This window comes from Odocoileus virginianus, chromosome 8 (assembly GCF_023699985.2).
Source record: "Odocoileus virginianus isolate 20LAN1187 ecotype Illinois chromosome 8, Ovbor_1.2, whole genome shotgun sequence".
NCBI classification, from domain to species: Eukaryota; Metazoa; Chordata; class Mammalia; order Artiodactyla; family Cervidae; genus Odocoileus; species Odocoileus virginianus.
In genome coordinates this window covers 10,521,146-10,582,160 of record NC_069681.1, presented here as the reverse complement: position 1 = coordinate 10,582,160, position 61,015 = coordinate 10,521,146, and the positions used below count along the sequence as shown (strand labels likewise).

The following is a 61,015-nucleotide window of genomic DNA, read 5'->3' as shown; positions in this document are numbered from 1 at the left end:
GGCGTTTAGCCTGCCAGGTCCCTCTGTTCAAGGGATTCTGCAGGAAAGAGTAGTGGAGTGGGTTGCAATTTCCTCCTCAAGGATATCTTCCCCACCCAGGGATCGAATCTGTGTCTCCTGTGCCTCCTGCATTGCAGGCGGATTCCCTACCATTTGAGCTGTCAGGGAAGCCCAGGGTTACTGGGCACAAAGAAAGCTGCTTAAGGCAGGGGACTCTGAATCGTCCAGGTCTCATCCACAGCACCTACTTTCAGGACCAGAGCGTTGCTCCCTCTCCCCTAATCCTGGTCCTCGAGTCCCTAATATATATTTTTAAAATTGAATAGTTTGATAAGTTTTTTAAAAATCCTCTTTTACTAAATATATTGTGGACATCTTCGCATACTAATTAATAACAATTGTAGCCACATTACTTTCTTTAAAAAACATGGAGTAGGAAACAATGTTTATTCTCTTTAATGATTTTTTAAATAGATAAATAACATGAAGTATATAAAGTTTTATGTACATCACAATAAATTTTTACATATTAAATGTCTTACAGTTTTGGAGGCTGGCAAGTCCAAGAGCAGGGTGCTGGCAAGGTAGGTTTCATTCTGAGGCCTCTTCTCCTGACTTGTAGGTGACTATTATCTTGCTGTTTGCTCACGTGACCTCTTTGCACTTCTTATGAAAGAGAAGGAAATCGAGAGAGACTATGCAGACTCTCTGGTGTCTTCTTGTAAGATATCAGAATAGGGTTCCACTTATATGACCTCATTTCACTTAATCACCTTAAAGGCCCTATCTCCAGTACACTCATATGGGGAGGTTAGCCTTAGTATATTGAATTTGGGAGGGATGCAATTCATCCACAGCACCAAGGCTTATTTTTTAAAAAGAAAGCTTTATATGTACTACTTAAGTTATGTATTTGCATTGTTGTTGTTGTTCAGTCACTAAGTCATGTCCGACCCTTTGCAACCCCATGAAGTGCATACACCAGTCTTCCCTGTCCTTCACCATCTCCTGGAGTTCGCTCAATTCATGTCCTTTGAGTTAGTGATGCCACCCAACCATCTCATCGTCTGTTATCTCCTTCTCCTCCTGCCCTCAATCTTTCCCAGCATCAGGGTCTTTTCCAGTGAGGTGGCTCACTGCATCAGGGTAGCCAAAGTACTGAAGCCTCAGCTTCAGCATCAGTCCTTCCAGTGAATATTCAGGGTTGATTTCCTTCAGGATTGACTGGTTTGATCTCCCTTCTGTCCAAGGGACTCTAAGAGTCTTCTCCAGCACCACAGTTCAAAAGCATCCATTCTTTGGCACTCAGCCTTCTTTATGATTCAACTCTCACATCTGTACATGACTGCCAGAGAAACCATAGCTTTGACGATACAGACCTTTGTCAGCAGTGTTAGCTTTAATAAATTGAATTTGGAACAGTTACAATTCAATCCATAGCACTAAGGTTTATTTTTTAAGAAGAAAGCCTTAAAAGTACTACTTAAGTTATATATTTGAATAAGATATCAAAATAAAAAGTCAAAAGATTTTGTTGAATAATTTAGGAGAATGGTTTATGTGGTTCCTCTGGAATTTGCAGGGCTTCCTTGGTGGCTCAGCAGGTTAAGAATTTGCTTGCAGTGCAGGAGACCCGGGTTCGATCCCTGGGTTGGGAAGATCCCCTGGAGAAGGGAACCTCTAGCCACTCCAGTGTTCTTACCTGGAGAAGTCCATGGGGTCACAAAGAGTCAGACATGACTGAGTGACTTTCAGTTTCTGGAATTTGTGAGGTCAGAGACTATTGTCTTTTCTATTCATTGCTAAATTCTCACATTAGAACAGTGAGAAGCACATAACTAGTGCTCCATATCTACTGAATGAATGACTGAATGCGTTCCTTTCTTTTTTCTCTGGAGGAGGGAGCTAGTATCAGAGCTTAAGAGCCATAGATTATCAAGACAGGTAAGCTCTATTGCTAATTCTGTTCCTTGGACAAGTTACTAAAACTCTCTGTGCCATAGTTTTCTCTTATGCAAAATGGGTTATTTTAGGGTTGTTGTAAGGATTAAATTAAATAAAAGGCTTAAGCCATTTAGAATAGTATCCAATATGTAGTTGGTAGAAGTGGATACCTTGAAATAGGTAATAAATGTTAGATATTTATATTTATGCCTAATTCCCCTTTTTCTATTTATGTTCATAACTTAAGAAAATATTCTGTGAAGTTGGTAATATGGAATTCTTGTTGCCCCTGCTTTTCAGGAAGAAATACTGAGGCACAGAGTTCAAATGACTTGTGAATGTGATCTGCAATGTAAATAAGTATCCTACTTGAATATTTAAAGTAAGGTAATATATTTGCATTTTGCTAGAATTGTTTATTATTATGTTTTTTAATGCTTTACTTAACTCATGGTTTACAAACCTCAACTGAGCCCCCAAATTCTGTTTATGCATATACAACAGATATAAAGTCACTAACTTGTAACTATATATGGTCTCCCATATTTTGTATCCTCCTTAGGACATTTAGGGCTTCCCAGGTGGTGCTAGTGGTAAAGAATCTGCCTGCAATGTGGGAGACCAGGGCTTGACCAGTGTAAGGAAGACCTCCTGAAGGAGGAAATGGTAACCACTCCAGGATTCTTGCCTGGAGAATGAACACCGGAGCCTGGAAGCCTATAGTCCATGGGGGTCACAAAGTGTGGAACACAACTCGCTATCTGAGCACTGGTATGATTTTTTAAAGATATACATGTACAGTCTCAACTAGCCATTAGGTATTTTCTCAGGCAAGGAAAGCTGAAAAGTACAGCTATTAACGTTCAGAATCCTGTAAACTTTCGAATCCTCATTTTAAAAAAAATCAGGAATCTCTGCTCGAGTGGCTCCACATGTAAAGAAATTTTTGTGTATCTTGAGCTCTTCATCAGAACTGTAGAGAACCTCCCTTCTGAGCTCGCCTGGAGCTGTGAAAACCGAAGCTGCAGCTTCGGCCTAGGGGGTTGGGGGCGGAGCGCCTGTCGGACAGAAACTACAACTCCCAGGATTCCCGGGCCGGCGCTCCCGGGAGTCGTGGTTCATTCAACACGCGGGCCCCGTTCCCGCACACCTCCCGTCTCCCTCCCCTGGCAAGCCACACTTAGGGTTCCGACTCCAGATGAGCAGGCCCACGGCCATCTCGTGGGAAGTTTTCTTGCTGTATCGTTTTCTCTGTTGTTTCCTCTGTTAGCTTATGTTGCGCACACTCAAGGACTGCTTCCGCAGAGGAGTGGAGACGCCCGAGGAGGCGGGGTCGGGCTCTAACCCAGACTGGGTGAACCCGGAGGTGAAAGGGATCCGGTGACCGCTGGGCTGAAATGTAGTGGATCACAGAAGGTTCCGACTTCAGTAAGGAAACCTAGTGTCCTTGATTTTTTTTAAGTACTCAGAGTTCATTTCTCTTTCCTGATCTAAAAAGTCTATTTTCTTTCTCTAGCTTTTTCCCATCCCATGCTGCCTCCATATGGGATCATTCCTGATACCGAGTAACACAGCGAAACTTACACGTGATACCCTCGTGCCGGCTTAATGTCGCTTCTGATTTGCAGAGGCTGAGAGTTCCTAGAATTTCAGATTAATTTTGTTAACTGTTTGTGTGTATGGGGGCGAGGGGGCGAGGGGTGATGGAGAAGACTTGCAGTTCTCAAGTATAGATAACCCTAGAAGGTGAAAGTCCTGGGGGTTACTTAGCATTGAAGTTCACGACCTAGAGAGGTGTTTCACTTGTTCAGCCGCTCCGACCCGTCACCAGGCTTCCCTGCCCTTCACTATCTCTGGGAGTTTGCCTAGACTCCTGTCCATTGAGTCGATGATGCCATCCAGCCATCTCATCCTCTGTCCTCCGCCTTCTACTAACTATTCCTAAAAAGGAACTCTAGCTAGAAGTGTTTCAACAAAAATCTTTTTGCCGTTTTTTTCTCTGTCCTTTTTCAAATGGACACACCTTCTGTGATGGAGACTAGATGTTGCTACCCATCAGGGTTCTTGTCCTCCTTAATCAATAGAAAGTGTAAAGAGGCTAGTCAGGAAATTGAGACAAGGCTTTATTGAGGCTCCTGCTACAGCAGGGGGCCGCCAGAACAAGTTTGCTTCCTTGCTCACTTGCTGGGGGTGGGGAGAGATAGGCAAGCTTGTTCGTGTCCGAGGGTCGGAAGCAGGGGTAGCTTAAGTGGTCTGTCCATCCCTTTGAGGGGTCAAGCCCAGTACCATGCTTTTACTTCCAGCTCTTCAGGCTCTTGGGAGGTGGGAGTTGGGCATTTTGGTCTCTGTATCTAGTTGTTCAGAGTTTGCCCCAACTGCGCATGCATGCAGTTATTTTAAGTCCCTTATAGTTCTGCCTATTTTGTTGCTCCTGGAGGTGTTTGTCCAACTGCAAGCATGGTGCAGGGCTCCCAAGGGGGTCCTGGGTCCCAGCCTGTCTCAATGTGAAGACAAGTGGTAACTCCTGGAGGACTAGCATTTGTGGCTACTGGACATTGGTGCCCTCTTTAGAGTGTGATTAAGTTACATTTTGTTAGCAGAACCCTGCAAACTTTGAATATTTTAGACACCATTCTATTTCCTAGGAAATAATGATATCCAAGTTAGGCGACTTACAATGATAAACTGAACTAATATATTAATAACACCTAGCATAGTAGGAACACTGGAGATAATAAAGGTTGATTCTGATCAGTTTTGACCCTTATTTCAAATTCGAACCTCAGGATTCTAGGGGCAAAGGATTTTTCTTAGAACATTTTATCTTTTCCCTTTCTTATTCAACAATCACAATTGTGTACCTTTGTTAGCTCTTTTAGTTATCTCTGTTAGAGGGAAGGAGAACAGATAGTTATTGGACACAGCCAAATTCACCTAACTTGTAATTTTTTCTTTGTAAAAATACTATGTGCTGTATGTATAGGAAATTCAGAAAACACTAAAAAGTAGGGGAAAAGGAAAAAGTATCCATAATGTCACAACTAGAGATCATAATATTAACATTTTGGTGTGTATTTTTATCTAGTTTTCCTTTTTCAAAATAAAAATCTTCCTCAATTATGAGGGGTTATGTCCCCATAAATCCATGTATTCCGTATACTGTAGAAATTTTGAAAACCTAATTGATAATATATTGTTTTTGAATCTGCTCTTTTCATTTAGTATAATTAGCTTCATTGTCTTTTTTTTAAAGCCAAATTTCTACATTTTTTACTATTAATATGTAATGTTTTTATCCTTTCAATCTCAGCTAAAAGGGAAGCATCTTTGAAGAGAGATTGCATAGTTAGGAATGAAAAACACTGAGCTCTGAACAGGCAACTTGCATTCGCCTCAACTCTGCCTGAAACTGGTAGAATGAATAATCATGATTAAGTTACTTGGCTTCTTGGGCATCTGGGTACCTAAAAGTAAAGTATTAGACAAGGAAGTAGTATTTCCTTCAAATTAAAAAATCTGTTAATATGTGAGCCACCTAAGTTTGCATGTTATTTTGCACTTGTGCTTATTCACACACTCAATTCTCAATTTTAGATTCTGGATATGTTATAAGAAATAGGTGATACAACCTATTCTATTGATATATTTATTCATTATACTCTTACTCATTTGCCTTAGTTAATTATATATGGTGAGTGGGTGGAAAACAGTGCTGTCTTCATTTATTTTGTTTGATTCAGAGATTTGAAGAATTGTTTTCCTTTGTGGGTTATTGAATTTGGGGACTTCGTTTGGAGCTGGCTGAGGCAGTGAACTGAGCTAGATTGCTTGAGGTTCCTCCCCGTTTTTCTGTCTGTGGAGTTGATATTTTTCAACTTGTGCTTATTTTGTTTCAGATGCTGAGATGAATCGTCACCTATTTGCTTGTCTTTTTAGACATCTGTCTCTTAATGGTCACCTCCAGTGCCACGTCCATCACCATTCTCATCAGCTTACACAGATCCCTCTTGACACAAGGCTGTGGGTCTTTAGGCGAAACAGAAATCACGTTCTCCATCGTCTGTTAAATAAGAATTGCTCCAGGAGATACTGTCATCAAGATACCAGCATGCTCTGGAAGCATAAAGCACTACAAAAATATATGGAGGCCCTGAGTAAAGAGTACCAAACACTTGATCATTGTTTGCAACACATCTCTGCCAGTGAAGGGGACCGGAGGTGCTTGACTCGACGGCATGCTGAGCTGGCCCCGCTTGTGGTCATTTACAGAGAAATTCAGGAGGCTGAACAAGCCATTGAAGAATTAGAATCAATGTGTAAAAGTAGGTAAAAGATGTGTGTGTGTACAAGTACAGGATTGAGTCTCTAAGCTAAAGCTATATTGAACTCGAGCTCTTAAAAAACCAACAAGTAATAAGCCCTACAATTGGAAAGGACAGGATTCTGTACTGTAGTCTGGGTGTCTGACAGTTACTAAAGAGTAACTCCTACTATGAGACTGAGATCCTCATGGTACTCGCCGAGATGCTGTTAAGGTCTGGGAGACTGAATACTGACCTTTTCAGAAGCTTTAATTTATTGAATAGATCTTTGCTGAGCTCTGTCCTAGATGCTATATACCATGGACTCAAAACTACAATTTCTACCCCATCAGAGGGCTCATGTAGTACGGGAATTGTTTCATCACCCTCAGAGGAAACCCTGCACCCTTTAGCCATCTCGTCCCAATCCCGCCTTCCCTTCCAGCCTTACTTTCTGTCTCTACCCAGTTACTTATTTCAGGCATTGTATATAAATGGAATCATCCAATATGTTACCTTATGTGATTGGCTTCTTTCACTTAGGATATGTTTAAGGTTCAATTACGTTGTAACATGTTTCTGAGCTTCATTTCTTTTTATTGATGAATTATGTCCCATTGTATAGATATCTCACATTTTATTTATACATTCATCAGTTGTTGGTTATTGATTTGTTTCCACTTTTTGGTTACTATGCACAATGCTGTTAGGAATACTTGTGTACAAGTTTTTGTGTGGACATATATTGTTGTGTGGTAACTCCAGGTTTAATCTTTCGAGGAACTGCCTGACAGGTTTTCCTAAGTGGCTGCACTGTTTTACATTCCATCTCCCATCTATGAGAGTTCAGGTTTCTCCACATCCTCTCCAACCTTTGTGATCCACCTTTGTTATTCTAGCCATCCTAGTGTATGAAATGGTAGCTTACTGTGATTTTGACTTTCATTTCTCTGATGAATGTACCTATTGTATGTCACCTTTGGATAAATGACTCTAAAATCCTTTGCCCATTTTTTAATTGAGTTGTCTTTTTGTTACTGAGTTGTAAGAGTTCTTTATGTTATAGATACAAGTTCCTTATCAGACATATTATTTTCAGAATTTTTCTTCCATTCTGTGCATCATCCCTTGAAGCACCACCATTTTTAATTTTGATGAGGTTTATCTTTTTTTTTTCCCTCTTGTTTGTGTTTTGGTGCCATATCTAAGAAACCCGCAGTCACAAAAATTCAGATCTGTGTTTTAGTCCAAGAGTTTTATATTTTTAGCCCTTATATTTATGTCATTGATCTACTTGAGTTAATTTTATATACCTAATGTGAGAGGTGTTAATTTTCAATTTTAGTATCTCTTAATAATATTGTCTTAACATTTTTCTTTTATAAACAGTTTCCAAAATATATAGAAGTTGAGAAAAAAGTATAATGGATTAACCTAGGATTCAACACTTACTTTGCTATTAGCTTTTAGTTTAGTTTATAAGCTTTATTCTGTGTATCATCATGTTTCATTAAGCCTTAGAGATGTTAAGCAATATTGCAGCCAGTCACAGTTATACCTGTAAAGTCCTGGATGTCCAAACCCTTAACCTTTTTCTGCCTTCTATTAGTGGTCCTGTGAATTTCTTACCTCTTTTTTTTTTTAATGCATATATTTATTTTTTATGCATATACTTAAAATTTTTTTATGTATTTATTTTATTGTTGGCTGCACTGGGTGTTTCTTGCTGTGTACAGTCTTTCTCTAGTTCCGGGACCGCTCTCTAGTTGCGGTGCCCGGGCTTCTCATTGTGCTGGCTTCTCTTTTTGTGGAGCATAAGCCCTAGGGCTTGCGGGCTTCAGTAGCTGTGCACAAGCTTAGTTGCCCTGCAGCATGTGGAATCTTCCCAGACCCGGGATTAACCCGTGCCCCCTGCACTGAAAGGCGGATTCTTTACCACTGGACCACCAGGGAAGCCCTTCTCACCTCTTTTAATGTGTATTATTTTTTACTCCTTTGCATAATTCCTCTCAAATTTGTAATTATTTGGGAAAGTTGCCTGCACATATTTTGCATGTTAGTCACTCAGTCATGTCCAACTCTTTGCGACCCCATGGACTGTATGTAGCCTGCCAGGCTCCTCTGTCCATGGAATTTTCCAGGCAAGAATACTGGAGTGGGTTGCCATTCCCCTCTCCAGGGAATCTTCCCAACTCAGGGATCAAACCCTATTGCACATAATAGGAGCTTACTAAATGTTTTCCGAATTAAACTGATGCAAACTCTTTCAGCCATGTTTGTATCATGCAATATTAGTAGATTCAATTAGTAGATTGCTCCTAAAGTTTCTACTACAATTCTGCTGTTTTATAATAATAGTGATAATAGCTACATTTACTAAGTCTTATTATGTGCCAGGCACTAAGCTAAGTATTTTGCAAATATTAATCTCATTTGAATGCTCACAATGACCTTATGAGGTAGGAATTTTTAATAATATTCCCACTTTATAGATGAAGAAACCGAGAGGTTAAAATGCCAAAGGTCACTTAGCTAGTCCAGAGAGGAGCAGGGATTTGAACCCAATCAGTGAGATTCCACAGCTGCTACTCTTATTCACTGCCCAAAGATTCGAAGTCCAATATAGAGTCTACCTCTGTAATATATCTTGTATGAGTCTTCTCCTATTCTTTCCACTACTTTATATCTTCCTTATAGCTCATCAAAGATGCCTACAATAAATTCCTAACTTGTAGTCTCATCTCCAAGCTTTTCCAGCCTAGTGATTGCTCAGTCATGTCCAACTCTTAGTGACTGCATGGACTATGCAGTCCATGGAATTCTCCAGACCAGAATACTGCAGTGGGTAGCCTTTCCCTTCTCCAGGGAATCTTCCCAACCCAGGTCTCCCGCATTGAAGGTAGATTCTTTACCAGCTGAGGCACAAGGGAAGCCCAAGAATACTGGAGTTGGGTAGCCTATCCCTTCTGCAGAGGATCTTCCCGCCCCAGGAATCAAACCAGGGTCTCCTGCATTGCAGGCAGATTCTTTACCAACTGAGCTATGAGGGGTTCCCAGCCTAAGTACAACCTTGACTATACTACTTTCCTGCTGTGAATTTTCAGTAAATCCCATTGCCTGTAAATATAGATTGTTTGGCTTGGCATTTAAGTGTCCCCGCAGAGTGACCCTCACCTCTCTCTGTAGTCTATTAATTCCCTTTGCATGTTCTATCTTCTGACCAAAATAGACAATTTGCCATTTCCTGGATATACTCAGACCATCCCATATTTTTGCTCATATTGTTAACCCACCAATTTCATCTTCTTGAAATTCAGTCCGCTTACAAAGTATGGCTTGAATATCATACTTTGGCTTCACTCCCCTCTGTAAAACAAGTATGATTACCTTTCTCTGTTTTGTGTTCTGATCCTTTACGTAATTGTCTTTTCAGTCCCTTTCCCTGAGCCTCAAGTACAGGGCCTGTGTCTTATTTTTATTTCCTGCAGCACCAGTCATAGGGTATAATAGACTCTTGGATCTCTTGACAATGAATTGAATCTGGTGAAACTGATTTTACAGGTTGGATTTTACAGTTCAGTAAGGAATAAAAGACCACAAAGGTAATTTTATATGGTTGCAACTCAGCAGGTTTTTCTGGTACACCTCTGACCCAGCCAACACATTGAGTCATGGCAGCCTGACTACCGTCTGAGGCTTACGAGCACAAGGCGAGGCCAGCAGTGATGGTACAGTTCTGCAACAGGCCATTTATAATTAGAAACTGAGGCCAGGGACCTCCTGGCGGTCCTGTGGTTGAGACATCACCTCCCAGTGCAGGCAGTGCGGGTCTGATCCCTGGTCAGGGAGCTGAGATCACACACACACACACAAAAGGAAGAGATGCAGTTAGATGGCACCTTATTTAGGAATCTTCAGCTAGACCACCCTTCAGGCCTCAGTGGCACCATTCTTACTACCTCTTGTAACCAGGTGAGTGTGTCCATCTTTGCCAGCAGACTGAGCCCCTTGAGACCTGAACCGTGTTTTATTCATCCTCGGGTCCCCAGCAACTAGAGCCAGTGTTAAATGTTGAAAGACGGAATGAGGCATAGAATTCCACCAGACCCCGATGACTTCCATGATTAGAGAAGGATTTTAAAGAGCCTTCTGTCTTTTATGAGTCTTCATTTCTAATTTTTTTAATTATTAAGAATTAAAAAAAAATCATTTAGCACATATCAGTCTCTAGGCATCTAAAGCAATGGGATCAGAGGTTATGGGATTCACCCTGTTTTGGCCACTATCTCATTGAGAGCTTGTTCTGTGAGTTCCAGGATTTAATTTTCTGCTTTGAAATGTGAAAAGAACCATTCTTTCCATAAAGCAGAGGTCGCCAAGATGTGTGGGTTTTTGACCCATGTGGTGTTTTAAAAAAATGTTTACTAAGGATGAGCATTTTTAAGAGCATTCAAAATTTTAAGAGTTCTTATTTCTGACTTAAAAAAATGGAGGTTCTAGCCATACTAGAGTACTCAGTGTGGTAACCAAAGGCTGCCACCTTTAGACAAGTAGTCACCCCAATTTACTCTGAAACTTAGCTTATTTGGGTTGGGAAGATCTCATCACTGATTTTTATATTTACTTATAGACATTCATATCACCAGCTCTTTGGAGCAAGATTATACTTGTTTTCACCCAAGTTTTTTAGACATACTTACCAAATACTTAATTGATATTCTCTTAACTATTGTTAATAGTTCTTTTTTATAATCCCTTGCCTTCACAAGATAAAATTCAGTAGATTGAGATTAGGTAGCTATTTAAAAGTTTCTTGGTGAGTATTTGAACATTTTTACTATTATTTGGTGGTTTGTAGGTCTGAATAAACAAGATGAAAAACAGCTACAAGAACTTGCATTGGAAGAGAGGCAAACCATTGCTCAGAAAATCAGCATGTTATACAGTCAGGTATGTTTTTTTGTTTTGTTTTGTTTTGTTGAGGTATGTTTTAAGAGGTAAACTGAACCTAATACTGTGAATATAAAGGAATACTGTTCTTGCTAGATTATGTTTTGGTGCTTAAAGTACTTTCTGAACACCAGTTTTATTAAGTCTTCTCTTAGAAAGATTGATAATGTTGGGTTTAGTGCTGTAATTTACGACAGAATGAGATTGAGTGAAGAGATTGTGATGGCAAAGAAAAGAACAAGCCCCCCTACCTCCAGGCAAAAGTATTCCAAAGCTGAATCTACTTCAACAAGGGGAGGAGTCCAGAGTTTTTAAGTCTTAGAAAGAGGGAGTGGTTCATGCTGCTTAGGTTAATTATGGAAGGGAATCCAAGACTGTAGAGACAATGGATTAATGTAAGTCTTTAGCCCTTTCTAGCTCAGTGGATGGATTGTCTAAAATGAAGATACAGCACTGCATCTTATGTTCCCCTTTGTCCTGTTTGCCATCCTCCTACCTTCAGTCTTCCCTACTCTAGGAATCCAGTAGATGGGCTTTGTTTTTTTAATTGAAGTACAGTTGATTTACAATGTTGTGTTAGCTTCAAGTGTAGAGTACAGTTATTCTGTTACATATACACACACACACACACACATATATCTTCTTTCTCAGCTTCTTTTTCCTTATAGGTTGTTACAAAATTTTCAGTATAATTCCCTCTTCTATACAGTAGGTCCTTGTTTATTTTATATATAGTAGTATCAGTTCAGTTCAGTTCAGTCACTCAGTTGTGTCCGACTCTGCGACCCCATGAATCGCAGCACGCCAGGCCTCCCTGTCCGTTACCAACTCTTGTACTCTTAATTTTTCCCTCCCCTTTTCCCTTTGATGACCCTAAGTTTGTTTTCTATGTCTGTGCATCTGTTTCTATTTTGTAAATAAGTTCATTTGTATCCTTTTTTTTTTAAGTTTCCACAGATAAGCAACAGTATATGATATTTGTCTTTCTCTGCCTGGCTTACTTCATTTAGTATGATAATAATCTCTGGAAGGGCTGTTTGAGGGGTTGAGGAGGATGTGGTGGAGATATCAATATTTTTTTCCCTGATGGAAACAGCTAGTCAAAAACAGAAGTCAGACGTCTGACTCCTAGTCTAATATTCTCTCCATCAGGCCATAACATTTCTAGCAGAGATGGACTATTTCAAAAACTGTCAGTAGGAAGAGTCATGATACATGGGTAATTTCAGTTTGATTTGAAAGACCTTTTAGTAATAATAAAAATAAAGCTGCTTCCTTTTTCTTCCTAAGAGGGAAATTGGTTACTTTCTTTATCAGCAAGTCCCTCTTTTTCTTATTACACTGAGAAGATATTTGAGCCTTATCTTGGGAGTCCTCAATCTATTCTTTAAACCAACTCTGCTGAGAAGATAGGGCATGGCCTGGCACTGGCATTTATTGTGGGAGAGAACATGTAATCATATATGAAAAGTCCTCATTTTCTCCATATGAAGACTTTGAAAGCTTTCTTTCATTAGATGAAAGAAGCTACTGTTCAGGACTACTAGAAGCAGAATCTGAAGAAAATTGAATGGAACCCTGGACTTTGATCTGAACTTCTGTGTTTTAGAAAATTGAGATAATCTGATAGCATTGTAGAAACTATCCCAACAAGTAACTTCATTGTTTAATGTAAATTGGTTGCTTATCTTAGGCCTAATTAGGTCTGCTTATTAAAGCCAGACCTCTTGGGATGATCTATGATTTTATTAATTACCGATTTTATTAATATTTGGGAATCTCTTATCTGAGTTCAAGTAATAACAGCATACCATGGAAACTATACACACTGATACTGATTTTTCTCCCTTTTTCAGCTTTTCCAGAGTCTACTGCCAAAGGAGAAATATGACAAAAATGATGTTATTTTAGAAGTGACATCTGGAAGAACGACTGGAGGTCAATAAAATAATTTTATTGTAAATGATCTTAAAAAATACTTGAATGTTACCTTGATTTGACACACTATAACTTTAAAAGTTTGTTAAATGTGTTTCCCTTTGGAAGTAGTTACTTCTCAACTCCTAAGGGGCCTTTCAAGGAGGACTTTCCTAAAATTTCCTGGAATTTCTTTTCCTAGAAAAAGCGGAAATTTTTTTTTATTGAAGTATAGTTGATTTACAGTGTTGTCTTAGTTTCTAGTATACAGTGATTCAGTCACACCTATATATATATTTCTTTTTCATATTTTTTTATTGATTTATTATAGGATATTGAATATATTCTAGTGTGCTATACAGTAGAACGTTGTTGTTGATCTATTATGTATACAGTATTATGTGTCTGCTAGTCCCCGACTCCTCATTTATCCCTCCTCATCCCCTATCCCTTTTGGTAAACATAAATTTGATGTCTGTATCTGTAAGTCTGTTTCTGTCTCATAAATCAGTTCATTTGAGTCATATTTTAGATTCCACATAGAAGCAATATCATTTGATATTTGTCTTTCTTTTCTGACTTACTTCACTTTGTAAGATAATCTCTAGGTCCATCCATATTGCTGCGCAGACGGCATTACTTTGTTCTTTTCTATGGCTTAGTAGTATTCCACTATATATGTGTACCAGACCTTTCTTTATCTATTCATCAGTCGGTGGACATTTACGCTGTTTCCATGTCTTGGCTATTGTAAATTATGCAGCAGTGAACACTGGGGTGCATGTGCCTTTTCATATTAGAGTTTTCTCCAGATAGATGCCCAGGAATAGGATTGCTGAGTCATATGGCAACTCTATTTTTAGTTTTTTAAGGAACCTCCATACTGCTTTCCATAGTGACTGTACCAGTTTACATTCATGTACACTGTAGCAGTGTACACCAGCATTGTTGGCAGGTTCCTTTCTCTCCATACCTCCTCCAGCATTTGTTATTCATAGACTTTTAACGGTGGCCATTCTGACCAGTGTGAATCGATACCTCCTTTGTAGTTTTGATTTGCATTTCTCTAATAATTAGTGATGTTGAGCATCTTTTCATGTGCCTATTGTCCATCTGTATGTCTACTTTGGAAAATGTATACTGACTGAATATTTTTAAATTTTCTTTTAGGTGATATCTGCCAACAATTTACCCGAGAAATATTTGATATGTACCAGAATTATTCAAGCTACAAACACTGGAGATTTGAACTTCTGAATTATACACCAGCTGATTATGGTAGGTGTGTTTGAGGATTTTGTCCATAGACAATGCTGAAAATTATTTTTTCTCTGCTTTTGATGAGAACCACATTGTCCTGTTTTTTTAAAACATGTGGTCTACATCGATTAAATATTGTGACATGGACTCTTCAATTACAGTGGCTTACTACAGTAGAATTCTTACTATAGAAGAAGAGAATGGGAAAGAGAGAAGCATCCTCTTAGGAAGGAATATATGAATTAGAAAACTTTCCCTATGGAGGGTTGATAAATGCCTGGCCTGGGAAATCATTGTTCTGTTATTCAGAGCCAAGATGTACTAAACTTTTTAAAGTACTTATAATGTGTTAGATGTTTATGAGAATGCAGAAAAAGTTAGTCATTTATCTTTAGTTTCAAGATGCTCCCACTCAAGCTGGACTGATAAAAACTTAGACAACATAAACAATAAGAAACTAGTGCAAGTCTTTAATGTTTTAAATACTCAAGTACGTTAAATTAGAACTGCTGATAATTGTCTTTTGTTCCATTCTTTTAATCCATCTGGAAGTTTTTAATCTGCTTGGTTACACCAAGATACACCATAGTAGACAGGGGGCCCATGAGTAATAACCCACAAATGATCAAAGTGGAGAAAGAAGATTCATATAGTGACGCAATCCAGGGAAATGAAAACCACTGGCGAGCATAGGAAGTGTGTGCTCGGTACAGATTTGAAGTCCAGTCAGTGGTCAGGAAAGGGGAAGACCAGGAGAGCAGAGGGAAGGAGTAATCCGAGCAATGGCATGATGGTGGGGAACATCTTGCTGTGTGTATAGAGGTGGGGAAGCCAGTTAATCGGGATATTTGTGATGAGAAGTGAGAGGAAATAGGTTTGAAAGAGTAGATTTGCAGCAGACATGAAAGCTGAACAGGCCTTGATTATTAGGGGGCTGTTGAGCATTTTGTTAATAAGAATATCATTTGATAATATATATTGTAAGAAGATTATTTTTTCTTTTTTATTGAAGTATAGTTGGTTTATAATATTTTTTCAATTTTTGGTATATGTCACAGTGATTCATACATACACACACACACACACACACAGAGATATAATTCTCTGTGCTATACCATAGGTCCTTGTTGGTCTTCTTTTATGTACGTGAAGTGAAAGTCACTCAGATGTGTCTGACTCTTTGCGACCTCATGGACTATACAGTCCATGGAGTTCTCCAGGCCAGAATACTGGGGTGGGTAGCCTTTCCCTTCTCCAGGGGGTCTTCCCAACCCAGGGGTCAAACCCAGGTTTCCCGCATGGTAGGCAGATTCTTTACCAACTGAGCCACAAGGGAAGCCCATTTTATGTATAGTAGTGTATATATGTTAATCCAAATCTTCTAAATCTCTGCCCCTCTTTCCCCGTTGGTAACCAACACTTAGTTTTAAGATAATTTTGACAGCAGTGTGAAAGATGGATTGAAGAGGCTAGATTTAAGGCAGGTGGCTGAGAGGTTATTACAGTAACCAGGTGTGACTAAGAGTTAGAATTGGGAGTAGACATATGAGAGACCTTCAGAGGAAGAATGGGCAAAATCTGGTAACTGATGAGAGAAGCTATTGCTTGCCAACTGTGTCCGGCATGCAGTGTGGGTCATTTGATCCTTAAAACCCTGTGAGATAGGTATTGTTAATCCTATTTCACAGATGAAAATCTAGGCTCAGAGAATAAGTAACTAATCCAAGATCACACAATAAGTAATGGCAGTCCTGGGGTTAGATTTAATTCCACACTACATCCCATTAGTTTATTCTGACACAAAGGAAATGAGCCATAGGGACCTAATCTTTCTAGCTGAGACGATTGCAATAGTCATTCATGCCAAATGAAATAGAAATTGGAAGGCAGACTCCACTTGGGAAGAACAGTGAAAGTGATTTTTGCATGATTGTGTGTGTTGTTATAGAGAACATCCCTTTAGAAATAAGTAAGTGCTGAAGCTGGGTAACCAGAGCTTTGGTGAGGGAATAGAGTTGAGGAGAGATATCTGATAGCTGTTAGAACAGAGATGGGGGCTTCCCTGGTTGCTCAGCTGGTAAAGAATCCACCTGCAATGCAGGAGACCCTGGTTCGATTCCTGGGTTGGAAAGATCCTCTGGAGGAGGACATAGCAACCCACTCCAGGATTCTTGCCTGGAGAATCTCGTGGACAGGGGAGCCTGGTTGGCTACCATCCATAGGGTTGCAAAGAGTTGGACACTACTGAAGAGACTTAGCACAGAATATATATATATATGTATGTGTACATACTTAATGTTTAATTGAAATATAGGGAACTCATAGAGATTCACATAGCACTAGAAGCTAAGATTGGGGGAAAACACACTTAAATGTAAAAATTCATATATCAAATGACTTCCAAGTCTTTTAGTTTTGTGATCTTGGGACAGATAGGGAAAATCCTCAACCATTACATAAGTAGTTAATACTACATGATTACAAGATTACTCTTTGTAGAAGCAGTGCAGGGTGATGGCTCTTGACATGTAGTGTAGGTCTATCACTGTCATTCTATATTCCTGATTTCTAGGGACTTGAGAAATGTCTTTCAAATTAAAGGGGGACTTCCCTGAGTGGCTCAGTGGTAAAGAATCCACTTACCAATGCAGGAGACTCGGGTTCAATCCCTGGGTCGGGAAGACCCCCTGGAGAAGGAAATGGCACCCCACTCCAGTATTCTTGCCTGGAAGTCCCACCATGGACAGAGGAGCCTGGCGGGCTACAGTCCATGTGGTCGCAAAAGAGTTGGACGTGACTTGGTGACTGAACAACAACAACAAGTGAAATTTATTATATTCTCTCTTCCCTCCCAACCGATTAATGTTTGTAATTATGTTTTGTTATTTTCTGCTCACCAGCTGAATTCAGGGCGAGGTCATTAAAGTGATGTGGTGGTTGGGACTTCCCTGGCAGTCCAGTGGTTAAGAGGCTGTGCTCCCAGTGCCAGGGGCATGGGTTCGATCTCTGGTTGGTGAACTAAGATACTGCAGGCCACACATCAAGGCATAAAAAAATAACTAACTAAATAAAAATAACGTGGTGGTTGATTTAATGTGTCCAGAGGTAATACTTTTCACCACAGCTGTTGAGAAATAAGTTTATGAGGGGAGCCCTGGCATCACTAAAGAGCTGTCTGATAGTTTTTATCTGCAGCCAAGACCCTACAGTGGGAACTCTAGTAGATGAATTAGGAAACCTAAGGGTAGTTGGAGCAATTGGATCTCAAGGTAGCAGTGTTGGCACTCAGCGGCCAAAAGCAATATGGGTGTGGTTACCATAATGGACAGCAGAGTAAAAGGAGCAATCGGAATAGGCTGACTTATGCAGACAGGGCATTGGCTGGTTAACATGTGTCCCTGGGAGTAAAGAATGGAAGCCTACTACATTCTTTTTTTTTTTTTTTTAATTTTTATTAGTTGGAGGCTAATTACTTTACATCATTACAGTAGTTTTTGTTATACATTGAAATGAATTAGCCATGGATTTACATGTATTCCCCATCCCAGTCCCCCCTCCCACCTCCCTCTCCACCCGATCCCTCTGGGTCTTCCCAGTGCACTAGGCCCGAGCACTTGTCTCATGCATCCAACCTGGGCTGGTTATCTGTTTCACCCTAGATAATATACATGTTTCAATGCTGTTCTCTTGAAACATCCCACCCTCGCCTTCTCCCAGAGTCCACAAGTCTGTTCTATACATCTGAGTCTCTTTTTCTGTTTTGCATATAGGGTTATCGTTACCATCTTTCTAAAGTCCATATATATGTGTTAGTATACTGTAATGGTCTTTATCTTTCTGGCTTACTTCGCTCTGTATAATGGGCTCCAGTTTCATCCATCTCATTAGAACTGATTCAAATGAATTCTTTTTAATGGCTGAGTAATATTCCATGGTGTATATGTACCACAGCTTCCTCATCCATTCGTCTGCTGATGGGCATCTGGGTTGCTTCCATGTCCTGGCTATTATAAACAGTGCTGCGATGAACATTGGGGTGCACGTGTCTCTTTCAGATCTGGTTTCCTTGGTGTGTATGCCCAGAAGTGGGATTGCTGGGTCATATGGCAGTTCTATTTCCAGCTTTTTAAGAAATCTCCACACTGTTTTCCATAGTGGCTGTACTAATTTGCATTCCCACCAACAGTGTAAGAGGGTTCCCTTTTCTCCACACCCTCTCCAGCATTTATTGCTTGTAGACTTTTGGATAGCAGCCATCCTGACTGGCGTATAATGGTACCTCATTGTGGTTTTGATTTGCATTTCTCTGATAATGAGTGATGTTGAGCATCTTTTCATGTGTTTGTTAGCCATCTGTATGTCTTCCTTGGAGAAATGTCTGTTGAGTTCTTTGGCCCATTTTTTGATTGGGTCATTTATTTTTCTGGAGTTGAGCTGGAGGAGTTGCTTGTATATATTTGAGATTAATCCTTTGTCTGTTGCTTCGTTTGCTATTATTTTCTCCCAATCTGAGGGCTGTCTTTTCACCTTGCTTATAGTTTCCTTTGTTGTGCAAAAGCTTTTAAGTTTCATTAGGTCCCATTTGTTTATTTTTGCTTTTATTTCTGAAATTCTGGGATGTGGGTCATAGAGGATCCTGCTGTGATTTATGTCGGAGAGTGTTTTGCCTATGTTCTCCTCTAGGAGTTTTATAGTCTCTGGTCTTACATTTAGATCTTTAATCCATTTTGAGTTTATTTTTGTGTATGGTGTTAGAAAGTGTTCTAGTTTCATTCTTTTACAGGTGGTTGACCAGTTTTCCCAGCACTACTTGTTAAAGAGGTTATCTTTTTTCCATTGTATATCCTTGCCTCCTTTGTCGAAGATAAGGTGACCATAGGTTCGTGGATTTATCTCTGGGCTTTCTATTCTGTTCCATTGATCTATATTTCTGTCTTTGTGCCAGTACCATACTGTCTTGATGACTGTGGCTTTGTAGTACAGTCTGAAGTCAGGCAGATTGATTCCTCCAGTTCCATTCTTCTTTCTCAGGATTACTTTGGCTATTCGAGGTTTTTTGTATTTCCATACAAATTGTGAGATTATTTGTTCTAGTTCTGTGAAAAATACCGTTGGTAGTTTGATAGGGATTGCATTGAATCTATAGATTGCTTTGGGTAGTATAGTCATTTTGACAATATTGATTCTTCCAATCCATGAACACGGTATATTTCTCCATCTGTTTGTGTCCTCTTTGATTTCTTTCATCAGTATTTTATAGTTTTCTATGTATAGGTCTTTTGTTTCTTTAGGTAGATATACTCCTAAGTATTTTATTCTTTTTGTTGCAATGGTGAATGGTATTGTTTCCTTAATTTCTCTTTCTGTTTTCTCATTGTTAGTGTATAGGAATGCAAGAGATTTCTGTGTGTTAATTTTATATCCTGCAACTTTACTGTATTCATTGATTAGCTCTAGTAATTTTCTGGTAGAGTCTTTAGGGTTTTCTATGTAGAGGATCATGTCATCTGCAAACAGAGAGAGTTTCACTTCTTCTTTTCCTATCTGGATTCCTTTTACTTCTTTTTCTGCCCTGATTGCTGTGGCCAAAACTTCCAAAACTATGTTGAATAGTAGTGGTGAGAGTGGGCACCCTTGTCTTGTTCCTGATTTCAGGGGAACCTACTACATTCTTATTTGACCTGTATAAGCAGAAAAGTTCTAGGTCAAGTGAACAAAAGTCTAACCTGTGTCATAAAAACAGAAGTCATGGCCCCTTAGTCAGTTCCCAGATTTGAGCCAGTTTGTAGACCTAAAACCCCTTGAATAAAGGCAAGACTGGGTCCTCTTGAGAAAGTCGGTACATGCCAGAAATTTATACTGCCAGTCTTTCTCCCAGGCTTTCCTGGTGGCTTAGATAGTAAAGAATCTGCCTGCAATGCAGGAAACCTGAGTTCTATCCCTGGGTTGGGAAGATCCCCTGGAGTAGAAAATGGCAACTCACTCCAGTTTTCTTGCCGGGAGAATCCCATGGACAGAGGATCCTGGCAGACTGCAGTCCATGGAGCTGCAGAGTCAGATACGACTGAGCAGCTAACACTTTCACTTTCCCTAACGGGGAGTATTAAATACGTGATTATCTATAGAACTAGGTCTAACTGAGGACTAAGAGGAAAAAGTACAGTATATAAGGACTGTTAGATCTGACAGTATAGAGTGCAGTCATTTGCAAAATGGGAAGGAGAACGGGACGAGCACATGCAAAAAAGTTTTATAATGTTTTTAGTAATTGTATTGGTGGTAGAACTAGTAGTGTTATTCTGAGACTGCTGTTTATGAAATATTGGATAAAATAGAAGAGTAATTATGAGATACTCTAATTCTGGTATCCTCTCTGTCTTTGGGAACCAAGATTCTCAGTATGGAAAGCAAGTGATATAGGAGTACTAGAGAAGACATTGTGATCTTTAATTTATATTAGAAGTATCAGTTATCAGAACAAGTTGTCTGAGATTTTACCCTACTTGCAAGACAGGAATTTAGCAAGTCACAGTTTCATGGGTCAGAGACAAAGGATGGTTTATGACTCATGGTAGTAGCAGTAACCAGAATATCAGCATTTTTGTGCTGGTTTCATGAGCTCCACGTCCCAAAAGGCAACTGGAAGGTCAGATGACACCTACCCACATGGTGGGTTTCAAAACAGAAGAGGAATCCTGAGCATGGGGTTCTCTATTTTATTTTGCTGAGTCTCCATTGCCATGCACACAGGCTTAGCTGCCCTGCAGCGTGTAGGATCTTAGTTCCCTGATCAGAGATCAAACCCGTGTCCCCTGCATCGGAAGGTGGAGTCTTTTTCTTGGCTGAGCTGGGTGGGCTCTGCGGGCTTTTTCTCCAGTTGCGGTGGCTTCTCTTGTTGCCGAGCACGGGCTCGCGGGCGTGTGGGCTCCGCAGCTGTGGCTCCCGGCTCCGGAGCACAGGCTCCGCAGCTGTGGCGCACGGGCTTAGCTGCTCCGCGGCCCGTGAGATCTTCCCCGACCAGGGATGGGATCCGTGTCTCCTACATTGGCAGGCACTTGTCCTTTGCTCTAGAGGGAGACATTATCTCCAAAGCTGTTCACTAAACAAATACCCTTAAAAAGATATTCTGGAACAAAAGGGCAGGCAGTTCCTTGTTTACAAAATGTGCAGAAATGCAAGAAACTGATAAGGAATTGTTTCTCAACGTCTCTGTAAACTCATGAGGTATTTCCTATCTCTGTCCACTGAAAAGGTCTGGAAACAATGACCAACCCAGTATTAGTGAATATCCCTAGTTCCCCAATATTGAAAACATTGAAATATTAATTTCCTTCGAAAGGAACCAGGGCTTCTTGGAGAAATGGCTGAATCTAGGTTTTGTTTTTTTTTACGTCACTTAGTCATGTCCAACTCTTTGTGACCCTATGGGCTATACAGTCCCTGGAATTCTCCAGGCCAGAATACTGGAGTGGGTAGCTTTTCCGTTCTCCAGGGGATCTTTCCAACCCAGGATTGAACCCAGGTCTCCTGCATTGCAGGTGGATTCTTGACCAGCTGAGCCACAAGGGAAGCCCATAGAATTGGACTGTCACCTTTCTACAACCTCTGTGGTACATGAAGCATCAAACATTGTTTGATAAAAACATAAGAGACAACCAGACATTGTCTGTCTCCTGTTGTCTTGCCAAAGAGTTCAATCTAGTTTCTGGATCCAGCTGCCCAGTAGCAGCCAGTACAGAGGGCAGAGAAGAGATTGAAGCGTGCCAAGAGTATGCAGTCAGCAAAACCAAGCTGTGGGAAATTTCTGTATGTCAACAGCCCTGGTTCCTCAATGGATAACTTGAGATGGGTGATGAACTTACAGACTGAGATTTGAAAGACGTATCAACTTTTTTAAATGGACAAGACTACACTGTAGTGCCTAGGGCAGCACATTAGGTAATAAAGTTATAGTAGAGAAGGGAATAAAAAGTAGTGGTTACCTGAGAAAGGGAGGGGATTGTAGGAAAGGCAGATCTATGGGAGGGCCTTGCAGGTGCCTGATAAAGTTCTTTTTCTTAATCTTGAACCATGCATTTGATTCATGTGGTTTTCTATGTCTGTGTATTATTTTACAATAAAAAGATTTTTTTTAAACAATATGTTCAATAAGAAGCTAGTTTAGGCATTGTGCTGATTTTTCTGCTTCACAGACAAGCAAGAATTAAATTTCAATAGATTCTTGAAAGCTTGGGAGGACCTATAGAATTATTCATCATTATCAAATTGCTCTGGTATTGAGCATTCATATATGGCACCAAATTAGCCTAAGATCGCATAGATTCAATGCAGAAAATTTCCCAGTATTCTTTTTTTCTAATGCTATTTTTATAAAAGTGAAATTTGTTCATCATAAAACTTTGCAACAAAAACACTTAAGATGAAAAACATGCTGTTGTTCTGTTCTCCAGAGATAACCATAAACAATTTTTTTGTATGTTTCCTATTACATATTAATAGACTTATGTTGGGAAAACGTCTTTTTGGACCGACTTTATGTTCTCATCTCAGGCTCTGTGCTCACAGGGGCCTTTCATGAAGGCCATTTAAGGTCCTGATGCCTTTCAAAGTGGAATTCATCATTACGCTGGAACTTTTTTTCATAGGTGGGCTGCATCACGCAGCGGCCCGGATTTCCGGTGATGACGTCTACAAGCACTTGAAGTACGAAGGTGGGATTCACCGGGTTCAGCGCATCCCGGAGGTGGGCCTGTCATCCCGGATGCAGCGGATTCACACGGGGACGATGTCGGTGATCGTGCTCCCCCACGCGGATGAGGTACCCCCTGCAGGGACCCCGAACCGTTATCTGGGGAGGTCCGCCGGAGTGTCACTGTCCGCGCAAAGCTCCTGTGCGTTCTGCACCCCAAACCTGTGAGCGTCTTTCCCCCCACGAAGCAGCGCCTCCATTCTCTGCGCACAGCAAGTGACCGGCCCACAGTTCAGCTCACCTCTGACACCGGCTCCCTGGGCAAGTGGCTCGGCTTCCACCAGCGGGACTCAGCCCCGCCGCACGGCCGCCCGCCCACGTCAGAGCCAGGCGTGAAAGCAGGCTGTCTCCTGGGCTCCTGCGTCCGGAGGGCCCCGCGCCCCCTCCTTAGTCTCAGTAATTTACTAAAGGGGCTCACAGAACACAGGAAAACAGTGTCCTTACTAGCGCGTGCAGGCTCTCTGTGACCCCACGGACCTCCGTCCGTGGAATTCTCCAGCAAGAATACTGGTGTGGGTTGCCACGCCTTTCTCCAGGGGATCTTCCCAACCCAGGGATAGAACTCTAGTCTCCTGCACTGGCAGGCGGATCCTTTACCACTGAGCCACCCGGGAAGCTCATACTTACTAGACTACTGCCTTATTGCAAAAAGTATAACTCAGGAAGGGCCAGGTGGAAGAAACTCCGAGAACTCAAAGAGGTGTAGAGCTTCCACGCCCTTCCAGGCTCGCCTCCCTGCCTGCAGCTTCACATGCTCATCAGCCTGGCAGCTCTGAACCCTGTGCTTGGGGGACTTTTATGGAGTCTTCCATACATAGACATGGTTGCGTAAATCAATAGACTTTGGGGATTAATTCAACCTCCAACCCCTCTCCCCTCCCTGGAGATTGGGGTGGAGCTGGCCATCAGTCTGCATGCTGTGGTTACCCATGGTTTTCCAAATATCACCTTATTAACATAAAGTCAAATGTGGTTCAGAGGGGCTTGTTATGAATCACACAGACACCTTTGTCACTCTTACCACTTAGGAAAATACCCAAAGGTTTTAGGAGCTCTCTGCTGAGAACTGAACAATATATATTTCTTACCGTAAATCACAATATCACAATTAATACTTAGTCCAGTTAATAGTTTCCTCAGTCATCAAAAAGTATCTTTATAGCTATTTTCTTAAACGAGGATGCTATCAAGTTTCACTGCTATTGCAGTTTGTTGTTATAACTATTTATGCCTGGAACAGTCTTCCAACCTTTTTTTTTTTTAAATGACATTGACATTTTGAAGAGTCTAGACCTTTTGTCTTTTTTTTTCTTTTTTTAGACCTTTTGTCTTGTAGAATGTTCCACATTCTGGATTCGTCTGTTTCCTTATAACACTCTTTAACTTGTTCCTTTATCTCCTGCATTCTATGAAAAGTTGTATTTAAATATTCCATTCTATTCAGGTTATACATTTAGAGCAAGAATACTTCGCAGGTGTAGTTATATTCATGTTGTGTCTCATCACAAGTCAGAATATCAGATTACCCCACTTTTAGTGAGGATCACTTTGAGCATTTAGTGAAGTTGGTGACCACAAAAAAAATCCTGATTGTGAAAGTGTATTTCTCTCTTTATAATAAGGGGATAATCTAAGTAATATAATAATATAGTAATATAAGTAATATATCCTATTCCCAACAACTTGTCTTCAATGGTCTTTAACCATCCAGTAGTGATCTTTGCCTGAATTAGTTATTTAGTTTGGTGTTTCAAAATGATGATTTTCTAATTTCATCATTCCTTCTGCATGTATTAACTGGCATTCTTTACTGTGAAGAACTTTCCTCCCCACTACCTTCTCTCCTCCTTTCTTCTCTTTCCATTTTCATTTTACCTCATTATAAACTCATATATTGAATTTTGTATGTTTGTGACTTCATTATAGACTTACAGATTTATTTTTTAAATTCAATAAGATATAATCACTATTATTTTTCTTTTTGAAAAAATTGAGGTATAGTTGATTTACAGTATTATGTTTCAGGTGTACAACACAGTGATTCACTATTTTGAAAGGTTATACGCCATTTATAGTTATCATAAAATATTGGCTTTCTTCCCTGTGCTGTACAATATATTCTTATAGTTCATTTATTTTATACAAAATAGTCTGTACTTCTTACTCCCCTACATCTGTCTATTCTTCTCTTCCCCCTTTTGCTTTCCTCACTGGTAACCACTAGTTTGAGTCCATTTCCATTTTTGTTATATTCAGTAGTGTGTTTTAATTTTTAAACTTCCTATATAAGTGATGCTATACATATTTGTCTTTCTCTGTTCAACTTATTTCACTAAGCACAGTACCCTCCAAGTTCATTTATGTTATTGCAAATCGCAAAATTTCATTTTTTCTGGCTGAGCAATATTCCAGTGTGTGTGTGTGTGTGTGTGTGTGTGTGTGTATCACATCTTTATTCATTCATGGATACTTACATTGCTTGCATATCTTGGCTGTTATAAATAATACTACTGTGAACATTGGGGTGAATATATCTCTTTGAGTTTAGGTTTTTATTTTCAGATACATACCCAGGAGTGGAATTGCTGGATATGTTAGTCCTATTTTTAGTTTTTTGAGAAACCTCCATGTTACTTTCCACAGTGATGCACCAATTTACATTCCCACCAACAGTGTACAAGGGTTTCCCTTTTTCCATATCCTCCCTGACATTGAATGATAGCCATTCTTTCTGATGATAGCCATTCTGACAGATGCAAGGTGATACCTCACTGTGGTTCTGATTTGCATTTCTCTGATGATTAATGATGGGAGCATCTTTTCATGTGCCTGTTGGCCACTTGAGTGTCTTCTTTAGAAAAATGTCTATTCATGTTCTGCCTTTTTAAAAAAATATATTTTGTATCTAAGATAGCTTTGTGGGATGATAGATCATAAAACTTTTGAAAGATTACATAACTCAGTGGTCTCATAAATCGGTGTTTAAAATAGCATCTGTTGGAATAGGGTGTTTATGGTTCTTTCTTTGTTATAAGTTATTTCACCTCTTAGTCAAATGGCTGTGATTTAAAACAATACAGTTTATTTGAGAGACCTTGGGATCAGTGTAATATTTAAGTATTTGTCAAGTATGGGATTTACTCATGCTGTACTTTTGGTTCTAGGTAGATGTGAAGGTAGAGCCTAAGGACTTGCGAATAGACACATTTCGAGCCAAAGGAGCAGGAGGGCAGCATGTTAACACAACTGATAGTGCTGTCAGACTTGTCCACATCCCCACAGGTAAGCTGGTCCTTTTGCCTTTGTACTTTTAACTCTTTTTTCCACATGTTATAAAACTGTTCGGCATTTAGAAAGAGTTTTATGTTAGTGTCTGTCTTCTTGCACAAACTCTTTAAAGATGACACAGGAGGGACTTCCCTGGTAGTCCAGTGGCTAAGACTCCACACCCCCATTGCAGAGGGCCCGAGTTCAATCCCTAGTCCGGGAACTAGATCCCACGTGTCACAACTAAAGAGATATTGCATGCCATGATGAAAGATCCCCCTCGCTGCAAGTAAGACCCAGAGCTGCCAGATAAATACCTAAGTAAATAAATACATAAAAGATTTTCTAAAAAAAAAAAAAAAAAAAAAAGGTGACACTGGGTCATGGGTTCAAAGTCCCCGGTGTGTTCATATTCCCTTCTGTTTGGACAAAGCACCTCCTTGGCTGTGTGTATACATTTAAGAGTGAGGTTCTAAAAGCTCTCAGCGCCTGGGCGCCACTTATCCAGTAATAAGTTTCAAAGGTCGGGGAGTGAATCAGCTTTTTTTTAGGGTCCCTGAAATGTCAGCATTTGTAGAACTTTTTCTCTTGGGTAGTTTTCTCCTAAGAAGGCTCGCCCAGGACACAAGACAGTAAAGTCAAGGTCTCCTCATTCAATAAGCAAACTTTTTCTTAATTCTCTTTCTCAGTCTTGTGCCTCACACTTGCCCTCCTTTGTACCTTTGAAGACTCAAGTCTGGAGCTTTCCTTATTTCATTCTCTAAAGACTGTACCTCCTGCCTCCTACAGATTGAGGGAGGGGACTTGAAATTGTAGTTGTTATATAGGCTTTCTGTTTCTAGTCCCCAAACGGTCAACCCCAGTTTCTGGGATTCCTCATTATAGTATATATATATATAAAAGTCTTAAGGATCTATACATATATGTTAAAATATAAAGACATACAAGGAAACAGTTATTGTAAAATTTTAGGTAGTAGTTACTTCTGGGAGGAATGACATAGCTTCTGGTTTGGAAGGGGGCAAATGGGAGGTTTAAAGGGCATTTAGAAATATTCTCTGTGGCTCAGCTGGTAAAGAATCCGACTACAGTGTGGGAGACCTAGGTTCAGTCCCTGGGTTGGGAAGATCCCCTGGAGAAGGGAAAGGCTAGCCACTCCAGTATTCTGGCCTGGAGAATTCCATGGACTGTATAGTCCATGGGGTCGCAGAGTCGGACACAACTGAGTGACTTTCAGCAATATTCAATTTAAGCTGCGTGGTACATATATATTCTTTTACATTAGGTATATTCTTCCCTATGTGGACTATACAATTGACCCTTAAACAACATGGGTTTCAACTGCATTTTGTTGTTGTTTAGTCACTAAGTCATGTCCGACTCTTTACATCACCATGGACTGCAGCCCGCCTGGCTTCCCTGTCCTTCACTATCTCCCAGAGCTTGCTCAAACTCATGACCACTGTGTCGGTGATGCCATCCAACCATCTCATCTTCTGTCTTCCCCTTCTCTTCCTGCCTTCAGTCTTTCTCAGCATCAGGATCTTTTCCAGTGAGTCAGCTTTTCCCATCACGTGGCCAAAGTACTGGAGCTTCAGCTTCAACAATAGTCCTTCCAATTAATATTCAGGACTGATTTCCTTTAGGATGGACTGGTTTGATCTTCTTGCAGTCCAGGAGACTCTCAAAGAGTCTTTTTCAACACCCCAGTTCAAAAGCATCAATTCTTTGGTGCTCAGTCTTTTTTGTCCAACTCTCACATCTGTACATCTGTACTAGAAAAACCATAATTTTTGACTCTATGGACCTTGGTTGGCAAAGTGATGTCTCTGCTTTTTAATACACTGTCTAGGTTTGTCATAGCTTTCCTTCCAAGGAGCATGAGTCTTTTAATTTCATGGCTGCAGTCACTGTGCAGTGATTTTGAAGCCCAAGAAAATAGTCTGTCACTGTTTCCAGTTTTTCCCCTTCTATTTGCCATGAAGTGATGGGGTCGGATGCCATGATCTTAGTCTTTTGAATGTTGAATTTTAAGCCAGCTTTTTCACTCTCCTCTTTTACCCTCATCAAGAGGTTCTTTAGTTCCTCTTCACTTTCTGCCATAAGGGTGGTGTCATCTGCATATCTGAGGTTGTTGATATTTCTCCCAGCAATCTTGATTCCAGCTTGTGATTTATTCAGTCCAACATTTCACATGATGCACTCCACATAGAAGTTAAATAAGCAGGGTGACAACATACAGCCTTGATGTACTCCTTTCTCAATTTCGAACCAGTCCGTTGTTCTGTGTCTGGTTCTAACTGTTGCTTCTTGACCTGCATACAGGTTTCTCAGAAGAGAGGTAAGGTGGTGTAGTATTCTCATCTCTTGAAGAATTTTCTAGTTTCTTGTGATCCACACAGTCAAAGGCTTTACTATAGTCAGTGAAGCAGAAGTAGATGTTTTCCTGGAATTGCCTTACTTTTCCTATAATCCAAGGAATGTTGGCAATTTGATCTCTAGTTCCTCTGCCTTTCCTAAATCCAGCTTGTACATCCAGAAGTTCTCAGTTCATGTACTATTAAAGCCTAGCTTGAAAGATTTTGAGTATTACCTTGCTCACATGTGAAATGAGCACAGTTGTCCGGTAGTTTGAACATTCTTTGGCACTGCCCATCTTTGGGATTAGAATGAAAACTGACCTTTTCCCCAGTCCTGTGGCCACTGCTGAGTTTTCCAAATTTGCTGGCATATTGAGTGCAGCACTTTTAACAGCATCATCTTTTAGGATTTGAACTAGTTCAGCTGGAATTCCATCTCCTCCACTAGCATTGTTCATAGTAATGTTTCCTGAGGCTCAATTGTCTTCACACTCCAGGATGTCTGGTTCTAGGTGAGTGCCCATGGCATCATGGTTTTCCAGGTCATTGAAACCTTATTTATATAGTTCTGTGTATTTTTGCCGCTTCTTTCTAATCTCTTCTGCTGCTTTTAGGGCCACCCTTTCTGTCCTTTATTGTGATGATCCTTGCATGAAAGGTTCCCTTGATATCTCCAGTTTTCTTGAAGAGTTCTCTAGTGTTTCCCATTCTATTGTTTTCCTGCATTTCTTTGCATTGTTCACTTAAAAAGGCTTTTATCTCTCCTTGGTATTCTCTGGAACTCTGCATTCAGTTGGGTGAATCTTTCCCTTTCTCCCTTGCTTTTCACTTCTATTCTTTTCTCAGCTATTTGTAAAGCCTCCTCAGACAACTACTTTGCCTTCTTGTATTTCTTTTTCTTTGGGATAGTTTTGATTACCACCTCCTGCCGAATGTTATGAACCTCCTTCCATGGTTTTTCAGGCACTCTGTCTGCCAGATCTAATCCCTTGAATGGATTGGTCACCTCCATGCATAATCAGAAGGGATTTGATTTAGGTCGTATCTGAATGGCCTAGTGGTTTTCTCTACTTTCTTCAATTTAAGTCTGTATTTGGCAATAAGAATCTCATGATCTGAGCCACAGTCAGCTCCAGTCCTTGTTTTTGCTGACTGTATAGAGCTTCTCCATCTTCAGCTGCAAAGAATATAATCAATCTGATTTCGGTATTGACCATCTGGTGATGTCCTTGTGTAGAGTTGTCTCTTGTGTTGTTGGAAGAGGGTGTTTGTTATGACCAATGTGTTCTCTTGACAAAACTCTGTTAGCGTTGATCCTGCTTCATTTTGTACTCCTCCAAGGCCAAATTTTCTATATTCTGGGTATCTCTTGACTGCCTACTTTGCATTCCAGTCCCCTATGATAAAAAAGACTTTTTTGGTGTTGTTCTATAAAGTCTTGTTGGTCTTCACAGAACCGTTTAACTTCAGCTTCTTCGGCATTAGGGGTTGGGGTATAGGCTTGGATTAGTGTGATGTTGAATGATTTGCCTTGGAAACCAACCAAAACCATTCTGTCATTTTAAGATTACACCCAAGTACTGCATTTCAGACTGTTTTGCTGACTATGAGGGCAGCTCCATTTCTTCTAAGGGATTCTTGCCACAGTAGTAGATATAATGGTCATCTGAATTAAATTTGCCCATTCCCGTCCATTTTAATTCACTGAGTCTTAAGATGTAGACATTCACTCTTGCCATCTCTTGCTTGGCCATGTCCGATTTACCTTAATTCATGGACCTAACATTCCAGGTTCCTATGCAATATTGTTCTTTACAGCATCAGACTTTTACTTTCAGCACCAGACACATTCACAACTGAGCATCGTTTCCCCTTTGGTTCAGTCTTTTCATTCATTCTGGAGCTTATTAGTAATTGCCCTCTGCTCTCCCCTAGTAGCATACTGGACACCTTCTGACCGGAGGGACTCATCTTCTGGTGTCATATCCTTTTGCCTTTTCTTACTGTTGGTGAGGCTCTTGAGTCAAGAATACTGGAGTGTTGCCATTCCCTCCTCCAGTGGACCACATTTTGTTAGAACCACCTGGGTCTATGTAAATGCAGATTTTTTTTCAGTAAATGTGTATTTGTATTATAAGCTGAATAACCTTATTTAGATATCAGAATCTAAAGAGCCATCTACAGCAATTGCCATCATAACTCATGTATAGTTTCTGGTGTGTACTTCATCTGAAATGTTTTTCATTCTTTTCCTGATTAACCTTTCTCCCTTTAAAACGTTCCTCGGTTCTGTCGTCTCTATCAGTTTTATTGTGATGTAATAGACACTTCGGGGTTTCCCAGGTGGCTCAGTGGTAAAGAATCTGCCTACAGTGCAGGAGACACCTGTTTAATCCCTGAGTCAGGAAGTGGCAGCCTGCTCCAGCATCCTTGCCTGGGAAACCCCATGGACAGAGGAGCTGGGTGGGCTGCAGTCCATGGGGTCACAGAAAGAATCAGACACGACTGAGCGACTGAGCATGTGCACACACCCTGTTAACCTCTGACCCCTGTTTTTTCCCAGGACTTGTGGTGGAATGCCAGCAAGAACGATCACAGATAAAAAACAAAGAAATAGCTCTGCGTGTGTTGAGAGCTAGACTCTACCAGCAGATTATTGAGAAAGACAAGTGTCAGCAACAAAGTGTGAGAAAACTGCAGGTAAGATTTATTGAGTGAAATAACTCAATGGCTCTGTACAGAAAGCCATCTTGTGTAGGGAAATGGAGTAAATATTCTTAATCTGACAGAAGTACCTTGGAGCACTGGAAAAGATGTTCATTTGTAAATAGAAATAATTTAATACTGGTTGTTTATGGCCAAACTCAGACATGCCAGTTTGCAAATAAGGAGAAGAGATACGTATAAACTAAAAATTATTTCCCAGTTGTGTTCTGTTTATATCAAAGTTCCTTTAAGAGGAAATCAGTGTAAAAGACAATTCTTTAGAAATTAAGAGATTTTTCAGGTTTTTAATTTAAAAACCTATGCTTTTATTATAATTTTATGTGAAATAAATATATGACATGCAAAAAACTGGTAATAGTGATGGCTTCTGATGTAGTCTGGGAACAAAGAATAGAAAAGATATTTATTTTTTGTTTATACTCTCTTCTACTTTTAAAATTTTGTACTATATACATTTATATTATTATTTTTATAAATATATACATAGATAAGTTTTAAGCAAAATGAATAAATGTCATTGTTTTAAGTAAACCAAGTGTTGTATGATTTTAACTTCTGAAAAAGTAAAGTTTATCTTTGAAAGAAACTAGAAGAGACAGTGGAACCCAAAAATAACTGTTTGTGTGTTATTTGCAGGTAGTTATACTTCAGTACATATGGGAGATTTTGTGGCCTGTTAGGATAATGAGATTGTATAAAACTAAACACCTCATGCGAAGAGTTAACTCATTGGAAAAGACCCTGATGCTGGGAGGGATTGGGGGCAGGAGGAGAAGGGGACGACAGGATGAGATGGCTGGATGGCATCACCGACTCGATGTACATGAGTTTGAGTAAACTCTGGGAGTTGGTGACTGACAGGGAGGCTTGGCGTGCTGTGAATCATGGGGTCCCAAAGAGTCAGACACAACTCAGTGACTGAACGGAACTGAACTGAAACATCAATTATTCTTTTCACGTAGATGTCCTAGTCTTTCACACTTTTGCCCTTCTTATTTCCCTTACTAACTTGCAGATAGTAAAAGTGACAGGATAAATAATATATCAATCTTAAACAATCAGCTCTGCCACATTTAATGAAAGACATTGGGTTTTTTAAAAAAATATATTTATTTATTTGGCTGCACTGGTACTTAGTTGTGGCATGTGGGAACTAGTTCCCTGACCAAGGATCAAACCTGAGCCCCCTGAGTTGAGAGCACAGGATCTTAGCCACTGGACTAAGGGAAGGGAAGCCTTAGCCAGGGAAGTCCCAGACACTGGGTTTTACTTGCCATTTGACATCACACAGTAATTTTCGAAGTAAGTATTGGCGATCAGCCTTTGCAGATTTAGGGGGTTGTATCCTCTTCAGTAGTTTGGTTTGAAAGGCCAGAAGAGACCTTCTTGCCTCCCTTTGTCCATCTGTGTGAAGTTTTTTAGTAGGTGTCTCTCAGGCTTAGGCATTTTTCTTCTGCCAGTATATACAGGAGCTTTTCTATGGAAGGCACTGTGCCAAGTTCTGAGCCCTGGCTCCACTTGGCACCTGCAGAGCTTTGTGGATGCTGAGATTCTGATGGAACTCATCTGGGTGTGATCCAAGGCACTAATATGGTATTTGGGGACAGTGGCTTCCAGACCTGGCTGGTTGCAGAATGGAAGGCCTGGGGAATGTTTTAAAAATATGTTACCCATAATTTAGTGTTTCTTATGTGTTAGTCTTTGGAATCTTTCAACAACTTCCCAGATGCTCAGCCATACTTAAGATCTTGTTTAGTTTCATATTGTTTGCTTTGTAAGTTGTAGGAATGTCTTTTTTTTTTAATCTTAAAAAGTGAAAGTGATATACTTGTAAATTCTATTGTACAGCAACTATGCTTCAATAAATAATAAGTAATACAATAAATTGTCAAATTAAAAGTGGAAGTGAGTGAGACAGGGTATTGTGTGCCTTGTATGTGAGGGAGGGAGGGCAGGTGAGCAGCCTGGACTACGAACAACCACAGCATAATGTGGACTGGTGTGCCGCGAGGAAGATTCCAAGTGCATGGGGTTTCGAAGGAGGAAGATAACTTATTTTTCATGTTGGGACCAGAAAAGTCGAGACAGTATGAGAATGCTAGGAAGCACATCCCTTGAGGTGATGTCTTAGCTGAGTTAACAGACTTGCACATAATAATGAAATGGCATAGTAAGTGGTATCTTTGAGGTTCACAAATTTTCAGAAATAATATTGGGAAAGTTGGCCATGTTATGAAGTACATTGAATGCTGAGTTGTGAGTGCTTAGTAGTCAAGGAGCCAAAAAAGGACATTGACTAAAAAAAACAAAAACAAAAAACACCGTGCTTCAAGAAAACTAAGCAGGGCAGCTCACTGGAAACAGAGAAGTGGAAGATTAATCAGGAGATTTTTACAGGAATATAGTGAAAGTAATGAGCCCTTGAATGATAATAAAAATGGCGAGGGCAGGATATAATAAAAGACCCTTGAAACCATTGGAACTGGGAACTTAGAGAATGAGATGAGTTGAAGGCCGTTTCAGTGTCTGTATCAAAGCCTGGCAGATAGTCAGCCCCCATGAAATGTTTGTCAAAGAGTGTAGGATGTCAAGTTCCCTACTGAGATCAAAAGGAACATTGTGGGGTCATTTACAGAAACCACAAGGAAGAACTGACTAATACAGAAAGATAATTTGGTTTTAAATATTTGGAGTTTGAGGTACCAAAGAAACATTGATTCTTATCCCATAACTAAGCTTTACAAATCTATAGTCTTCAACAGTAAGTTCTGCCCATTCTTTTTCCTGGTCACTTTGTGTCTTTGAATTTAGAAAATAATTAAACTGTTAAAGTAGAAAAGTAATTTGCAAGCACTTTTTCCATTGTGATAAAGATAATGATAAAGTTAAAATATGAATTGCTTTTTGTTATGGCACAGGTGGGAACAAGAGCCCAGTCAGAGAGAATCCGGACATATAATTTCACCCAGGATAGAGTCACTGACCACAGGATAGCGTATGAAGTTCGTAACATTAAGGTAATGTCGCTGAGTATGTTTCATATGCTTTTGATTTTTGAAGGAAGTACAGTCAAATTCTAGAGTAACCTTTGAAATATTACCATGTAACTGAGATAGTTTGTGTCAGTACCCCAAATCTGCAAACATTTTTCTTAGTTTGCTGATGAGAAATACACTCTTTATGCCAATATGAAAAAGCTGTCTTTTAAATTCAAAATTCTGTTATGCAATCACAGTGTATTAATGGATTTTCAGTATACATCTATCAGTTTTCTATTGCCATATAACAAGTAACTGCAAATTTATTGCCTTAAAAGAATGCCTGTTTATCATCTCAGTTACTGTATGTCAGGAATCCAGGTATGACAGAGCTGAGTTCTCTGCTCTAGGTCTCACAAAGCTGAAATCAAGGTGCTGGCCAGCCGGCATGCCTTTCTAGGGCTTGGAGTCCTCTTCCGAGTTCATGTGGTTGCTGGCAGAATTCTATTTCCTCGAGTTGTAGGATTGAAGCCCCATCTTCTTGCTGGTCATCAGCGGTGTGCTGCTCTCAGCTCCCAAAGGCCGCCCACAGTTGTATGCTGTCTAGTCCCCCCATGGGCCTTCTCTCACTGAGACGCTTGCAGAAATGGCCTTTTTAAGGGATCGCCTGTTTAGGTCAGCCCCACCTGGAAAAGCATCACTAATTAGTCATCTGATCACTGGAGTGATCATCACTGCAGCTTATGCCTGCTCTTAAGGAAGGGGGTTTTGCAAGGTGTAGACGCCAAGGGGAGTCTTAGAATTCTGCCTACCATGATGTGTATTGTTAGATTCAGGTGTTACAATGATGCCTTCAGGGAAAAGACCCTGTCAGTTTGGTTTGAACTTTAACCTAACTAAATCCCATGTCGCCTGGATCATTGACAGTAATCCATTAATGACAAAGCACAGAAAAAAAAAATGTTTTTTTCTTCCATTGAAGGGGAAAATAAGTTCCCATAAAGGACTGTGTGGAAAAGGCAGGAAGTAGAAGGTTTTGATCTTTGTCCTTGCTATGGTGTGATACCTCGGGTTTCTTTCACTTGATTCTGTCTCATTTTATACACAGAATTAAAGTCCTGATTTTACAGAAGAAATATCTATGGTTTTAACATATTTAGAAATTTCTGTGTTTCTTTTGCCACTTCCTCTGTCTTCCCAGCAATTTCAAGCTGTCTTGCATAGGAACATCACAGCCTGTTGAAAAGGAGAAAATATTTACCAACTTCCCTTTCCTCAGGAAACACACAGTAGTAATACCCAAACATGTTTGGCCATATTGTTCTAGTTACAACATAATTTTTCAGTTGTTTTTCTTATAGCGGTGATGGTTTACCATGAGACAGCTACATTTTTGTGACCAGGAATATTTTTTAGAAGGGCACATAGGTGCTCAGCAATGTACTCAGTCATGAAACAGAGGTTAACTGGTTTTTATAGTTATAAAATATATGACCTTGGCCTAAATACTAATGTTATTACTAACTAAACTAGCATGCCAGCCTTAGAAAGAACAAGGACAGTCATATTGGTATGCTCTACTAATCACTAACCAACTTAAATGATATGAAAAAAAAAATTATTGCAGTAAAACATTAAAATCTGTGGAGAAGGGAACGGCAACCCACTCCAGTATTCTTGCCTGAAGAATCCCATGGACAGAGGAGCCTGGTGGGCTACAGTCCATGGGGTCGCTACGTCCATGACTTAGTGACTAAACTACTCAGACTCTTAAGGTAATTTCATTGTTGGTAACCCAATATTAGGATGTTTTCCATATTACTCATTTTTTTTTGGTCCCAGTTGAGACAGAATCTCATCAAATCCTGACATCTCTCCTAGGGGGAGAATGTCCCAGACCAAGGGGGTGGGCAGGTCTTGAGGTGAGAGCAGTTACTATACAGAACTCCCTCTGTGCTCATTCTGGTATCGAAGTTAAGAGGCAAGGTGACTGGCGACAAGATTCCTTCTCAGGATCACGTTTGCTCCCACATTAGTTAATATCAGGGCACTTTAATCTGGAGGGTGATCCTGTAACTTGATTGAACTAATTCGCTTTTAATTATTGATAGCTGTTTTATTTAATACCCTCCCACATACAGTCCTGGGGAACCACTGTAAACCTTTCAGACGATTTATAGCACTACTAGATTTATTTATAGCCCTATAAAGAGAACTGTGAAAGTCACTGTGCCTTTGAGTCCGATTCTTTGCGACGCCATGGACTATACAGTGCATGGAGTTCTCCAGGCCAGAATACTGGAGTGGGAAGCCTTGGACTTTGACAGACGTCCTGCTGTGTGTTTGAAACAGGAAAGTCAGAGTGTTTCCTGTGTATCAGCCTTCCCAGGTAGCGAAATGGAGGAGCAGGAGTGTCTGCCGTTCGCCACACGAACAGCCACGGACCCGGAGTGGGGGTGTGTGGGCAGTGAGTGGCACACGCGTGTGGTTTCCAGCTCTGCTGACGGCAGGGGCTCAGAGGGGCGCAGAAGGAGGAGGGTCCACGACCCTCGGCCGCCTGCCAGACTGAAGGCCAGCAGCAGCTGATGTAAAATTCGGCAGGATCTTCCCTCCCGGAGCCCCTGCTCCGTTAGACCTATTCACTTACAAATAGTCCCTCTCGAGGCTGAAAGATCTGTTGCCTCAGGTGGGCGGAGAGCTTAACCTCCAGGGTCTACACCCATCTCAACCCTGTGGTTTCTCTGCCTCTATTGTATGAGCTACTGAAGTGACCTCTTCCCCCCCTCTGATTGAAAGCTCGCCCGGCATTTTTTGGATTATAGAATTCTTATCTCCTGCCTTGTTACTTTGGGGATTTTTAATTTCTTTGCTTTTGTTTTTAAGAAGTAACCTAAAATTTCCTACAACACTAAATAAAATGGTACTGGTCCTATCTTTCAAAAAACAAATGAAAATCTGTACACAGGACAGAAGGAAACTAGTCAGACTGAATGGTTTAGGAACTGAAGAGTTGTATTGGTTGTCCCAGAAGTTTGTTCGGTTTTTCGGTAACATCTTATGGAAAAGCTCAAACGAACTCCTGGGCCAACCCAACAGATGAGGCAGGAAAACCGATAAGGGCCTTACCCCCAGGGCAGCTGCCGTAGGGCTGAATGGAGGCGTGGAGAGGAAAGAAAGTGGGCGCCTGAGGGTCTCTGCTCAGCCCTCCTCCCTCCTCCGTGCAGAGCTCCTCATGGAGGGCTGTGTTCTTCCACGATCATGATCTTGGCCCAAGATGATAATTGGTTTGTTTGGTAAGGAAATCCAGACAAGCCCCAGTCAATGAGCTTCTTCCCAGGATTTTTAAATTAAGGGACAAAAATGCTCCTCTCTCGGTGGATGAAGCTGAAATACATAAAGCTTACAAGAGGTTAGAAGCCGTATTTCCAGCCATGGCGAGCAGCAGTCTTCAGTGAGGGAACACTGGAGAGCTGTTATATTGATCTTTTATTTTTTTTTAATATGCATTTATTTATTTGGCTGTGTCAAGCCTTAGTTGCAGCACACGAGATCTTCTTGTGGGCTCCGGAACACATGGGCCGAGTTGCCCTGGGGCATGTGGGATCTTAGTTCCCCCACCGGGGATCGAACCCATGGCCCCTGCTTTGGGACGGAGATTCTTAACCACCGGACCAGCAGGGACGCCCCACAGCTGATGTGGTGAAAGGAGCAAAACTGGGAGAATGGGATACAGAGAATCCCGATGGTGTTGTTAGTGATCAGGGTTCTTGGCCTTCCCTAATCAATAGAAATTGAGTAGATGCCAGACTAGGGATTCAGGTAAGGCTTCATTCAGGCCCCTGCTGCAGCACAGCTGGGGCAGGAACAAATAACAGGTTCCCTTACGTACTCTCTTCTGGATGCAGGGATGAGCTTGTTTCTTATGTGGGGTGAGGGTAGGGGTGGCTTAGGTGTTTTGCCCACCCCTTAGGTGGTGTTATGGTGTTATGTACAGTACCAAGCTTTTTTTTTGCTCCAAGCCCCTCAAAAAATCACAGTTGGGTTTTTCGGTCTCTTTGTATCTTTTGGGTTCAGAATTTGCCCCAGCTGCCCATGCATGCAAGTTATTTTTAGGCCCGTTCAGTTTCTTTGTATTTTGTTGGAGAGGTGTGTCCAGTGCTGCAAGCAGGCAGCACTGCAGCAAAGTGTCCCAGCCCCCAGGCCTATCTCAGTGTGAATTCCCACATAATTTATACCTGAGCCTTAGCTTCATTCCCAGGGTGGTGGCAGTAGCCTTGTACATTCCTGCCCTTGGGTTCTCTGAAGTCAGCCAGAAATATGTTTATTAATGAATTCCCTTGTAGATTTTTTTTTTAACTTATCTAGAAAGTAAGCTCAGATTACCATGTAATATCTGAGCCACTTCCCTGGGGGCTCAGTGGTAAATCACCATGCAAGCAGGAGATACAAGAGAGGTGGGTTCGATCCCTGGGCCAGGAAGATTCTGTGGGTCAGGAAATGGCAACCCACTGCAGTATTCTTGCCTAAGAAATCCCATGGACGGAGGGGCCTGGAGAGCTACAGTCCATGGGGTCACAAAAGAGTTGGACACGACTTAGCGACTAAACACCACCGCCATCGTGTAATATATTATTTTGTATTTGTATTCTGTTTCTGAATGTCCAGTGCAGATGCCTTACACCCGCCTATCTCCTGTCCTGCATTCCAATTACACTGGGAATTCACTCTTGCCCTGGGTGTTCATTGTCCTGTTTCCATACCTCTCTTCATATTCATTCTTTTGACTAAGTGCTCTGTTTGTCTCGATTTGGAGAAATACTATTCTCTTTTTAAGATCTAATTCAAAATGTTCTTCCTTTTTTAAAAAATTTCTTACCCTGTATTATGCTTATGTGTTACCTAACTCTCCCACTAGATTGTAAGCTTCTGAAAGCTGGAAACCACAGCTCCCTCATCTTTCATCTTTGTATCACTAGCACTCTGGTTAATCCAATTGAACTCTAAATGTGATGTGATTATCAATAAGAGTAATGACCCTTTTAACATAATTTTCAGATGATGAAATCACACTGGCAATAATCATAATAATTTGAGCTTACAGGGCACACTAATTTCATAAGCAATTTTCAAATTATGTTCAAAATGGTATATAAATCAGTTTTAAAATTTCATCAAGTTTAATTGACATTTTACTCTTTGCTAGTGTTTTGTAGACTACAAAGATGGTAAGGCATATCTTTCCCCCTACAGTTTAATTTGAGAGATAAATGTGTACACTTAATCTGAAATTTAACTTCAAGACTACTCAGGAAAGACTAAATGTAAGAGTAGTTCATGCCTACATCTAAACTTAAAATGGTCCCTGTTCCAAATGTCAGTATTAAAATATTTCTGTTAAGTGAATGTCTGGATTTTGAGTGTTTCCAAAAGAAGAGGCTCTGCTAAATCACTAATCCCAACAACTCTGTTACACAGAAACTTTCTAACACAAGAAAGGTGCTCATAGTCATTATTTTACTCATTTCTTAGAGAAACTTCAGGGAGGACTGCTGGGAGGTCTTCACTGAAACAGTTTCCACCCAGTGGAATTATTTGGAGGTTTAACAGAAGAGGGTTTTTTCCTTCAACTTTTTATTTTGACAGTTCAAGCACACATGTTTAACGATTAGCTCATATATATGTTCCTAGACCTAGATGCAACCTTCGTTAATATTTTGCTATTCTTGCCTTCTCTTCCACCTCCACTTCCTCTTTCTCTCTATGTATACACTTGTGTTGGCAGCTGAACCATTAGAAAGCAAGTTGTAGGACTCCAGACACTTGTCCCCCAAATATTTCAGCATAAATATTTTTCAATTACACAGGACGTCTAGATTTTAAAGCCAATGTGTTCCTAATTTAAGAAAAAACACAACTATTATAAAGCACTTCTGGATTAAATAATTTGAATTTGGAAGATTGGCTAATTTTAAAATGCTAATTTAAACTATTAAGAAAGAGTATAATTCCATTTACTTTTTTAGATTCACTTTTTACATAAAAAGTCAGTATTAACTAGGGAATCCTCCCAAGTTAGCAATTGTGTTCATTACATTGTAGATTAGTAATCTTTTGTTGCTATTAAATAATGACTTTAAAGAAACAAAATACATAAATGCTTAATTCTTTGTTTCTCCTTTGTTTCTAGTAATCAAGTTTTCATGGTAACTGTTTTTTACCAGGAATTTTTATGTGGGGAGAAGTGCTTGGATCAGCTAATTCAGAGACTGCTTCAATCAGCGGATGAAGAAGCCATTACTGAATTTTTGGATGAAAACCTTAAATTAGTCAAATAAAGTCTGATTTATAATTTATTATTATGGAAATGAAATGGGCCTACATCAAGAAGCAGACCGAAGCAAGGAAGTCTTTATGAAAGTTGATAAAGTGCAGCTAAAAGTACACAATACTCACAAAAATATTTTTTTAATGAATCAAGTCATGTTTCTTGACCTAAGAGTTTATTTTAGGTTTCCTGTAAAGTGCAGTCCAACTCTTCATGTAGAACCGAAGTATGCATCGTTGGAAAAAGAAAGTATTGAGAATTGACTATGTGATTTAGAGCAGATCATTTGTTCTCTGTATATATCTTTTTTTTTTAACCATCTATAAATTAAGTACATTTTAAATCTTCAGGACTTTGCCCATGGTAAAATCTAGTGATATAAACTTACAGACTTCCTTAAAGACAAAGTACCATTATTCATGTCAGTGTTAGGACTTAAACTACTACTTTTAAATAAAAAAAAACAAAAGTTGTGAAGAATATGAGTCGATAACGGTGAGCACTAGTATACAGACGGTCGCGCCCTGTGAGAGCTGAATGAACTCTGTGCTGTGGCAACTACAGGTCAATATTTAAAGCAGACTCTCTGGCTTCCGTTTCTTATTGTTCTGAAATGTTCACAAATGTGGTGTAACATGAGTAATTCACTGGGGTCGGTTTTGTGCTGTGACATGTAAAACCTAGTCCTTGCGTTACTGAGCTTCCAGCTGAACAGGGAACCAAAATATGTCACCAACCCCAATTCAGAGCAGCACACTGTATTTAGTAATCATTCTTGGGAAGTTCTGAGTAAAAAAGAGAGTGGCTGTTATTTTAGAGAGTTCCTCAGCAAGGAACTATATGCCAGAAAAGACTGGTTAAAATCGAGTTTTAAGACCAATTGAACTATTTGGAAATAAAGATGAGAGGAAAATTTTTTCTGAAATTTTTATTTTGAAAATCAAGTACTCAGAAAAGTTTTACAAATAATTTTAAATTATTTAAATAATTTTAAAGAACTAGTTCAATGAATGCTATATTGTCTAGTTTCAACTATTGTTAGTACCTGTCATATTTGTTTTTTCTCTTTCTCTGATTTACACACATACAGTGGTTGCTGAACTATTTAAAAGTTTTTTTTTTTTTTTTAATTTATCTTTTGGATGCACTTCACAGCATATGGAATCAGTTCCTCGACCAAGGATCAAACCCAAGTCCCCTGCATTGGCATCATGGAGTCTTAACCACTGGACCACTAGGGAAATCCCTGGACTATTTAAAAGTTAGTTTCTGATCTTATAACACTACTCCTAAATATTTTATCACGTCCTAAGAATAAGGGCATTCTCATACAAAATTATAATTCCATTATCACACTGAAAATTGAAAATGTTAGTTGCTCAGTCATGTCCAACACTGCGATTCCATGGACTGAAGCCCACAAGGCTCCTCTGTCCATGGGATTCTCCAGGCAAGAATGCAGGAGTGGGTATCCATTCCCTTCTCCAGGAGCTCTTTACAATACATTGCAGGCAGATTCTTTACTCTCTGAGCCATCAGGGAAGCCCACCGTATTATCACACTAATTGTATATTAATAATATAATAATAATTGTATTATATGACCTAATAGCTATTACAAATTAAAATTTCTTCAATTATCCCCCCAATTTTTTTTTTTTTAGTTGTTGTTGTTTGTTTTGTCCAATTCAGGATACAACCAAGATTCACACATTACATTTGCCAGTATCTCTTTAGTTTTTGAATTATCCCCCAATTTTTTCCCCACGTGACATGGACCTTTCAAAAAGTCCCACAGGGTTGTTTTGTAGAATAGCCTACGTTCTAAATTTGTCTGGCTGTTTGCTCATGCTGTTGGTAACCTTCATTCATCCCCTAAATATTCTACGGGCTTCGCTAGTGGCTCAGCTGGTGAAGAATTCGCCTGCAATGAGGGAGACCTGGGTTCAATCCCTGGGTTGGGAAGATTCCCTGGAGAAGGGAAGGGCTACCCACTCCAGTATTCTGGCCTGGAGAATTTAATGTACTATAATGTAAAATTATGCCTAAAGATGAGTTAAATTCAGATTAAACACTTTTGGTAAGACTACTTCATAGATGATATTGTGATACTGTATCATATCAGGAAGTTCCTGCTGTTAGTGATACTAAGTCTGAAAGCTGGCAGACTCTCCATAGTAATGGAAATGGAGCAAGCTCACCATGCTTTCTCTAATAATGAGTATATAATCTGCAGGGTAATACTTTGTCATCATATAAACATTTGATTTCTCATTGTGCAAGGCAGCTTCTGAAATGACCCCAGTGATCCCTGTTCCTGGCATTTCACGCACTTGTGTAATCTTCTCCCCTTGAATGTGGACCAGATTTATTGACTCTTTTCTAACCGGTAGAATACAATGGAAGTGGTGGGATTGTCACTCCTGATACGAGGTTGTAGAAAGACTCGCTTCTGGCTCTGCTTCTGCCTCTCTCCTGGGTCACTGGTGCCGGGGGCAGCAAGATGCTGTCATTGGCAGCCCTATGGAATGAGCTTCATTGTTTGGCAAAACCGAGTCCAGATCAGTCCAACAGTCCTCAACAGCCAGCCAGCTGGCACACGAGTGGGCTTGGGAGTGGACCGTGTACCGCTAGTTGTGTCCTGAAATGACTGTGGACAGTCTTAATTATGATTTCAGGAGAGCCCTACTCCAGGATGTGACCCTTAGACACGGAGTCAATTATTATGGTTTCTTGGTTTCAGCCACTAATTGTTAGGGTAATTTGTTACACCCAAATATGTAACTGATACACCTAATGACCTTTAATCTCATTGATTTAACCTCAATGAATGATTCTTGCTTTGCCTAAGACATCTGTTACATTTAGAGTTACAAAATGGTGATGCTCTCAGACTTTCATTTGTTCTAAATTTATTAGCTGACACTTTTAAAATTATTTATTTATTTGGCTGCCCTGGGTCTTTGTTGCTGAGCAAAGGCTTTTTCTAGTTGCAGTGAACGGGGCGGGGTAGGAGCGCGGGGCTATTGTGGTATGCAGGCTTCTCTCATTGCAGAGCACAGGTTTTAGGCTTGTGGGCTCAGTAGATATGGTGTATGGGCTTGGTTGCCCTATGGCATGTGGGATCTTCTCGGACCAGGGATCAAACCCGTGTCCCCTGCATTGGCAGAAGGATTCTCATCCACTGTACCAGCAGGGAAGTCCAGAAACAGATTTTGTTTTCAGGCATGTTACGTACAGAGAAACGTTTATTTAATTAAACATCGTGTGAAACAGGCAAAAGGAAGACAGTCTACCTTAATGTTTCTCATTAGTCTGCCCTAATGTTTCTCAAACCTTGGTGTTTATACAAATCACTTGGGAAAATTGCCGTAAGGCAGATGCTGATTCAGTAGGTTTGGAGCCTATGATTCTGCATTTCCAACAAGCTCCAGGTGAGGATGGATGATCATGATGGCCCACAGACACCGCTTGGAGTAGCAAGGATCTAAGACATCTGTTAGTTAATTAATGAATACTTTTCAGTTGTTCTATACTTTATTTTCAGACAATGAGATTCAGTTAAACTCACAATCCTACACTATGCAGATAGACCTTTAGTCCCCCAAACTACAAAGGTAAACTTGACATTTTTAACTGTAAGTAGAAAGATATTAGGAATGGACCTTTAACCATCCCCTCCTCCGGGGTATCTTCCTGACCCAGGGATCGAACCTGCATCTCTTGCTGGGCCTTTAAGCCAAAGATAAATCAGGGTTCTTGTAAAACAGTCTGGAAAGCCAAAGTTCATTGCCTCGTATAATCAACACCTTTAAAATAGCAAGGAGTAACAGACTTTATATTAAAAAGTACATTTTGGAACTTACCTGCTGTTTCGGTGGCGAAGACTCCACACTCCTAATGCAAGCGGCTGGGGTTTGAGCGCTGGTCAGGGAACTAGGGGGCTTCCCAGGTGGCTCAGTGGTAAAGACCCTACCTGCCAACATGGGAGACCCCAGTTTGATTCCTGGGCGGGGAAGATCCCCCTGGAGGAGGAAATGGCAACGCACTCCAGTATTCTTGCCATGGACAGAGGAACCCGGCAAGCTGCATGCAGTCCATAGAGTTGCAAGGAGTCGGATACGACTGAGCAAGTGTGCACCCACTCATACAAGGAACTGGATCCCACCTCCTGCAACTAAGACCTGGCCCAGACAAATAAATAAATATTATAATAAATAAACCTCAGAGATAGTTTGAAATTGAGTCAAGAGACCTAGGATCACCAAACCACTATAAAGAAATTGTTTTTAAAATCATTTGTCTCTAGTGTTGGGGGGCAACAGTGTTTAGGAAACGCGCGTTGGCAGGGGTTGAGCTTCTGGGGTGCTGGTAATGTTCTATTTACGGACCTGAATGGAGGCCACATGGCTGTATTCATTTTGTAATTATTGTATTTACAATTGAGTTATTTTGGACAGTTTCATTCACCTGTGTAACTACCAACCTAATCAAGAAGAGAACATTTCCATCACTCCTGAACATTTCTTTGTGTTCCTTTCCATTCAACCGAGTAATCTGTTACCTCCACCCACTCCCCCAACAGTGGCTGCCTCTTTCATGATTTTGATTCATCAGAACTTATTTTCACTGTTCTGGAACTTCACATAAATGGTCATAGAGCATATACTCCCTGTATATCTAGTTTCTTCTGTTCAAAATTTTTGATATTCAATTTATAATTGCAGGTATCAGATTGTTTCTTTTTATTTCTGAGTAGTATTGCACTGTATGAATATACCACAATTTATTTCTTTCATTCTATTGATGCATATTTGGATTATTCCCAGTTTTGACTATTATGGATAAAGCTTCTATTAACATCTTTGGACAAGTCATTTTAAAAAAAAATAACTTCATTTATTTATTTTTGGCTGTGCTGGGTCTTCGTGCTGAGTGGGCTTTTCTAGTTTCAGCAAGTGGAAGCAAGTTGCGGTGCTCAGACTTCTCTTGTTGCAGAGCACGGGCCCTCGGGTGCTTGGACTTCAGTAGTTGTGACTCCTGGGCTCTAGAGCACAGGCTCAGTAGTTGGGGCTCCTGGTCTTAGTTGCTTTGCTGCGTGTGCAGGGATCGAACTCATGTCTCCCACATTGGCAGGTGGATTCTTTACCACTGAGCCACCAGGGAACCCCTGCACAAGTCTCTGTAGACATGTTTTAATTTCTCTTGGGCAGATGCATAGGTGTGAAATTGTTGGGCATTTAACATTCAAAGAAACTACTGAACAGGTTTTAAAAGTGCATATATCAATTTATAGTCATAGTATTAATATATGAGGGTTCCAATGGCTCCTTATTATTACCAACATTTAAATTGTTGACCTTTTAAAAAAAATTTTTAATTGAAGGATAATCACCCTACATACAATGTTTTTGTTGGTTAGTATTGTTGACCTTTATTTTTAATATTATTGATCTTAAGTTTAGTCATTCTAGTGGGTGTGCAGTGTTTTCTCATTGTGACTTTAATTTGCATTCATCTGATGATGAACAACATTGAATGTTGAACAGCTTTTCATATGTTTATTGAGTATAATATGTATTACAGATAATTTTTCCTAGTCTCTGACTTGCATTTTTATTTTTTCACTGCTTTTTGATGGGCAAAGCTATAATCTTTTTTTTTTTTTTTTTTTTTAGAAAAAAAAAACCTTTTCTTTTTACTTATTGAGCACAGAGTAGTCAAATTCAGAGACCTGAAGTAGAATGGGAGTTACCAGGGATTTGGGGGAGGAAGACAGAGACATTATGAATGGGGACAAAGTTGCAGTTTTGCAAGATATAAACAGTTGGATGGTAGTGATGGTGGCACAACAAGGTGAAATACTTAATGCCAAAGCAATGAAAAATTTAAAAATTGTTAAAATGGTAGCCTTTATGTAAAGTATATTTTATAGACATTAAAAATTGTTTTAATTGCTTTTTTCCCAGCTGGTGTTAGTGCAGGAGGGAAAGCAATCATTGTTACTAATAACTTAATTCTCTCTGGTGTACCTGAAAGACACCCAAGGAAGGCACAGAAGAGATATTGGGGCCCAGAGCCCCACTTAGTTTAATGTCTCTATCCTGGAGTGTTTCCATTAGACCCTCATCAGTTAATCAGAAAAGAAAGACAGTTTGACTAAGAGTTATTCTTTTGTGTGTTATTCACCTATTCAGGTACTAATACTAAAGATTTAATTCACTAGGTTATGGTAACACATGGCAGGCAAACTAGCCACAGGAGCAGACTAATTTTTAAATAAAAGTTCTCTAAACCCCTAACTTAACTTAAAAAAATCTAAGCACTTGATTTTAAATATTTAAATGTTGATCTGTCATATATAAATACTTTTGTACAGCATAAACTACTATATTATTTCAAGGAATATGTGAGCAGGTATGAATACCATGTTTTGAGGATCTTGGGTTTTTGTGCAATACAAGGTATGTTTGTTTAAATATTTTAATTTAGAACTCTTCTTTGGAACTTCTTAGTAAAGACAGTTATAGAATCTTCAACTGATTTTTGGAAAGGATGCAAAAGAAGAAATATGAGTAACCCTCTTATTAAGAAGTTATGAAAATAATTTTGCTCCCTGGTTGATGAAGTGTTGATTAGGTGAGATGTCAACATATCTGTGAATGTGCCTGATTTGCCCATGTAAGACCATCAGAAATGCTGCTCTCTAGGATCTCATCTTTGTCTAAGAGATCCCAGTGGACCTACATATCATTTACTACTGAAAATACCGTAATACTCTTCAGAACCTTTGAAAAGAAGCAACAGTAAACACTGGAAGTTTTCTGTGTAGAAATTGCTCATGGTTTCGAATAAGTGGATGCCTCATTTTTCATAAGTTCTAAATGAAAAGCCAACAATTACTCAATGTTTGTATTTTAGTCACGGTGTAAACAATTATTGATCTAATCAACAAGTATTTATTGAAGCATTCTATGTCCTATGAAATTTAGATCATTCCATTCTCCCAGAATCCTATGAAATACTATTATCCCCAATTTCCAGACTGGGAAAAGTTCTGACAGAAAAGTTACACAACTAATGAATATTAAAACGGGACTTCCACTCTACACTTCAAACCCACAGCTCTAAACCATTAAATCTGGAATAAACGCTTGCTGATTCTGTTAAAGCCTTAGACCCCCAGAAGCCTCGCGATACTACTGGAACTACTGATTCCAACATGCACAGCGGCTCCTGTGAGGCAGCCTAAGCCGCAGAGTCTGCGGGGTCCCGGCATGCCTCGAGGCGCGAAAGGCAACCTGGGAGCCGTAGTTCTCCTGGGCACCTACCGGTATTGCCAGCGCGGCGGTGGCGGATCGCTTGGTTCCAGTTTGCAGGTCCTGTGAGGGCGAGCTGAGGCGGAGAAAGGGCGTGGAACTGGAACCGGGTGAGTCAGGCACTGTCTACGCGATAAAGGGAGGCGGCACCGCGGAGCAGGGCTGACTTAAATCAGCGCGGCAGTCTTCTCAGGGACGTAGTGGTCTCGGCGTCAGCGAAAAGAGCGAGGAGGCGCCAGAGCCCGATTCTCGTCCTTCGCTCCCCGCCGCCCTCTCCACCATGCAGTCCCGGGAAGAAGCTCCGCGCTCTCGCCGCCTCGCCAGTCCCCGCGGCGGGAGGCGTCCCAAGAGGATTTCCAAGCCCTCGGTTTCGGCCTTTTTCACGGGCCCGGAGGAGCTGAAGGACACGGGCCATTCTGCAGCCCTGCTGGCCCAGCTCAAGTCCTTTTACGACGCGCGGCTGCTCTGCGATGTGACCATCGAGGTGGTCACCCCCGGCAGCGGGCCCGGCACGGGCCGCCTTTTTTCCTGCAACCGTAACGTGCTGGCGGCCGCGTGTCCCTACTTCAAGAGCATGTTCACCGGCGGCATGTACGAGAGCCATCAGACGAACGTGACCATGCACGACGTGGACGCCGAGTCCTTCGAGGTGCTGGTCGAGTACTGCTACACTGGTCGCGTGTCATTAAGTGAGGCCAACGTGCAGCGCCTTTACGCGGCCTCCGACATGCTGCAGCTGGAGTACGTGCGGGAAGCCTGTGCCTCCTTCCTAGCCCGCCGCCTGGATCTGGCCAACTGCACGGCCATCCTCAAGTTCGCTGACGCCTTCGACCATCACAAGCTGCGGTCACAGGCCCAGTCGTTTATAGCCCACAACTTCAAGCAGCTCAGCCGTATGGGTTCGATTCGGGAAGAGTCCCTGGCAGATCTGACCCTGGCCCAGCTGCTAGCTGTCCTGCGCCTGGACAGTCTAGACATCGAGAGTGAGCGGACCGTGTGTCACGTGGCGGTGCAGTGGTTGGAGGCGGCTCCCAAGGAGAGGGGTCCCAGCGCGGCAGAAGTCTTCAAGTGTGTGCGCTGGACCCACTTCTCTGACGAAGATCGGGGCTACCTGGAAGAGCTGCTGACCAAGCCCATTGTGAAGAAGTATTGTCTAGACCTTGTCGAAGGGGCCCGGCAGATGCGATACGGTGACACGCTGTGCAAGTCTCTGGTGCCCAAGCCAGAGAGCAGCGGCGGCAGCTCTGTTGTGTCCATAGCAGAAAATCCACCCCAGAGGCTGGGTGTGTGTGCCAAGGAGATGGTGATCTTCTTTGGCCATCCCAGAGACCCCTTCCTCTGCTATGACCCCTACTCGGGGGACATTTACACGATGCCATCGCCTTTGACCAGTTTGGCTCACACTAAGACTGTCACCTCTTCAGCTGTCTGTGTCTCTCCAGATCATGACATCTATCTGGCCGCCCAGCCCAGGAAGGACCTCTGGGTGTATAAGCCAGCCCAGAATAGTTGGCAGCAGCTTGCTGACCGCCTGCTCTGCCGGGAGGGCATGGATGTGGCGTACCTCAACGGCTACATCTACATCCTGGGTGGGCGGGACCCCATTACTGGAGTGAAATTAAAGGAGGTGGAGTGCTACAGTGTCCAGAGGAACCAGTGGGCCCTAGTGGCCCCTGTCCCACATTCCTTCTATTCCTTTGAACTCATAGTGGTTCAGAACTATCTTTATGCTGTGAACAGTAAGCGCATGCTCTGCTATGATCCTAGCCATAATATGTGGCTGAACTGTGCTTCTCTTAAACGGAGTGACTTTCAGGAAGCCTGTGTCTTCAACGATGAGATCTATTGCATCTGTGACATCCCAGTCATGAAGGTGTATAACCCAGCCAGGGGAGAATGGAGGCGTATTAGTAATATTCCCCTGGACTCAGAGACACACAACTACCAGATTGTCAATCATGGCCAAAAGCTGCTCCTCATCACTTCTACAACCCCTCAATGGAAAAAAAACCGGGTAACTGTGTATGAATATGATACAAGGGAAGACCAGTGGATTAATATAGGGACCATGTTAGGTCTTCTACAGTTTGACTCTGGCTTCATTTGCCTCTGTGCTCGTGTTTATCCTTCCTGCCTTGAACCTGGTCAGAGTTTCATCACTGAGGAAGATGATGCACGGAGTGAGTCTAGTACTGAATGGGACTTAGATGGGTTCAGTGAACTGGACTCTGAGTCGGGAAGTTCAAGTTCTTTTTCTGATGATGAAGTCTGGGTACAGGTAGCCCCTCAGCGAAATGCACAGGATCAGGGTTCTTTGTAAATATTTTGAAATACTAAGATGTTTCTATTGCTATGAATATATCTTAAAAAGATGTCCTTTCCTTTTCTGGGGAAAAAGAAGTTTGATTAGGATTGCAGATTTGGTTTAGAAAGGGTAATGTTTGAATTGCTAATGTAATGTTACAAAATGTAAACAGTCCATGAAATCAGCTATATAATAATTTACTGTGCTGAAAGTCAAGATTAAAATATGCAAAAAAAAAAAAAATGAACCATGTAATTGATTAGAATGCTTGCTGGTTTTTTCCCGTGTTCAAGAATTTGTTGCACTAGTGAATTGTTTTCATTAATTACACAGTTTATATTTTGATTATCTAATTTAGTCTTCTGTTCATTTTTAAATTCTGTTTAGTGTTGTGGGGGAAAAGTTAGCTTTTTCATTTTTGTGTAGAAAATTGGACTGGAAATTGTTGGCAGGGTTTCGAAGATTTATATCTTCCTTCTGAATAATGAAAGTAGTAAATTTCTCAAATTCTCACATAGTCAGTTTTTAGTATTCTAAGTTTAGTATAGTTTGTTAAAATTTCATTTGGTTTTCTTCTGCAAAGACAAACAATTGGACATATAATTGAGGTTATTAAAGAGTGATTTCATTCTGATAATGGACAGAATGGTCTTAAGCACTCACAAAAAGTAAGAAAAAAAAAATCAGGATTCCACTGTCTTAAAAAAAATTTTTCCTTTTTATTTTTGGAATATAAAATGTGTACTTGCTATAAATGTGACCATTTTTCTGTCTTAAAAAGTATCCATTCTAGTAGTACCACTATTTAGACCCTTCTAAACCAAAAACAATAGATAACTTGCCGTATTTTTTCATCTATATCTGATACATGTTTCACTGAATCAGAGGAACAGTTGTTTTTTTCACTGGACGTGGGATTGGATAATGTAAAGTTTTAATCCATTGGTCATGCCTTGTCTTAAAAAGTTTATATGCTTTCCTACAACATTTTGGCATATAGTTTTGGTGTTTGTCTTAGAGAATTCTTTGGCAGGAAGTGATTTTTGTGAGGTGATATGGCTTTGAAGATATGTATAAGCTAAAAACAGTATTTTATTGAGATCAGTAGTAGTTATTGTGTCTATCAACTCTAAAATCAAGTGCCAGAAGAGAACTTTAAAATTTTAAGCTGTGTATAAAATTGTTTTATGTAGCATTGAAATTTTCTGTCAGTTTTGTAAGTCACTGTAAATGATTATCAGCTTGAAGGTATTTTTATATTAAAAGTTGACAAATAACATAAGTGGGTGATGACATTTGGGGCCAAAAGTAAGAGTATGTTTCCTCTAAAATACTTCCCTAAGCAGTGGTGTACCTGGTTATTTTATTTATTTGTATCTCTCCTATATTTCTCTGTGAACCATGCTCCAGTCTGATTTTTGTTTTTTTCGTTTTATGTCACCATAATAAGGGAAGATCTAGAAATAGAGACTTAAGTTGCACAAATTTGATAACTGTTAAATACGAGAACATATAGGTGCTTACTTTTTGAGGGTCTGTTAATACATATGGTTATCACAATACATATACATGATAAATAGTGTATATGTACAAATGCTTGTGGTCTATAAATTTTTTTATACTGACTTAGTTTATCTTCTTGAATCATTGTTCAATAACATACTAATTCCTCTTCTATATTTATTCTCTAGTGACCAAATGCTGACATTTCTTTTCACCCAGGCAGAGTACTGAGGAGTGTATTCTGGAGAACAGAATTTTGAAACTAAGAAAAGGGAGGGAGAGAGAAAATGGTTTAAAAAAGCCAAATACACGAATAATGTTTTCTTAGCCATTTCAATGGGCCACTGGAAGAATCTACAGGAGGTTCCTGTCTAACATTATTTAGTGAAATAAGATTCTTACTCGAGCAGCATATATTCCTTCACAACAGCAAATGGTGCTCTCGTTTTTGTTCCATAGAGGGATGTCAACAAGCACTGCTCTTAACATGGAAAACTCTTATCTTAATTGTATTTTTTGGCCAACTTTTCTTCATCAGTAACTTCTTGTTGACAGTTTTTTGTTCTGTAAGATCGAAATAGAAACAAGCTGTTCACAACCACATTATCCATCTACAGAATTCAGGTGTGCAACCAGTTGATAAGAGACATTCTCTCATGTGTCATTCTCGTCCTCTGAGTTAGGTATAAGCTAATTAGTAGTAAAATATTGGTTTACAAAGAACTTTTCTTAGAAAAGATTTTGGTTTCATAATATGTTTGTGAATTAAGGATAGATGTTAACCTTTTTTTTTTTTTAATAGATAAGTGATTTGTACATGGTTAGTTACAAATAAAACTGGCACTAGAACCCCAGGCCTTCTGACCTCTTGATTTAGTTTGTGCTAAATATACAAAACCCTTGCTTATATAGTGACACAACAATCAGAGCAGTGTTGAAATCTCTTCATCACAGGAAAGCTCCTTTGTCTTGGTTTTACAATTAATTGACACAGATTTTAGCAAATGCTTAATATAATGTCATTGGATTACTCTTTGTAAAACTTAAGAATGATCTTATTTTTTGTATCTATCTGCCTGTAGTCTGAAAAGCTCAGAGAACCCAAATTATTTCAAATAATTTAAATATTCAAATGGTTAGCATTGGTATTTTCAAAAGGACAAAAAAAGGGGGGGGGAACTAATTTAGTAAACAGTTTGGGTTTAGTATTAAATTTAAATTATAATTTCCTTTTATATCCTCCAGTTGAGCAGTTTTTTTTGTGTGTGTGTTTTTTTTAACCCTGTTTCATACCTGAATCTTATTGATAATCTGATGAAATCTTTTGACCCATTCCCCAGAAAAATGTACATGTTTATGTTTTCATAATTTCAAAGGTGTTAGACATTTCTGCAGTTCATTTGCACACCCGGGGTAAGAACACTTAACAGTCCCAAGAACACTTTTACAAAAAAGGAATTAGCATTTTGCAAGAGACATATTGCTCAAATGTTTGTGAGGGGGGAAGGGCATTATTAAAATAGAGCTTAAAGAAATCATATGCATTTTCCACCTGAAAGGGTTCTGAGTATCAGAACAAAGACAAAATTGACATTTGGTGAATTTCAAATTTCCTCATGATGTTACGCCTGAGAACAGTTAAGTAACTAAATGTAAGTGACTTAAAGAAATGGGTCAGATGAGCTAATGTATATGAAACTTTGACATGTGATATGATTATTGTCTAAAGTGAAAGTGAAGTCTCTTTGAGACCCCATGGACTAGCCTACCAGTCTCCTCCGTCTGTGGGATTTTCCAGGCAAGAGTATTGGAGTGGGTTGCCATTTCCTTCTCCAGGAGATCTTCCCAACCCAGGGATCGAACCCGGGTCTCCCTTATTGTAGGCAGACACTTTACTGTCTGAGCCACAAGGGAAGTCCAGGAATTAGGTTCAAAGTAAATTATAGGTTCCAGGTGTTTCAAACTTGATATCACAGCTCTTTATTAGGTATCTAAATTACAAGAGTTCTTTATCTCATAATGACCAGGTAAACAGGTGCTTGGAAAGGGCGTCTACCCATAAGGAATTTATTTAAGGTATCATTTAAAAATATAAATTCGCTATTCACTGGTACTTAAACTAGAAACCAGTATTTTGCCTGATGTCATTTTCACCAATTTATGCTGAAATGAGGAAAATAGGTAAAACAATAAGTTGTAAACTTAAAAGTATTTAATTGAATTTTTTTTTAATGTTCATGAATTAAAAATATAAAAAGCTTGCAGTTCTATGTCAGTCCCCTAAACGTGAAAAGAAAGTTAACTTGTCTTTGAAATCCTAAAGTCTATCACTTGCTTCTTGGCTGTTTTACTTTACTCAGTCCTCTCATTTGATCTCTCTTATTCGTGCTTAAGAGTGTCAGCATCTTTTCATCATAACATTAAGGGAATATTTATTATAGCAAATATGATAGAGCAGGAATGTATAGGAAGCAAAGTTGTTTATATAAAATATGGCTAACTAGCAATTCTAAGAGCATTTAGTGATAAACTTTTTTAGAACCATAGAGATTGATAAATGTATACAAATAAAAATGTTAACAAAGCAAAGCAAGATACAGTGTTCACAGAAGTTGCCAAGTCTTCCAGTACCAGATAGACAATACATCCTGTCAGTTCAGTTCAATTCAGTCTCTCAGTCTTGTCCAACTCTTTGCAACCCCATGGACTGGAGCACGCCAGACCTCCCTGTCCATCACCAACTCCCAGAGTTTACCCAAACTCATGTCCATTGAGTTGATAATGCCATCCAACCATCTCATCCTCTGTCGTCCCTTTCTCCTCCTGCCCTCAATCTTTCCCAGCATCAGGGTTTTTCCAGTGAGTCAGCTCTTCCCATCAGGTGGCCAAAGTACTGGAGTTTCAGCTTTAGCATCAGTCCTTCCAGTGAATATTCAGGACTGGTTTCTTTTAGGATGGACTGGTTTGATCTCCTTGCAGTCCAAGGGACTCTTAAGAGTTTTCTTTAACAACCCTGGGGGTGGGGAGAGGTGGCAAACTAATTTCTGGGGAAATTAGCAAATAGCAGTGGCTGTCACTTCAAGGCACAGCCTGATCTAGTCTCAGTATCCTTATGGCTTTCTTTGTACAGAGAAGGTATCATGGGGCCATGTTTTCCTCTCACTTTATACTTCATTTAGGGATCTATGTGTGGTTTGTTCAACAGAGACCCTATAGTTTTGAGGGTTTTTAAAGATTTTCTTTTTATGTGGACCATTTTTAAAGTCTTTACTGAATTTGTCACAATGTTGTTTCTGTTTGACATTTTTGGGTTTTGGGCCTCAAGGCATGTGGGGTCTTAGCTCCCCAACAAGTGATTGAACCTGCACCCCCTGCATTGGAGGTTTGAGAATTAAAAGTTGAGAATTTTTAAGTAGGGACTTGACAGTTGAATCTGTTTTGTTGAGAATCCTCTCCTGGAGATATTGACAGTGCAAGGCAGAGGGGCAAGACCAGTTAAACGAGGGCAGATGGAGTCCAGACGGTGAGACCGAGGTAGGAGACAGATGGGCTCCTGGGCCAGACGGCTGGTGTTTATCAAGTGGAGTAAAAGTCAAGCTTCGTTCTCACCCAGACACTCCAAGGACAAAGCTAGTGGCAAGAGCTAAGCACTGCTTAAGTAAAGAGATAAAGTGCCCGCTCCTGAGATCGAGGAAAACTTCCCTGCCTGCACATGTGCAGAAAGGCTCCTTGGGGGTTGAAAAGGGAGAGAGCCCCACCCCATAATAAGTGTGGATAGGCACCCACTATCCATCTTAGCGAAACATTGCTCATGCATCTTGGGTAGGGTCCTAGGACAAATGAGGTGCTGAGAAAGAAACTAGATAGTTGGCCAAATGTAAACAAAGACCCAGAAGAACTGCCCTGTATAAGTGTTTGAAATTGCCTTCTGACTACCGCACTCTTGGTTCAGGACTCCGCACTCCTCTCTGGGTGTGTGTCTCTGCCTGGTTTCTGAATGACTGTTCCTCCTCACTCCGGATGCCTGCCTTCCCCTCCAGGTGTGTCTCCCTACTTTGACTTGCTGGGCTCCTCCTCATTAGAGGGGATGCCCATACCTTTTCTCTCTGGGTGTGTATTTCTTGCTCTTTTCTGTCTTAAATAAACTGTTTCTCTGTGTACTCTCCCAGATGTTATGCTGTCTCTAACAATAAACTTTGTTCCTATTACAGTTTTTGCCTCCTTGAAACATTCTTATTGTCAAATGGGGTAAAGAGCCAGGGCCACTTTGCTTCTAGCTTCTAGCCTCTAGTGATCTGTTGGCTAGGATTCCTCGTTTGCATCCAGGCTTCCCAGGTGGCTCAGTGGTAATCAATCCGCCTGCTAATGCAGGACACACAAGAAACACGGGTTCGATCCCTGGGCTGGGAAGATGCCCTGGAGTAGAAAATGGCAAACTACTCCAGTATTATTGCCTGGAAAGTTCCATGGATAGAGGAGCCTGGTGGGGTACAGTCCTTGGGATTGCTGAGCACAGCACACACACCCAGTTCAGTTCAGTCGCTCAGTCGTGTCTGACTCTTTGCGACCCATGAACTGCAGCACGCCAGGCCTCCCTGTCCATCACCAACCCCCGGAGTCCACCCAAACCCATGTCCAGTGAGTTGGTGATGCCATCCAACCATCTCATCCTCTGTTGCCCCCTTCTCCTCCCACCTTCAATCTTTCCCAGCATCACGGTCTTTTCAAATAAGTCAGCTCTTCGCATCAGGTGGCCAAAGTATTGGAGTTTCAGCTTCAGCATCAGGCCTTCCAATGGATATTCAGGACTGATCTCCTTTAGGATGGACTGGTTGGATCTCCTTGCAGTCCAAGGGACTCTCAAGAGTCTTCTCCAACACCACAGTTCAAAAGCATCAATTCTTCGGCACTCAGCCTTCTTTGTAGTACAACTCTCACATCCATACATAACCACTGGAAAAACCATAGCCTTGACTAGATGGATCTTTGCTGACAAAGTAATGTCTCTGCTTTTTAATATGCTATCTAGGTTGATCATAACTTTCCTTCCAAGGAGTAAGCATCTTTTAATTTCATGGCTGCTATCACCATCTGCTGTGATTTTGGAGCCCAGAAAAATAAAGTCAGCCACTGTTTCCCCATCTATTTGCCATGAAGTGATAGGACCAGATGTCATGATCTTAGTTTTATGAATGTTGAGTTTTAAGTCAACTTTTTCACTCTCCTCTTTCACTTTCATCAAGAGGCTCTTTAGTTCCTCTTCACTTTCTGCCATAAGGGTGGTGTCATCTGCATATCTGAGGTTATTGATTTTTCTCCTGGCAATCTTGATTCCAGCTTATGCTTCCTCCAGCCCAGCGTTTCTCATGATGTACTCTGCATATAAGTTAAATAAGCAGGGTGACAATATACAGCCTTGACGTACTCCTTTTCCTATTTGGAACCAGTCTGTTGTTCCATGTCCAGTTCTAACTGTTGCTTCCTGACCTGTATACAGGTTTCTCAAGAGGCAGGTCAGGTGGTCTGGTATTCCCATCTCTTTCAGAATTTTCCACAATTTACTGTGATCCACACAGTCGAAGGCTTTGGCATAGTCAATAAAGCAGAAACAGATGTTTTTCTGGACCTCTCTTGCTTTTTTGATGATCCAGTGGATTTTGGCAATTTGATCTCTGGTTCCTCTGCCTTTTCTAAATATTTAGCATGATGTGGAATTTAACTTTTGGTTGTGAATTTACTATAGGAGTGTTAGGGAGATTTGAAATGACCATCAGAGTAACAAAGTTCGCATGTTGTGAATTGTCTACACTTGAATACAGGAAGCCTGGCACATCTATATTAAAATCTATTTGTTTACTCATCTATTTAATAACAGAAACCCTGAGTTTTAGCTGGAGCTATACTATCCCCCTAATGATATTTCTCAGGTAAACATGTGGCTGGATATGGTGATATGATGAAATTCTCCCCTGTAGAAAAATGGCAAAAGTGGTGTAAACGCGCTTTAAAAAGGAATTTTTTGCTCTCCATTTCCTCTCTTTGCCCATCCCTGCAGGCTGCAACATAGATGTAACCCTGGTGGGTGTGCTCCATCCATGAGAATGAAGACAACTCACTCATTAGGAGCTGTGAGGACAATGCTGAATGAATCCAGGCTCATGAAGAACCTCAGTGGGCCAGACCCACCCTGCCAACACTTCATAGCTCACTTCTGGGTTGAATGGAGAGAAATCAGTCTCTGCCTTACATCTTAGGGCCTCTTTTGTATAGAAGTTTGGCCTGTACCCTCACATGATATGCAAGCCTTTCCTTTCTCAGATCCCTCACCTCTAAACATACAATTATAGATTCAGCTCTTATGCCTGGCCCTTCCTCATCAAGCCCACAACAACTGTGCTGGGAGAGACAGTAGTGAGCAGGAATTGAATCTGGGTTGGGTACAGTGGAAACAGTGGCTGACTATTTTTCTGGGCTCCAAAATCACAGCAGATGGTGACTGCAGCCATGAAATTAAAAGACGCTTACTCCTTGGAAGGGAAGTTATGACCAAACTAGACAGCATATTGAAAAGCAGAGACATTACTCTGTCAGCAAAGGTCCATCTAGTCAAGGCTATGGTTTTTCCAGTGGTCACGTATGGATGTGAGAGTTGGACTATAAAGAAAGTTGAGTGCCGAAGAATTGATGCTTTTGAACTGTGGTGTTGGAGAAGACTCTTGAGAGTCCCTTGGACTGCAAGGAGATCCAACCAGTCCATCCTAAAGGAGATCAGTCCTGGGTGTTCATTGGAAGGACTGATGTTGAAGCTGAAACTCCAATACTTTGGCCACCTGATGCGAAGAGCTGACTTATTTGAAAAGACCGTGATGCTGGGAAAGATTGAAAATGGGAGGAGAAGGGGGCGACAGAGGATGAGATGGTTGGATGGCATCAACGACTCAATGGACATGGGTTTGGGTAAATTCTGGGAGCTGGTGATGGACAGGGAGGCCTGGCGTGCTGCAGTTCATGGGGTTGCAAAGAGTCAGACATGACTGAGCAACTGAACTGAACTGAATGCTGAATAATGGCAAAATTTTTTTCACAAACAAATACATCATTGAATGCCTTTAACACACACAGACACATACGAATGCTTGTCACATCCTCGCCCTTGAGTCCTATCTCATTTCAAGTATTCCTAGACATGACAGAACTTAAGCCTCCAGAGTTAGGTTCCTCTGCCTAAATGCCTAAGCTCTTTTCCAATCCCTTCCTCCTCTGGGAACTTACCAGTGTATTCCTCTTACTCATCTCATACAACACTCTCACTATTAGAAAAGAGAGGAAAAAGAGAATGAACTGAGTTTGAGAATACTGGAGTCAGGTCCGATTCGGAGACACCAGGGGATGATGTGGTGTCCCTTGGGCACCTCTGAGCCCCGCTGTAACTAGGATGGGCACTCTCAGGCAGCGGTCATAGGACATGCTGTTTTTCTGCCTTAGGGCTTTCTCTGAAGGCTCATTCTCCGGGCAGTGCTCCTGCAACCAGAGCAAAGGACAAGGGAGGTTAACGCCCTCAGGGTAGTCCTCACGCAGTGAAGGATGGATATCAGTAGATATATGCCTCAGTAGCCCAACTTTAAGAAAAGGACAATTTGGAAATGCATTCTGTGTGGATCCTCAGAGGGCGCCCTGCTGGACCCAGCCCCAGTCTCCCACAGCAGTGATCAACTCAGTAACACATCTTCCCTGTGTCACTTTCAGGGTATGGTCAACCATGTCACATCACAGAAATCTGATTAGGCTGTTAGAATGTCACTGGTGCTGTTTTGACTTCCCAGGAGGCTCAGCAGTAAAGAAGCCACCTGCCAATATAGGAGACGCAAGATATGCAGGTTCATTCCCTAGGTTGGGAAGCTCCCCTGGAGTAGGAAGTGGCAACCTGCTCCAGTATTCTTGCCTGGAAAATTCCATGGACAGAAGAGCCTGGCGGGCTATAGTCCAATTGGGTTTGTTGGATACCATTGAAGCGACTGAGCACACACACACACATTACCTCCTTAATACTTATTTACTTTATAACTGGAAATTTATACTTTTGAACTGCCTTCATCCAATTTCCCCACCCCCTACTCCCTGCCTCTGTTAACCACAAATCTGATCTCTTTTTCTATGAGTTTGTTTTTGAGTTATAATTGACCTACACCACCATGTAAGTTCCTGTTAGTTTCTATTACTTAGGGATTCTCAGGTGGCTCAGTGGTAAAGAATCTGCCCGCCAGTGCAAGCGACACAGGAGATGCAGGTTCAATCCTTGGGTCAGAAAGATCCCTTGGAGAAGGAAATGACAACCCACTCAAGTATTTTCGCCTGGAAAATCCGATGGACAGAGGTGCCTGGCGGGCTATAGTCCGTGGGGCTCCAAAGAGTTGGACACAACTGAGCATGCACACGTATACATATGTATATAACATAGTATTGTTCGAAACCGGGCTTCCATGGTGGCTCAGATGGGAATGAATCCGCCTGCAATGTGGGAGATCTGGGTTCAATCCCTGGGTTGGTAAGATCTCTGGAGAAGGGAACGGCTACCCACTCCAGTATTCTGGAAAATTCCATGGGCAGAGGAGTCTGGAAGGTAGAGTTCATGGGGTCACAGAGAGTCAGACACAACTGAATGCCTTTCACTTTCACTTGTTTGAAATCAGGAAATGTGCTTAAGACACTCACAAAAATTAACTTAAAATGGATTAAAGAGTTAACCATAAGATCTAATACCATAAAACTCCTAGAATAAAGCATTGGGACAATTTCCTTGACATTGGTCTTGACAATGATATATTTGAATATGAAACCAAGAGCGCAAAAGAAAAAAAAATCAAATTATACAGCAAAAGAAACAATTAACAGTATGAAAAGACAATCTACAGAGTGGGAGAAAATGTTTGCAAGTCATATATGGATAAAGGGTTAATACATAAAATATATCAAGAACTCGTACGACTTGATAACAAAACACAATCTGATTCAAAAGTGAGCAGAGGACCTGAATCAATATTTTTCTAAAGAAGACATGCAAATGGCCAACAGATACAAGAAAAGATGCTAATTACCAGGGAAGTACAAATC

General features: G+C 40.6%; 2 protein-coding genes across 3 annotated transcripts; both read left to right on the top strand.

Annotated features, from left to right (window-relative positions):
• The first annotated feature begins 3,060 nt into the window (after window positions 1-3,060).
• Window positions 3,061-41,360, top strand: MTRF1 (mitochondrial translation release factor 1). Of its 2 annotated transcripts, none has more exons than XM_020879770.2 (10): window positions 3,061-3,372; window positions 5,841-6,266; window positions 11,104-11,195; window positions 13,052-13,133; window positions 14,283-14,390; window positions 23,018-23,190; window positions 26,286-26,403; window positions 31,312-31,448; window positions 34,394-34,492; window positions 40,641-40,806. In XM_020879770.2, exons 2-10 carry the CDS (start codon window positions 5,849-5,851, stop codon window positions 40,641-40,643), a joined length of 1,230 nt encoding a protein of 409 aa, XP_020735429.2. In that variant the 5' UTR covers window positions 3,061-3,372; window positions 5,841-5,848; the 3' UTR covers window positions 40,644-40,806. The 2 variants fall into 2 exon arrangements, with proteins under 2 accessions (XP_020735429.2, XP_020735428.2); XM_020879769.2 differs by having other exon boundaries at window positions 3,062-3,372; window positions 40,675-41,360.
• Window positions 41,361-47,583: 6,223 nt separating this feature from the next.
• Window positions 47,584-51,995, top strand: KBTBD7 (kelch repeat and BTB domain containing 7). The gene has a single exon (XM_020879768.2). It carries the CDS (start codon window positions 48,377-48,379, stop codon window positions 50,414-50,416), a length of 2,040 nt encoding a protein of 679 aa, XP_020735427.1. The 5' UTR covers window positions 47,584-48,376; the 3' UTR covers window positions 50,417-51,995.
• The last annotated feature ends 9,020 nt before the right edge of the window (window positions 51,996-61,015 follow it).

What these genes read in the sequence shown, in the direction of transcription:
- KBTBD7 (XM_020879768.2), top strand. Translation starts at nt 48,377, where the DNA reads ATGCAGTCCCGGGAAGAAGCTCCGCGCTCTCGCCGCCTCGCCAGTCCC.
- MTRF1 (XM_020879769.2), top strand. Translation starts at nt 5,849, where the DNA reads ATGAATCGTCACCTATTTGCTTGTCTTTTTAGACATCTGTCTCTTAAT. An exon ending in TCAGCATGTTATACAGTCAG is followed by an intron (nt 11,196 to 13,051) that starts GTATGTTTTTTT and finishes TCCCTTTTTCAG; the next exon opens with CTTTTCCAGAGTCTACTGCC. An exon ending in AAAGTGTGAGAAAACTGCAG is followed by an intron (nt 31,449 to 34,393) that starts GTAAGATTTATT and finishes GTTATGGCACAG; the next exon opens with GTGGGAACAAGAGCCCAGTC.